We start from the raw sequence: 65819 nt of genomic DNA on the forward strand, positions 1-65819 counted from the left end.
ACGGAACAGGAAGTTCTTGTCAGGATCATTAAGCAAGGAAAAGAAATAAACCTTGTCTAACTCAGAAAGGAGAAAGGTAAATGATCTCATTTTGCATATGGGCAGTTTGACTTAATCTTTATGCAGAAAATCCTCCACATTACACCAGAAAAATAATAGAACTAAAAAGCGAATTCTAGAAAGTTGGAAAATGCAAATCCACAGACACGAATGATTTGCATTCCTTCACACTAACAACAAAATATCTCCATGGCTCTAGATAACATGCGTGGCTGTCTCAGAGTGAAGTAAAACAGACGGCTAGAACTGGCTGAACAACGAGGAGAATTTCAAACTAATGAATCAAGATGCCCAGATGTGTGTGACCTCAGTCTTGACAGTTACAACACCTCATGTTCCAGTATTTTTTTCTACAGTTTTGCACCTTGGTCCATGTTCTCGCTGGCTCCCACCTGCAGTGGAATCAGTGGAAGCAATCTCAAAGATTACATAGAGACGTCAAGGTTTCCAATGACAAATTTTCATAACCTGAACTTCTTTACTCCCAAATCTGTACTTGCATCTCCCCAGAAAGTGCCTAATGTGCCTGAGCTTTATTATATCCCCAATTTTTGTAACTGGTCCCACAAGGCATTCTAGAGAATACAATAGAAACCAGAGTGCTGACGATGCTGTATATTCCCCCTAAACTCCAGTGAAGTGAATGTGCCCCAGGAGCTCTGCTCTGTTTCTCTGCAGATTTCAAGCTTCTGTTTCCCCGATGAGCCAACACAGACACTGCTCTCCCCTCATACATTTGCTCCACCTTCTCTAAGTTCATGCTCTTATCTCGGTTTATCCTCTCAGCTCTTCCTGGAAAATAATTATCAGATGGAACTTCCTGTCCCCTCAGCACGAACCTGCCGCACTGTACTGTCCATCTGGTTGTGATGGTTGATTCCCCTTGGTGTGTGCGTTACTCTTTACCTTCAAAGGCATCTTATTCAAATCTCCACTCTTCCTTTTTCATCCTCTTACATTATTTGTTTCCTGCTGTGTCTTTCCACTAGCATTAAACATGATCTAGTGTCCATCCAGGAGATTCTGAAAATCTCCCTAGGCATGTCCACGTGTCCTGGCATATGTTACCGGAAGCAGCTGGGTGCAATGCAGAGGGCAGAGGACCAGATACAGGGAGAACTGAGAGCCCAGAACCAGTTCGGGGTCTCCATGTCACACAAAAGAGGTGGACAGTGAGGAGACATCCTGTGAGACTGTTCCTCAGGGACAGAACTATGCACAGAGATCAGCGACCTGGCAGATGATATGTGTCCCCCAAAAGAAATTGGGACTGAACCCGCAAATGCCCATTGTGCATAATCCCTGTGTCATCGACTCACTCTTAGGTGGGGCCAATAATTCAGGTATGAATACTCTGCCTCATGAATATGCAAATGAGCCACAGTGCACTAGCTTAAGTAGGGACCTGTCTGTGTCCTCAGCACATAACATCATGCCTTCACCCACAGAGGCCGGACAGCACCACCCTCAGCATGGACTGGAGCTGGAGCGTCCTCCTCCTGGTGGCAGTGGCCACAGGTAAGGGGATCCCCAGCCCTCGGCTGATGAGGGCACCAGGGCCAGTCAGGGCTCTGCAAACACTGATGTCTCCTCCCCACAGTTGTCCATGGCCAGGTCCAGCTGGTGCAGTCTTGGGCTGAGATGAGGAAGCCTGGGGCTTACGTGAAGGTCTCCTGCAAGGCTTCTGGATACACCTTCACCAGCTACTATATGCACTGGGTGCGACAGGCACCAGGTCAAGGACTTCAGTGAATGGAAAGAATTGATCCTAAAGATAGTGAGACAAGCTTGTGCAGATGTTCCAGGGCAGAGTCACCATGACCGCAGACAAGTCCACCAGTACAGCCTACATGGAGCTGAGCAGTCTGAGGCCTGAGGACACGGCCATATATTACTGTGCGAGAGACACAGTGTGATGACCCACATCCTGCGAGTGACAGAAACCCTGAGGGAGAGGAGAGCTGTGTGGGGCTGAGGAAGGAAGAGAACAGTGTCCTCTGACTTCCTCATACAGAGACAGAAACCTGAGACTATAAGTGACACTCTCATGGGAATACCTGGCACTCAGTGAAAGTTGTCACGAGTCCAGGTGTCCTGAAGGAAGATGAGGGACAGTGTTCCCTGACAGGTTCCTGTAATTTGTCATGGCTTCTTCATAGGACACATATGCATCTCTCTAGTCTCTGGATGAGGGAAGTTAGTTCAGGCATCATCTGGGATTAAGTGTTGGTGTCAGATTCAGGGTTTGGACTGCAGATCCCCCAGCCATTCCTCCCACTTTCCCCTGTTTCTGAAAAGGGAATGATGCTTCAATATAGGTAAGTATAAAGACTGAAGTGTGAATTCCTACTGCCCAGTCTGAGGTCCAGCATTAAGCACATGACCTTCTGGAAAGATGATCCCGACTCCTGGTAGCAAAGTCATGGTGACGGGTGACCCTGGTTCTAGCACAGTCCCCCTCAGTTCTCTTCTGCAGGGCTCAGCTCCTGAAGAGGGCCCTCCGCTCTGACCACAGCCCCCAGTGTCTCTGTCCCTGGGGCAGGACTTCTGTCCTCACACACGGGGAGCACAGTGGGGAGACCTTTGATGACGTGCGACCCAGGTCCAGCCTGTGTGACTTCCCTGTCCCTGCTCAATCATGGTACCACACACACGGAGTATAGTCTACAGACATTGCCTCCTCACAGTCTGGAGGTCAGAGGAGGAAGTCAGTCTCCCTGGACAGACATCAAGGTGTTGGCAGGACCACAGATGTCTTGGTGCTTGGGCGGGTGCCGGTAGTCTGAACACGTGTGCTCCTCAAATTTACATGTGGAATTACTAACCCCACAGAGGACTGTGTTAGTGTGTGGGGTCTCTGGGAAGTGCTGGGTGGTGAGAGCAGAGTCCCCATGAAGTGGATCAGATCTTTTCAAAATGAGGCCACAGAGACCATGGGTGCCCCTTCCCGCATATGAGGACAGAGTGAGAATTGCCAGATACAAACTCCAATGAGGGCTCTCACTAGTGGTGACCATGCTGGCACCTTGAATTTGCATTGCCGCCTCCAGAACTGTGGGAAATACAGCGATGTTGCTGATATAAAACCCAGGATTCATATTCTTCCATAGCAGCCTGAGCAAAGTCAGACAGTGGTCTGCTTCTGTGTTTCCTGGTTCAGGAGCTGCTTTCCTTACATCCGGACTCATGCCCCATTCTCCATGCCCACAGCCTGGAGGAAGTCACCTCACATCAGCAGTCACGCTGCTTCCTTTCTCTCCTGGAGTCTAATCTCCTCTGCCTCGCTCTGGCGTGAACACTTGTGGCTGTATTAGGAGTGTCTCAGATAAAAGAGGAAGCCATTTACCTCAAGACGTCTAATGGTCCTGGAATGGCAATGTGCCTATTCCCCTGGTACAGTCACAGCTTCCGAGCACAGAGTGAGTGAAACAGCCCTCCGAATATTCACATCCATCCCACAGGCCAGTTCCACTAAGCACATCCCAACATCCCCCAAAGCTGACTCATTAAAGCATGACCCGAAGCCCGAAATACTGAAGAGCATCATGTCCGAATTCCCAAGTGTAATCTCTAACTCAGGTGTCAGTGAAGATTTGGGTGGATGCACCCTGGGCAGAATCCCCTCCACTTGCAGACCTGTTGTCCCTGAAGACCAATTACCTCATTCTAAAATGCACCGCAGGGCAGGCAGATGGTCACAGTCCAGACCCCTCCCTTCCTAAGAGAGGAAATGAAGTTAGAGAGAAATCACCAGCTGAAGATGATTCTAAGTGCATCTGAGAGAACTCCATTGAGTCTTAGGACCTGAGGATGAGCTGCTGTGGCTCAGAGCCAACCTCTGGGCTGTCGCTCTGCCCTTGGATCCACCTTCCTGGGTCCTGAGGAGCCATGTGATGGAAGAGGAGCCCACTCATCACCTGTGTCCTGCCAGGAGACGATTGAGGCTTGACGCCCCTTTTCACTTTGTTCTCTCTCTGTGACTTGAAAATTGTCTTCCAACAATTGCCGTTTCTGAAAGGAAGGTTTTAGTTAAGACCCTTGCAATTAAATATCACCACAGCAGAGAGTCAGGGAAACTGCTGGAATCAGCAGAGGCTGCTGGGGACTTGTGGACTAGGGGCAGAGGGCAAGCTCCATTGATGGGAGTAACTTAAAGGGGACGTGTTTCGCACAGGAGGGACAATATGCCTGTACCGGGAGGGACGCCCCACTGAATGCTGGGTAAGGGGAGGGGCCGGGCGAGTCTCTGTTTCTCTGTGGGGCTTTGAAGGAAAGTGTGCTCAGGACACAGTGGGTCAGGTCCTGTAGGGGGTCAGGTCCTGCAGGGGGTCAAAGCCTGCAGGGGGCACACAAATTCCATGGACTTGTGTCTCAGCCCCAGCAGCTCATGCAGATGGAGACTCAGGGCTGGTTTCCTGTGTGATCTGTGGCTTCCTGTCCATGTGGCAGTTTCCAAGGGAACCTTTTATATTTATCCTTCTCTGCACACCCTTGACATTTCTAAATGCACAATGCAGTGTTTTGGGTTTTTTCTTTCTAATGAGGGACACATTTCAGACCTGCACAAAATAGTCACGTACAGAGTCAGAAATGACTCTGGCAGTTTTCACCAGGCTCAGAGTCCTGAGAACGCTCCGGGGACACCCCTGAATCCTTTCCAATCAGACTCAAACAGGAGCCCCTGGTGGTGTCCCTGACACATAATACTTTTGGGTCTTCTCAGGCCATGGTAGAGACCAGGCTGTTTTCAGGATTTAAAACCCATTGGATTCCACCTCTAACTCTCGTGATGTCAAACGTGTACCAACATGTCTCAGCATGGGTCCTGCGTTCTTTTACTTAATCCACTCTCTTTCTCTTTAGAATTTTTTCCTTGCATTTCCCTTAGTTTGGTCCCTAAAAATAGTGAGTGTGGTGTCCATGCTCGAATTCTCATGACTCAGGAGCTTTACCTGGAGCTCAGGTTGGCAGCTTCAGACACATTAGGAGAGGCAGATGGGACTTTCCCCCTCCTCACTGCACTGCACAGCCCTATCGTCCTCAGTGTGGACACATTGGGAAGACAAACGACTATCCATAGCCAAGTGGACAAGTTGTCTGGTAAACGTTAGATGCTATGGAGGACGCACCTGGTGCAGCTCCAACTATCCCGGAGTCACCACCTGCAGGGGTGCTTTGGGGAGGACCTGCAGATGGGACCCTCAGATGTGCTGTGTGATCTGGGTGCCATCAATGGAGGGGACGCACTGGGCAGGACACAGGATTTTGGGGAAGCCACAAGGACGGCCAGTCTAAAGTCTCTGGAAACCCTGAAGCTGCTGTCCATCACGGGAATCCATGCCATTCGGGTGTGTTTGGTTCAGCCCACATCAGGTTATTTAGGATAAATTCCTGAGTTAGAGAACATGGCTGACACATTATAACAAACCCTGGAAAATACCTTGACAGCAACAACTGGATTAGTGGTGACTGAAGAAATGGACAGTGGAGCCCAGCCGTGTTTCCACAAGAAACTGACCGTTGTCTGCAGCACTCTGTGTTTTTCAGTAGAGCAGGTTCATGTCACCAAAGACATTTACAGAAGGGGTTGTGGTCAAGGCCTTACGAAAAGCAGTTTTATGGATGGATTACATTTAAAAAATTGTTTTTAATTATTTTCAAGTATACGGCCCATTTGTTAGACATTTATGCCATTTATAAAACGATCTTCCTAAGTGCCATTTCTCTCCTCTGGCTCGCCACCGAGCTGCTACATCAAGGCTAACTGCATTTCCTATGCTGTGCTCCCCACCACCACGTCCATCTACCGACTACTCATTTGTACTTCTTTAACCCTTTACCCCATGATCAAGTTGGACTTATTCCTGGGATGCAAGGTTGGTACACAATCTGCCAATGAATTAATGTGACACTTCGCATTAGCAAATCAAAAGATAAAAAGCATATGATCATATCAATAGATGCAGAAAAAGCATTTGTCAAAATCCAGCCTCCATTTATGATAAAACCTCTCAGCATAGTGGGAATAGAAGAAACATACCTCAACATACTAAGAGCATACGTGACAAGTCAACAGCTAACATCACACTCAATGGAGAAAGGCCAAAAGCCTTTTCTTTAAGATCAGGAACAAGACAAGGATGTCCACTTTCACCACCGCTCATCAATATTGTATTGGAAGTCTCAGCCACAGCAACATGGCAGGAAAGGGAAATAAAATGTATTTGAATTGGAAAGAAAGAAAGGAAACTCATGATTTGCCAATGACATGATACTATATACAGAGAACTCTAAAGATTCCAGCAAAAAAAAAACTCTTGGGGGGGATTAATTTTGCTTAAAAATCCCACTGCATGTCTTTAGGAAAACACCTACACTTGTGGGGTTACAGAAGCTGTCCGACCGTGAGAGCAGGCAGAGGGAGAGCTGGCGGGTGACGTCCCCAAGTCGTCCTGCAGTGGGAGGAGGGTCCAGCACGTCGTCCCTCCAAATTATCACTTCGAGGACGTCTAAGTCCCTGAGCAATGGCCCTCCCCAGTGTCCCCTCTGTTCCCAGTCCCAGCTGGAGAGGCTCACAGGTGTGTGCTGCCAGCACTAGCCAGGTGAGGGGATTAGAGGAGCAGCAGCTGGACCTGTCCTATGGGGACCCCCTCTCCGTGGAGGTGACGGCTTCCTTACGACCAATGCACTGTGCTTGGAGTTTGTGTCAGGAAACATGGTTGTGCTTGTTATCGTGGAGGATGTAAAGGATCAAACGTACGGCTTTCGGACAGTTTAGACTCATCTCTGTTGTCCTTCACCACGAGCAGTCAGGGGGCGGAGCCCGACCTGCCTCCCTTGTCGTAGAAAGAGCTTCAGCCGAGCGTCCGATTCCCTTCTCCTCATTCTACCTTCCACAGAACAGCAGGAGAAACACGTCACGCAAGTTCCCCACCGTCCATAACAAGAACCGCCTCCCTCCAGGTGCCACTAAGAAGGTTCCGGCACCATCTGAGCACCCGTCACGATGGCCGTCGTCACCCAAATTTCTGCATCTGCTCAGGACGGCTGAGGTTTCCCCCACGAAGACTGAGGCTGTTCCCCGGCTCCCGTCTTTCTCTCTGAGCTCCCCCCAGATCCTCCTCTAAAGGCCCGTCCACAGCATGGAGGCTTCTTCTAACATGCATCTCAGCACCGTTCCACCATCCTTGCCCAGCCCGATTCCAACTCAGCGTCCACCTGATGTATATGTTACGGGAGCATTCCCATTGCTCTATACCGATTGCATTGTCCATGTGAACTGCTATAAAAAGTAACAGAGATGAAGAGGCTTAATGAGACAGCTGGAATTAACTTCACACAGTCCTGGGGGAGAGAATCCATGGTAAAGACCACAGACTCAGCATCTTGAGGTCTCACTTCCTGGTTCACACATGGCCTTCTGTGCCCTCACTGGGAGAAGTGCTCCCAGACATTTAAGACACTGGATTTTTGAATGATTAACTGTTTCTAGTTGAGCTTTTCTTCTTTCTAGGGCTGTGCCCTCGGGACACCTATCACAAGGGCAGACAGATTATGATCTCATACTTTTCTGGGGCATCTGAGTATCCAGCCTTCGGGGTGCAGCATCTATGATGTCACATAGCTGATATTTTGAAGGGAATTTACTGCTTAGCACTTAGCGCAGCTTGCTTGTCACTGTGGCTGCGTGTCATAAGAAGAATAACATTTTATCAGGTCTCTCCATCTACAGGCTGAGCGTTGGCTTTCCTCGTAGAGCCCAGGGACAAGGGACACACCAAAACCCCTCAGCAGGTGCGCAGACTCACGCGGCGCGGACGCACTCATCGAAAGGAGATTCAGCACTGACCCGTGTGAGTCCGCGTCACACCACACGCTGCATTTCCAATTATGACGCTGAGGATGTAACATGGACATCATGTATGTGTGTGCGATTCCAACTGTACACGTCATCCTGGCGTGGCTGTGGCTGACAGAGCTCTACCACAGCAAGATGACTACCGTCCAAGTGCACTTATCAGTGGACAGAGAAAGTTAGAGCCACAGAGAGTGACACTCAGATGGGCCCGACGCCTGCAATACACCTGTGACCCTGGTTCTTACACGTGCTCTCCGTTAGCCCTGGAAGGCAGCTAATCCCACACGCGCTCATGCAGGACGCAGACCTGCACCTCACTGAGCACGTCCACTCTCTCCTTGAGGTGGCCCAGGAGAGTAGTGGGGTGCAGGGGGGAGCATGCAGGGCCAGACACATGAGTTCACTCTTACACACGTGCACTCTCGACACCACCGAGCTCTCTGTGGTCCTGTTTGGCCTTGTTCACCTGTGATGCAGGTAAATGATATCACATCCCGTGACTTACGTGCATGAGTAAAATGAAATAAGATGATGGTGCTAAGTGTTTAAGTAACACATGTCACAGTAAAAGTCATATTTCACCAAACAATCTCATTGTCACTATGTGCTCAGGTACATCCAGGCCTGCTCTGGGTCTCTGCCCTCTCTGTGGGTCCCCAACCCCAGAGCTCCTTATACATCAGAGCACATGCAAATAGGGCCCCTCTGCTGATAAAAGCCAGCCCAGCCCCGAGCCTGCAGCTCTGGGACAGGAGCCCAGCCCCGCGATTCCCAGGTGTCCCCATCCCAGGATCAGGTCTGAACACGCACGCCGCACCATGGCGTTTGGGCTCAGCTGGGTTTTCCTCGTGGCTGTTTTACGAGGTGACTGATGGGGAACAAGGGACACTGAGTACGTGAGTGGGTGTGAGTGAGGAACAGGGATGTGTGACAGTTTCCTGACCCTGACGTGTCTGTGTTCACAGGTGTCCAGTGTGAGGTGCAGCTGGTGGAGTCTGGGGGAGACGTGGTGCAGCCCGGGGAGTCTCTGCGACTCTCCTGTGTGGCTTCTGGATTCACCTTCAGTAGCTACTACATGTATTGGGTCCGCCAGGCTCCGGGAAAGGGGCTGGAGTGGGTCTCATACATTAGTAGTGATGGCAGCAGCACAAACTACGTTGACTACATGAAGGGCCGATTCACCATCTCCAGAGACAACGCCAAGAACACGCTGTATCTGCAAATGAGCAGCCTGAAGGCTGAGGACACGGCCGTGTATTACTGTGCGAGAGACACAGTGAGGAGACTTCAGTGTGAGCCCAGTCACAAACCTCCCTGAGGGAGACAGGAGGGGGAGCTCTGGACACCAGGGGGCGCTCAGGGTACACACAGCACAGCACACACAGACCAGCCAGCAGCAGGTGCACAGGGAGCTGGGGAAGGGGCTTCCTGTTGGGAGCAGCGATTTCCTCTCATTCCTCTCAACTGCCTCCCAGGAGAATTACTGCTTCTTTGTGGCTCTAATTTTCCACATTCTCACACAGATGAGAAATGAAGAAGTAACGTGTCTGTAAATGGAAGATCAGCAGTGCCTGGGGACCTTTCCTGAAGCAGCTTTCAATGTGTCCTTTCTGATTTCATGACAGAGAGACCACCTAAGGGCTTTATGTCCCTGAGGCTGGGAACTGTTTCCACACAGAATGAGACACAGCACAGTGCAATGACCTGTGTGCTGAGCTCAGGCTCTGCCCCGACAGACACATGCTGTCCCCACATGGGCCTCCCTTCAGACAGGACACGTGGCCACAGGGGTAGAATCAGCCCCCCAGGACTCTATCCAATGCCGTTTCTGTCCTGCCTACAACACAGTACCCTCCAGGTCTTCACTTACTCAGGTGGATTTTGAAATCCTCCCAACATGACCAGTTGTCATCTACTGTCCTAATTTCACTAAGTGAGCTCCATGAAGCTGGATCGCAGCTCAATCTCACAGACTCCGCCCAGACCAGTCACAGAAGAGGGATTTCGTGCATATATGGCATTCACCTGTCCCTAGTTCATCTGTTATCGTTAATCTAACTCGTTTGTCCATTTGTTGACCCCCAGGCAGGTTATACTCAGGGAGTCTAAAGGTGACTTGCTTACCTTACGTGTCATGCACACTTATGATTCAAGGTCACATCGGCACTACTAAAGGACAGTTCTGTGTCAGGTGGGGACACAGCTGGCTACTGACCATTGGACACCACTAAGAACTCAGAAACCTTATGAGAGAGGACATCGTGATGGACGCACCTATACAGAGCACTGTGTTGGACACCTCATCGGTGACTATGCTGAGACAGGATAAGGGAACTCGTTGGATGTGCTGGTCAGTTCTCATGTCTCTTCATTTCCCAACGTTCCTGTCCTAGTGGGGTGGGACCACCACACCATGCCCTCACCTAGCTGTTCCTGCCTCCTGAAAGCCCAGTTTTAAATACCATCATTCAGAATGCAAACTCCAACATGCGAAGTTTGAGGGTCACAATTCAGTCCATAAAATTACACCTGTGGACTCCAAAATCCACGGCTCTCCCTCATGTAAAATGAACTCTAATCCAACATCCACAAATGTCTTACTCGTTACAGCATCAACTTAGAGTCTAATGTGCAAATTCTCATCTAAACATCATCTCATCAGATCCTGGTGGATCTTGACGTATGATTCATCCTGAAGCGAATGTCCTCTCAAAGTATGGCCTTCAAAATGTGACGATGGGGCAGCCAGAGGGTAGACATTCCCATCCCGAAAGGGATAAAGAGGAAAGAGAGATTAGGGGGCGAACGCTGGTCCACACTCCAGCAAGGCAATCCTTCCAGGCCTTAAGGTTGGAGATGGTCCGCTCCGGCTGGATGCCCCCACTCTGTACCCTCCGGATGGTGGTCCCACCTTGCGGACCCACTGAGGTGCTGACTCACGCTCTGTGCCCCAAAGAGAAGTCTCGCTGCAGCTCTGCTGGGCGGTGGTCACACCTGCATGCTCCGCTAGGTGGCAGTAACACCTGAGCTTGGCTTGGAGGTCATGTCACCTGTTAAATCTAATGCGGTGGCTGAAGACTCTGAAAGCAAGGAGTCCTCCCTGATGGTCTCGAGTCTCCTCCAAGGCCGTTCTTCCCTTTTCTTAAACAGACTGTGTCCTCACAGCCAAAGTGGCTTATGATCCTTCTCTGTAGAATCCAAGAGGCCTGACCACCTTCCTTCATTCTGCCCCACGAGTGCATCCCATTTACTTCAGAATGACAGTGTTTGTGCTGGAAGAACCACAGTTCTAATCCTGGCTGGTGCAGAGATGGCTGATGAAACTTGCTGGTCATGCCCATGAATTTTTCTATCAAATTGTTTTTCAACAACATCTTTCCTTCCTGCTTCATAAGAAACGTCACACTTCTGGCTGCATGGATGGGCTGGCACCTTTCAAGTCCCCGAGTTCTGATTAGCACTCGATGTCCACTGCCATCTCCGATCCATCAGCCTTCACACATATTTTACTGGAAGCAGCAGGAAGAACCAACCACTCTGCCCTTGCTTAGAAATCCCCGCAGCTAAATACACACTTTCACTGCTCACAGCTCTACCTTCCCCCAAACCCAAACCCACCAGCCAAGCTCTTTGACACTTCGTGACAAGGTCACGTGTCCTGCAGAACCCGGGCCATGTTTCTCATTTCCATGGACACCTCACCAGAACGGCTCCCAATGTCGACACCCCAGCCACCGCTGTCCTTATGACTGTGTTCGCTTCCCCCAGGGTGTGGGAGCTTCCTCCACGGCTCTCCCGTCCTCTCTCTGAGCTCTCTGCACAATCACCCGTAACACCCCTCACAGCAAGCTTGGAATTTTCTAGCAGGCACTTAAAGTCTCCCACCTCCTACCCATCATCTGGTTCCAATCCACTTATACCATCTTTGGTGTTTATTCCAGCAGCACCCCAGTACCACAGTCTGTCTCATGTGCTGATCACAAAGACCAAAGACTAGGTAGCTTAGATGACAGTAATTTATTGTCTCATGTGATGGAGTGAGGAAATCAAGTTACGGGGTCCAGATACATCGATACCTGGTGAGAATTCTTCCCCACAGGCAGACAGCTGACGTCTAGGTGCAATCTCATGTGCTGGAGAAAGTGAGAGATGTGTCTCTTTTGCCCCCTCTTCTCATAAGGCCACCAGGTCCAGTGGATGAGGACTCACCCTACAGTCTCATTTATCCCTGACACTTCCTAAGAACCCTTCTGCCATACAGTCCATGGTGTGCTAGGTTTCACCACAGGAATGGTGGGCGTACAGTTAACACATAGCGAGATCCCAGGGTTAACTGTGAGCAGGTTCACTGACCAGAGGATGTTCATCACCTTCCTGGTTATGTCGGCACAGGCACAGGTTCCTGACAGCAGTGCTTACGAGACGTCCTCACGCAGAGTCCAGTGCCTCTCAGACGTGATCGTGGACCTCGTGTCCCAGCGCATCCTGGAAGCCAGGACTCTGCGTCTCCTCCCGCCTGCTCTCAGCTCCCCCTGGGACAGAGCTCTCATGGGTTGGCTCATGTTTCAGGGGTGACAGTTCCTGGTGTGGGTTTGCAGTTGCATCTGCTGGGTCCACCCAGTGGCATGAATACCCTTTATAATGGGGCATCACCGGAGGTCAAACAGGTCCCTTGGCTGTAGTATGTTCTGAATTCTAATTTCCTGGGAGAGACTTGACATTGCCCAGATGTTCAGTGATTTCATGTCCAGTGATGTCAGTCCAGGGGCCACTTACACTTGGTGAGATCGATCCCTACATCTAGTAACAGCACAAATAGAACCTCTGAGGGAACCTCTGCTGTGTGTGTCTAATGTACTGAATAATAAAAGTGGACTTTGTTTCAAGTCAGATGTTCTGTATCTGCATGTATTTTAAGATGTAACCTTCAAACAGAGGGACCTAAAGGATAGAGAATCTCCCTCAAACCCTCGAGACCTTCTAAACTCAGGGAAGAGCTAACTGTGTCAGGCCTCTGTCAGCCCCAGGGCAGGGGCTCCCTGGAGGTTCACAAAGCCCTTGCTTAGGATCTCCCTGCACCGGAATTGGGAGCGAGCGAGGCCAATTCACTATATCAAGAGGTGAAGCCAAAAGCATATGGTGTCCCTGAGGGAGCATCCTGAAGTCAGGGCACAGACACTGTGAGGTCATGCCCTCTGAGCCCAGACAGGACCCTCCCCTGCAGCATGGGGGGCTGGGCTGCAGGGGGCGCTCAGGACTCAGGCCGCAAGGATTGTGCACCCAGAGTAGGTGCAGAGGGAGTGGGCGAAGGGATTCCTCTGTGGGCCTGGGGCTTCCTCTTTCCACAAATCGTCTAAATTTCCAGTTAGACAGAGATGGCAGAAGCAAAAATAGATGTTCTATTCCACAGGACCGTTTGCCAATCTTGAGAAGGCAATGAGAACCACACACCAAGGGGCAGGTCTGAAGCTTCTAGACATCTGAATTGTGAGGAGCTGGTGGCAGGGTGTGTTTTACCAGGTGTGACATTTAAGAGACACCCTGACCCAGGAATACGAGGTGTGATATCAGAGCCCAGATAGATCCAGTCTCCCTATGTCACTCAAGGAGCATGCACAGTGAGGAGACGTCCTGTCAGACTCGATCCTCAGAGGGAAAAGCTCTGTCTGCAAAGAGATCAGGCACCAGACAGGGGCACATATGCATGACAAGCATTTGTACCTGGGACTTCATGTGCTCATTGACCATGCTTTCCATGTCATCGACTTCTCTCAGGTCGGACCAACTCTTCAGCTATGAATACTCTGCCTCATGAATGTGCAAATGAGCTGAGGTCAATCAGATTAAGTAGGGACCTGTCTGTGTCCTCACAGCACCCACCATCACGCCTTCCCCCACAGAGGCCCTGACAGCACCACCCTCAGCATGGACTGGAGCTGGAGCGTCCTCCTCCTGGTGGCAGTGGCGACAGGTAAGGGGAACCCCTGCCCTGGGCCGATGAGGAAACCAAGGCCAGTCAGGGCTCTGCACCCACTGCTGTCTCCTCTCCACAGGTGTCCACGCCCAGGTCCAGCTGGTGCAGTCTGGGGCCGAGGTGAGGAAGCCTGGGGCCTCCGTGAAGGTCTCCTGCAAGGCTTCCGGATACACCTTCACCAGCTACTATATGCACTGGGTGCGACAGGCACCAGGACAAGGGCTTGAGTGGATGGGAGACGTTAACCCTAACAGTGGTGGCACAGACTACGCACAGAAGTTCAGGGGCAGAGTCACCATCACTGCAGACAAGTCCACCAGCACAGCCTACATGGAGCTGAGCAGTCTGAGGCCTGAGGACACGGCCACATATTACTGTGCGAGAGACACAGTGTGACGACCCACATCCTGCGAGTGACAGAAACCCTGAGGGAGAGGGCAGCTGTGTGGGGCTCAGGAAGGAAGGGAACAGTGTCCTCTGACTTCCTCACACAGAGACAGAAACTTGACAATATAAGTGACACTCTCTCGAGCACACCCGGCACTCAGGGAAAGATGTCAGGAGTCCAGGTGTCCTGCAAGAAGATGAGGGACAGCGTTTCTTGAAAGATCCCTGTCATTTGTCATTGCTTCTGCAGAGGGCACATATGCACCACCCTGGTCTCTGGATGAGGGAGTTAGTTCAGGCATCATCTGGGATTACGTGTTGGTGTCAGATTCAGGGTTTGGACTGCAGATCCACCGGCCATTCCTCCCACATTCCCCTGTTTCTGAAAAGGGAATGATGCTTCAATATAGGAAAGTATAAACAGTGAAGGGTGAACGCCTACTGCCCAGTCTGAGGTCCAGCACCAGGCACATGACCTTCTGGGAGGACGATCCTGACTCCTGGTAGCAAAGTCACAGTGACGGGTGAGCCAGGTTCTAGCACAGTCCACCTCAGTTTGCTCCTGCAGGGCTGAGCTCCTGAAGAAGCTCTTCCCCTCCTACCACAGCCTCCTGTGTCCCTGTCCCTGGGGCAGGACTGCTGTCCTCACACACGGGGAGCACTGTGGGGAGACCTTTGATGATGTGGGACCCACGTCCAGCCTTGTGACTTCCCTGTCCCTGCTGAATCACATTATCACACACTCAGAGTACAGTCTACACACATTGACTTTCACAGTCTGGCGGTCAGAGCAAAAAGTCAGTCTCCCTGGACAGACTTCAAGGTGCTGGCAGGACCACAGATGCTCAGAGGTTTAGGGGGGCTGGATTTGAACACGTGTGCTCCTCAACATTACATATTGAAATTTTATCCCCACAAAAGACCGTGTTAGTGGGTGCGGTGTTTGGAAGGCGCTGGATGACAAGGCCAGGGTTCTCATGAAGTGGATTAGCACCTGACTAAATCAGGCCGCAGAGACCATGCATGTCACTTCTTCCACCCGAGGACACAGCAAGAGCAAACCAGATATGACCCAGGAAGAGGATCCTCCCCAATGGTGACCATGCTGGCACCTCGATCCTGGATTCCCACCTCTTGAACCTTGAGAAGTGAATGGTTGTTAACATTAAATTACTCAGAAGGTTTTGTTCTCTTACTGCAGCCTGAGCAAACTCAGACAGTGGTCTGCTGCTGTGTCTTTCCTGGTTTAAGAGCCGCTTTCCTTACATCCTGACTCATGCCCCGTTCTCCAGCCCCACAGCCTGGAGGAAGTCACCTCACGTCACTGGTCACATTGCATCTTTCCTCTCCTGGAGTCTAATCTCCTCTGCCTCGCTCTGGTGTGAACACTGGTGGCTGTATTAGGAGTGTCTCAGATAAAACAGGAAGCCATTTACCTCAAGATGTCTAATGGCCCTGGAATGGCAACGTGCCTTTTCCCCTGGAACAGTTAGAGCTTCCGAGCACAGAGCGACTGAAACAGCCCTCCGAATGCTCACATCCATCCCACAGGCCAGTTCCACTGAGCACATCCCAACATCCCCAAAGCTGACTCATTAAAGCATGACCTGAAGCCCCAAAATACCGAAGAGCATCGTGTCCAAAGTCCCGAGTGTAATCTCTAAGTCAGCTGTCAGTGAGGATTCGGGTGCATGCATCCTGGGGCATAACCCTCTCCACCTGTAGACCTGTGGTCCTAGAAGACAAATTACCTCATTCTAAAATGTACTTTAGGGCAGGCACATGGTCACAGTCCACACATCTCCCTTCCTAAGAGAGGAAATGGAAGTTAGAGAGAAAGCACCAGCTGAAGATGATTCTAAGCGCATCTGAGAGAACTCCATTGGGTCTTAGGACCTGGGGATGAGCTGCTGTGGCTCAGACCCAACATCTGGCCTGTCGCTGTGCCCTCGGATCCACCTTCCTGGGTCCCGAGGAGCCACCTGATGGAAGAGGAGCCCACTCATCACCTGTGTCCTGCCAGGAGACGATTGAGACTTGACATCTCCTTTCACTTTTTTCTCGCTCTATGAGTTGAAAAATGTCCACCAACAATTATCCATTGGAAGGAAGGTTTTACTGAAGACAGTTGCAACTGCAGTATCGCCACAGGAGAGAGTCGGGAGCACCACTGGGAGCAGCAGAGGCAGTTGGGGACTTGTGGCCTAGGGGTAGATGGTGGGGTCAGTTGACAGAAGTAACTAAGAGGGGACATGGTTTACACAGGAGGGTCCATATGCCTGTACCGGGAGAGACGCACCACTGAATGCTGAGTGAGGGGAAGGGCCGGGCGCGTCTCTGTTCCTCTGTTGGACTTTGAAGGAAATGTGTGCTGAGGACATCAGGGGGTCAGGGCCTCCAGGGAGGTCAGGGCCTGCAGGGGGCATACACACCTCAAGGACTTGTGTCTCAGCCCCAGCAGCTCGTGCAGATGGAGACTCGGGGCTGGTTTCCTATGTGATCTGCAGCTTCCTGTCCTTGTAGCAGTGTCAGAGGAACCTGTGTACACTTACTATTCTCTGCTCACCTCCAACATTTCTGTATATAAAATGTTCACGTTCTTTTGAGTTTTTTATTGGTAAGGAAAGACACATTTCTCACTTGCACAAACCATAGGATTTCACTTCCAGAGGCAGAAATGACTCTACCCATTGTCACCAGGAACAGAATCCTAAGAAAGCTTAAAATACTTGCCCGAAAAATTAGCAATCTGAGGTAGAGCAGAGACCCTGCTGAATCCCTGATGAATGTACCTGGATCATGTCACAGCCATGGTGGACACGGGGCCAGTGTCAGGATGGACAAAATCCATTAGATTTCAAAACTGAGCCTCGTGCTCCTAAAACCGTCAATACGTCTCTGCACGAATCCCGTGTTCTACTCCTTTAATCCATTTTCTTTCTTATTAGTTTTTTCTTTTTTTGCTTTCCTCTTTATATACTGTATTCCCTTAAAATAGAGTATCTGTCATGACTCAGGGTCTTACCTTGAGCTTACGGGTGTCACCTCCAGGCACATGGAAAAGGCTAATGGGACTTTCGCCCTCATCATTGCACAACCGTCCCCTGTTGTCCTCTGTGTGGACACATTTCAAAGGCAAATGACTATACATGGCCAAAGCTACAAGCTCGTGCGGTGAAGATGGAGTGTGATGTAGAACTGACCTGGTGCTGCTGACACTGTCTGCGTGTCACCTCCTTCTCCTGTGCTCTGGGGGACACCTCCAGATGGGACCCTCAGTGTGCTGTGAGTTCTGGGAAGGACCCGTTGTGTGGAGAGCCTAGCCAGGTCCCAGGTTCATGGGCACAGTCACCGGGAGGGCCAGGCTGTCAGCCTCAGAAGAGCGGAGCTGCCGTCCACCGTGGATCCATCCACTTCTGCTCCCTTTGAATCAGCCCCGAGCAGGTTATTTAGGATGAATTCCTGACTTAGACAACGTGGATGAACGATTCTAATTAACACTGGAGAATACGTTGACAGCAACAAGTTGATTAGTGTTGATTGAAGAAATGCAGATGATAAACCAGCGGTGTTTCTGCAAGGAACTGACCATTGCCTGGAGGATTTTATCTTTTTCAGTAGAAACTATTTTATAATATCAATGACATTTACAGAAGGATTGTTAGTCAAGGCTTCATAAAAAGTGAGTTGAGGGCTGGATTATTTTTGCGTGAACATTCTATTGCTTTTCATCATGAAACACCTACACTTGTAGAGAAAATGCTGAGGGCTCAGGGAGGCTGCAGACGCTGTCAGGCCCCAGTGCAAGTCCGACCCCGAGAGCAGGCAGAGGGAGAGCTGATGGTGACGTTCCCGAGTCGCTCCGCCGTGGGAGGAGGGTCCAGCACGTCGTCCCTCCAAAGTTCCACTCCAGGGACGTCCACGTCACCCAGTAGTGGGCCTCCCCAGTGTCCCTGCTGTTCCAATTCCAGGCTGCAGAGGCTCTCAGGTGTGTGTTCCCAGCACTAGCCAGGTGATCAGATTCGGGGAGCAGCAGCTTGGCCTGTCCCATGGGGCGCCCTCTATGTGGAGGTGACAACTTCCTTAGGACCAATGCACTGTGCTGTTTTTTTGTCGGAAAATGTGGTTGTGGTTGTTATCGTGGCGAATGTAAAGGATCAAACGTACATGATGCGAACAGTTTAGCCCCGTCTCTGCTGTCCTTCACCACGAGTCGTCAGGGGGCGGAGCCTGACCTGCCTCCCTAGGCGTAGAAAGAGCCTCAGCTGAGCGTCCAATTCCCTTCTCCTCATTCTACCTTCCACAGAACAGCAGGAGAAACACGTCACACAAGTTCCCCACCGTCCATAACAAGTTCCGTGTCCCTCCAGGATCCACTAACAAGGTTCCGGCTCCATCTGAGCACCCGTCACGATGGCCGTCGTCACCCACATCTCTGCATCTGCTCAGGACGGCTGAGGTTTCCTCCACGAAGACTGAGGCTGCTCCCCGGCTCCCGTGTTCCTCTCTGAGCTCCCCCCATATCCTCCTCTAAAGACCCGTCCACAGCATGGAGGCTTCTTCTAACACGCATCTCAACACCCTTCCAGCATCTTTGCCCAGCCCATTCCAAAGCAGTGTTTCATTTTTACGTATCTCTTACAGCAGCACCCCATTTCTCTTTACCGAATTTAGTCCATGTGAGCTGCTATAAAAAAGTAACAGAGATGAAGCGGCTGAGAGAGACATCTGGAATTAACTTCACACAGTCCTGGGGGAGAGAATCCACAGTAAAGACAACCATAGACTCGGCATCTTGAGGTCTCGCTTCCTGGTTCACACACGGCCTTCTGTGCCCTCACCGGGGAAGTGCTCCGGACATTTAAGACACTGGAGTTTTGAATGATTAACTGTTTCTAGTTGAACTTTTGTTCTTTCTAGGGCTGTGCCCTCTGGACACCTATTACAAGGGCAGACAGATTATAATCTCATGTTTTTCTGGGGCACCTGAGTATCCAGCCCTCGGGGTACAGCATCTATGATGTCACATAGCTAATATGTTGAAGAGAATTTACTGATTAGCACTTAGTGCAGCTTGCTTGTCACTGTGACTGCGTGTGATAAGAAGAATAACATTTTATCACGTCTCTCCTTCTACAGGCTGAGCATTGGCTTTCCTCGTAGAGCCCAGGGACAAAGGTCACACCAAACCCCTCAGCAGGTGCTCAGACTCACACGGCAGAGACGCACTCATCGGAAGGAGACTCAGCACTGACCCTTGCAGGCCCGCGTCACACCACACGCTGCATTTCCAATTATGATGCTGAGGATGTAACATGGACATCATGTATGTGCGTGCGATTCCAACTGTACACGTCATCCTGGTGTGGCTGTGGCTGACAGAGCTCTACCACAGCAAGACGACTACCGTACACGCGCAATTATCAGTGGACAGAGAAAGTTAGAGGCACAGAGAGTGACTCTCAGATGGGCCCGACGACTGCAACACACCTGTGACCCTGGTTCTCGCACGTGCTCTCCGTTAGCACTAGAAGGCAGCAAATCCCACATGCGCTCATGCAGGACGGAGAACTGCACCTCACTGGTCACGTCCCCTCTGTCCTGGAGGTGGCCCAGGGGAGCAGTGGGGTGCAGTGCAGAGCATGCAGGGCCACACACATGAGTTCACTGTTATACATATGAGCTCTCAATACCAGCAAGATCTCCATGGTCATGTATGGCCTTGTTCACCTGTGATGCAGGTAAATGATATCACGTCACATGACTTAAGTGCATGAGTAAAATGAAATGAGACAATGGTGCTAAGTGTTTAAGTAACACATGTCACAGTAAACGTCATATTTCACCAAATGTTCTCATTGCCACCACATGTCTGAACACAGCCACGTCTGCTCTGGGTCGCTGCCCTCTCTGTGGGTCCCCAATCCCAGAGCTCTTTACACAGTCAGAGCACATGCAAATAGGGCCCCTCTGCTGATAAAAGCCAGCGCAGCCCCGAGCCTGCAGCTCTGGGACAGGAGCCCAGCCCCGCGATTCCCAGGAGTCCCCATTCCAGGATCAGGTCTGAACACGCACGGCGCACCATGGCGTTTGGGCTCAGCTGGGTTTTCCTCGTCGCTGTTTTACGAGGTGACTGATGGGGAACAAGGGACACTGAGTATGTGAGTGGGTCTGAGTGAGGAACACGGACGTGTGACATTTTCCTGACCCTGACGTGTCTGTGTTCACAGGTGTCCAGTGTGAGGTGCAGCTGGTGGAGTCTGGGGGAGACGTGGTGCGGCCCGGGGGTTCTCTGCGACTCTCTTGTGCAGACTCTGGATTCACCTTCAGTAGCTACTACATGAGCTGGGTCCGGCAGGCTCCGGGGAAGGGGCTGGAGTGGGTTTCATACATTAGTAATGGTGGCAGCAGCACATACTACGCTGCCTCCGTGAAGGGCCGATTCACCATCTCCAGAGACAACGCCAAGAACATGCTGTATCTGAAAATGAGCAGCCTAAAGGCTGAGGACACGGCCCTGTATTACTGTGTGAGAGACACAGTGAGGGGACCTCAGTGTGAACCCAGACACAAACCTCCCTGAGGGAGACAGGAGAGGGAGCTGCAGGGGCCGATCAGGTCACAAGGGGGCTCTCAGGTCACACAAAGCACAGGACACACAGACCAGAGCAGCAGCAGGTGCACAGGAAGGTGGGAAGGGGCGTCCTGTTGGAAGCAGCGATTTCCTCTCAAAGTTCTCAGCTGCCCACGGGGACAACCCTGACTTTTTCGACGTGGCTCTAACTTCTCCTGTTCTCACAGGAATAAAATGAAAATGCACCTTTTCTGTCTGTGGACGACATATCACTGGTGACTGGGGACCTTCCTTCACCAGTTTTCTATGTGTCTGTTTTCATGTCTCAGCAGAGGGACCATCCTGAGGGCTGTCTTCTTCTCTGTGGCTGGAAAATACCTGCACAAAGAGAGACCCGGCACAGTGCAGACTCCTGTGTGCTGACCTCAGGCTCTCTGCCCCCACAGGCACATGCTGTCCCCACACGGGCCCATCACTCAGAACGGGTTCCCCGTGGGGGATGGACCACAGGGCACGATCATTCCACAGTCCTGAAGCAGGATCTCTGGTGGCATGAGCCCCGTTTATAAACAGAGTGAAAAGACGCTTTCTTGTGCAGAATCAGGATGGAGATGCCGGAGTCGTTGTCCAGCCATTGAGTGAGGAGACACAGAACAGGAATCGTGCATTACTCAGAAGTGCACGCTGAGCCCTCGCTGTCACTTCATTCTTAATTTTTGACATGGGTCCCTCCTATGATTCTGCACTGGGCCCTGGCATTGCACAGTCGCTCTGCTGTTGTGCCTTCAGACTCCATCACAGGCTTTGCCTAAATCGTCCCCATATCCAGGAATGGTCCCAGTAAGAAGGTAGCTACAGGTGCTGTGACTAGAGTGATGAGGGTTCAGGTGAGGGACCCCGTGTGTTTGGACTTCTCTCTGGTTCCTGGTCTGTAGAGGAAAGAGCACTGTGAGCTTCCCACAGAAGTGGCCTCCTCTTTACCCAGAAGAGCATTTCTCCGTCCAGGCCACAATCCAAACAAACAAGTGTTGATCGCTCTACCGTGTTGGCCATTCACCTCTTTAGGTTTACATAGAGAAGTGAGCCTCTCTAGTGCACCCACATTGTGTCTTTGATAAAGACAGATGGATCTTCTTTATATAACAGAACAGAATCGTGTAGAGGGAAGAAATATTCACACCCTAGACCAGTAGTCTATAGGAATCCCCATTCAGCACTGAGGGTACGGCCCCCTGACCCACATCAAAGCTTCAACCTCAGCTGAAACGCAGTGGGGTAGATGAACCCAGAGTTAGGGAGGAAGCGGGTTCTCACACATGATGTGGTCAAGGTCAATCGAGGAGCTCCTGAGGGACAACTGTGTGTCCCAGGTCTGTCCCCATGGTTCACAGTGGAGGACGAAGGACACAAGTCTTTTCCCGTATGAAATGGGGACAGACTATGACAAGGTGCTGCTGTAGAGAAAGCATAAGGTCATCGTCTGAATTGTGTGTTTATGTATTTTATTATCTTCTCAACATTACGATGTTTTAACATCTTTATAACCCTTTCTGGATGTGGACAGACTTCTGCTCACGGGAACCCAATCCTTAGAGTCAGCACAGGGCCTGGCTTGGCACATGCCTTTCATATGCAAAGAAACCCACAAGGGGATGCCCCGGCCGGCGGGACAAAACAACGCGAGACAAGGAGGAACCTATGGAGGATGAAGGCGAGACAGGAGACACAAAGAGACGGAGGAAAGACAGTATTCTGATCAAGCCTCAAACTTTATTTTTCAGCGGGGATATTTATACAGGGCTAACAAAGGGAGGCGGGGCTAGCTGGCAGAAGACAAGCGCATTGGCTCTTGGATGGTCCAAGTAGGCGGTGCCACACGCCCATTGGGTCTAAGGGGATGGGGTGAGGGTTATTGACAGCCTAAGGGGTGTGTGCTTAGGGGGAGGAAGTGATGAAAGTTAAAGGAAGTAGGAAGTAGGAAGTAGGGCTCCGCAATATCTGCGGCAGGCAAAACACCCAGTCCTGCAACCAAGCCTCCGCGGCCCGAAGACCCACGGCTCCCCACCAGGGGACACCACCTCTTTCTGCCCACACACCCCAGGATGCAATATCCTCTGCCTTCAGTATTCCTGGCCCGGGTGCCAGGCAACTGGAGAAGCCCCTCCAGCTTCAAGGCCAATAAAATAATCAGTCCTAAGCTGATTGCCCACCCTGCTCTTCCTTCCCTAAGAAAAACCCAGTAAATTCCAGGTCCTAAGGTACCCTCTGACGCCCTGTCTGCTGCTTCCTGAACACTCTGGTGTCTTCCATGAGACCCTGGTGGCATCATAACCACCCGTCTCTAGGACCCGTGAGTGTGATAAACTCTATTTCCCCCGATCCCTTTCTATGCTTCCTCCTGTAGCCATACCTGTCATCTTGAAGAGGAAAAGTAGAGGAATTTTCTACAAAAGGCCAATAGCTCTGTGTCTGCTTCTGTAAATATGCTCGCAGGTGCACGAGCTCACTGCAGAGCTCACTTGCACTTTGCCCTACTTGCTCTTTGCTGGGCAAATGGAACTGTTTGTCCCCCAGCAGCTCCCGCTTCCTGTAACAATTTGTAACCATCGGTAGCCCTTAGCAGCTCCCGCCCTTCGACCAATGTTACCACTTGCAACCATAACAATAGCAGCTGCTTTGTAACTGTCTGAGCTCAATTCAAGCAATCAGCTCATGTAAAAGGCTTGTATAGAAGGAATGTTGTAACTTAACTCATGGCCCAGGTCTTCAGAGCGTTATGTCCTCTGGGACCACGGGAAATAAACCTGAGTTCTCCAACTCTTTGGTTTCTCCCTGGACTGGTTTTGGAGCTTCTTCCATGATAAGCAAAAGTAAAAGTGTTCTTTTACTTAATCCACTTACTTTCCGTTACAATGTTCTACTTATATTTCACTTACATATTTTGGTCCATAAAAATAGAGGTAATGGTGTCTGCACTCTAACTCTCACGACTCAGGAGCTCTACCTGGAGCTCAGGCTGGCAGCTTCAGACACATTAGGAGAGGCAGGTGGGACTTTCCCCCTCCTCACTGCACTGCACAGCCCTGTCATCCTCAGTGTGGACACATTGGGAAGACAAAGGACTATCCATAGCCAAGTGGACAAGTTGTCTGGTAAACGTTAGATGCTATGGAGGATGCACCTGGTGCAGCTCCAACTATCCCGGAGTCACCACCTGCAGGGGTGCTTTGGGGAGGACCTGCAGATGGGACCCTCGGATGTGCTGTGTGATCTGCGTGCCATCAATGGAGGGGACGCACTGGGCAGGACACAGGATTTGGGGGAGGCCACAAGGACGGCCAGTCTAAAGTCTCTGGAATCCCTGAAGCTGCTGTCCATCACGAGAATCCATGCCACTCGGGTGTGTTTGGTTCAGCCCACATCAGGTTATTTAGGATAAATTCCTGAGTTAGAGAACATGGCTGACACATTATAACAAACCCTGGACAATACCTTGACAGCAACAACTGGATTAGTGGTGACTGAAGAAATGGACAGTGGAGCCCGGCCGTGTTTCCACAAGAAACTGACCGTTGTCTGCAGCACTCTGTGTTTTTCAGTAGAAGCAGGTTCATGTCACCAAAGACATTTACAGAAGGGGTTGTGGTCAAGGCCTTACGAAAAGCAGTTTTATGGATGGATTACATTTAAAAATTGTTTTTAATTATTTTCAAGTATACAGCCCATTTGTTAGACATTTATGCCATTTATAAAACGATCTTCCTTAGTGCCATTTCTCTCCTCTGGCTCGCCACCGAGCTGCTACATCATGGCTAACTGCATTCCCTATGCTGTGCTCCCCACCCCCACGTCCATCTACCGACTACTCATTTGTACTTCTTTAACCCTTTACCCCATGATCACGTTGGACTTATTCCTGGGATGCAAGGTTGGTACACAATCTGCCAATGAATTAATGTGACACTTCGCATTAGCAAATCAAAAGATAAAAAGCATATGATCATATCCATAGATGCAGAAAAAACATTTGTCAAAATCCAGCCTCCATTTATGATAAAACCTCTCAGCATAGTGGGAATAGACGAAACATACCTCAACATACTAAAACGATATGTGACAACTCAACAGCTAACATCACACTCAATGGAGAAAGGCCAAAAGCCTTTTCTTTAAGATCAGGAACAAGACAAGGATGTCCACTTTCACCACTGCTCATCAATATGGTATTGGAAGTCTCAGCCACAGCAACATGACAGGAAAGGGAAATAAAATGTATTTGAACTGGAAAGAAAGAAAGAAAACTCATGATTTGCCAATGACATGATACTATATACAGAGAACTCTAAAGATTCCAGCAAAAAAACTGTTGGGGGGGGGATTAATTTTGCTTAAAAATCCCACTGCATGTCTTTAGGAAAACACCTACACTTGTGGGGTTACAGAAGCAGTCCGACCCTGAGAGCAGGCAGAGGGAGAGCTGGCGGGTGACGTCCCCAAGTCGTCCTGCAGTGGGAGGAGGGTCCAGCACGTAGTCTCTCCAAATTATCACTTCGAGGATGTCTAATTCCCTGAGCAATGGCCCCCCCCAGTGTCCCCTCTGTTCCCAGTCCCAGCGGAAGAGGCTCACAGGTGTGTGCTGCCAGCACTAGCCAGGTGATGGGATTAGAGGAGCAGCAGCTGGACCTGTCCTATGGGGTCCCCCTCTCCGTGGAGGTGACGGCTTCCTTACGACCAATGCACTGTGCTTGGAGTTTGTGTCAGGAAACATGGTTGTGCTTGTTATCGTGGAGGATGTAAAGGATCAAACGTACGGCCTTCGGACAGTTAGACTCATCTCTGTTGTCCTTCACCACGAGCAGTCAGGGGGCGGAGCCTGACGTGCCTCCCTTGTCGTAGAAAGAGCTTCAGCCAAGCGTCCGATTCCCTTCTCCTCATTGTACCTTCCACAGAACAGCAGGAGAAACACGTCACACAAGTTCCCCACCGTCCATAACAAGTTTCGCCTCCTTCCAGGATCCACTAAGAAGGTTCCGGCTCCATCTGAGCACCCTTCACGATGGCCGTCGTCACCCACATTCCTGCATCTGCTCAGGACGGCTGAGGTTTCCTACACGAAGACTGAGGCTGCTCCCCGGCTCCCGTCTTCCTCTCTGAGCTCCCCCCAGATCCTCCTCTAAAGGCCCGTCCACAGCATGGAGGCTTCTTCTAACACACAGCTCAACACCCTTCCAGCATCTTTTCTCAGCCCGGTTCCAACGCAGCGTCCACTTTGATGTATATGTTACGGGAGCATCCCCATTGCTCTATACCGATTGCATAGTCCATGTGAGCTGCTATAAAAAGTAACAGAGATGAAGAGGCTTAATGAGACAGCTGGAATTAACTTCACACAGTCCTGGGGGAGAGAATCCATGGTAAAGACAACCACAGACTCAGCATCTTGAGGTCTCACTTCCTGGTTCACACATGGCCTTCTGTGCCCTCAATGAGAGAAGTGCTCCCAGACATTTAAGACACTGGCATTTTGAATAATTAACTGTTGCTCGTTGAGCTTTTCTTCTTTCTAGGGCTGTGCCCTCTGGACACCTATCACAAGGGCAGACCAATTATGATCTCATATTTTTCTCGGGCCCCTGAGTATCCAGCCCTCGGGGTACAGCATCTATGATGTCACATAGCTGATATTTTGAAGGGAATTTACTGCTTAGCACTTAGTGCAGCTTGCTTGTCACTGTGGCTGCGTGTCATAAGAAGAATAACATTTTATCAGGTCTCTCCATCTACAGGCTGAGCATTGGCTATCCTCGTAGAGCCCAGAGACAAGGGACACACCAACACCCCTCAGCAGGTGCGCGGACTCACGCGGCGCGGACGCACTCATCGGAAGGAGATTCAGCACTGACTCGTGCGAGTCCGCGTCACACCACACGCTGCATTTCCAATTATGACGCTGAGGCTGTAACATGGACATCATGTATGTGTGTGCGATTCCAACTGTACACGTCATCCTGGCGTGGCTGTGCCTGACAGAGCTCTACCACAGCAAGACGACTACCGTCCAAGTGCAGTTATCAGTGGACAGAGAAAGTTAGAGGCACAAAGAGTGACTCTCAGATGGACCAGACGCCTGCAATACACCTGTGACCCTGCTTCTCACATTATTCTCCGTTAGCACAAAAAGGCAGCAAATCCCACACGCGCTCATGCAGGATGGAGACCTGCACCTCACTGGACACGTCACCTCTGTCCTGCAGGTGGCTCAGGAGAGCAGTGGGGTGCAGTGCAGAACATGCATGGCCACACACATGAGTTCACTTTTACACACCTGTGCTCTCGACACCAGCAAGCTCTCTGTGGTCCTGTTTGGCCTTGTTCACCTGTGATGCAGGTAAATGATATCACATCACATGACTTACGTGCATGAGTAAAATGAAATAAGATGATGGTGCTAAGTGTTTAAGTAACACATGTCACAGTAAAAGTCATATTTCACCAAACAATCTCATTGTGACTATGTGCTCAGGTACATCCAGGCCTGCTCTGGGTCTCTGCCCTCTCTGTGGGTCCCCAACCCCAGAGCTCCTTATACAGTCAGAGCACATGCAAATAGGGTCCCTCTGCTGATAAAAGCCAGCCCAGCCCTGAGCCTGCAGCTCTGGGACAGGAGCCCAGCCCCGCGATTCCCAGGGGTCCCCATTCCGGGATCAGGTCTGAACACGCACGCCGCACCATGGCGTTTCGGCTCAGCTGGGTTTTCCTGGTGGCTGTTTTACGAGGTGACTGATGGGGAACAAGGGACACTGAGTACGTGAGTGGGTGTGAGTGAGGAACAGGGATGTGTGACAGTTTCCTGACCCTGACGGGTCTGTGTTCACAGGTGTCCAGTGTGAGGTGCAGCTGGTGGAGTCTGGGGGAGACGTGGTGCAGCCCGGGGGGTCTCTGCGACTCTCCTGTGCAGCCTCTGGATTCACCTTCAGTAGCTCCTGGATGAACTGGGTCCGCCAGGCTCCGGGGAATGGGCTGGAGTCGGTCTCATCCATTAATAGTGATGGCAGCAGCACATACTACGCTGCCTCCGTGAAGGGCCGATTCACCATCTCCAGAGACAACGCCAAGAACACGCTGTATCTGCAAATGAGCAGCCTGAAGGCTGAGGACACGGCCGTGTATTACTGTACAACAGACACAGTGAGGGGACTTCAGTGTGAGCCCAGTCACAAACCTCCCTGAGGGAGACAGGAGGGGAGCTCAGGACACCAGGGGGCGCTCAGGGCACACACAGCACAACACACACAGACCAGCCCAGCAGCAGTTGCAGAGGGAGCTGGGGAAGGGGCTTCCTGCTGGGAGCAGCAATTTCCTCTCAAATCTCTCAGCTTCCTCCCAGGAGAATTACTGCTTCTTTGTGGCTCTAATTTTCCACATTCTCACACACGCAAGAAATGAAGAAATAACCTGTCTCTTGACGGCGTATCAGCAGGGCCTGGGGACCTTTCCTGCAGCAGCTTTCAATGTGTCCTTTCTGATTTCATGACAGAGAGACCCCCTGTGGGCTTTGTGTCCTGAGACTGGGAACTGTTTCCACACAGAGAGACACAGCACAGTGCAGGGACCTGTGTGCTGAGCTCAGGCCCTGCCCCCCACAGACACACGCTGTCCTCATGTGGGCCTCCCTTCAGACAGGACACATGACCCACATGGGAGGCCCTGTCCCCCAGGACTCTGTCTCACCGGTTCCCTGTCCTGCCTGCAGCACGTTAACCTCTTTTCCTCATTTACTCAGGTGGATGTTGAAACACCCCAACATCACCCACTATCATCTACTGTCCTAGTTACACGACATCTGTTTAGTCATGTGTCTCCTGTGCTTCCGTGCCCCTCACTCTCAAGCCCTCCCCACGTACCAGTCACAGCAAAGAGGGTTAATAATTTTTGACATGGGTCTCCTCCAATGATTCTGCACTATGTCCTGGCATCACACAGTCGCTCAGCTGTTGTGCCTTCAGACGCCATCACAGTCATTGCTGTAAATTCTCCCCACATCCGAGAAAGCTCCTAGTAAGAGGGTAGCTGCAGGTGGTGAGGGTTCAGGTGAGGGACCCCGTGTGTTTGGACTTCTCTCTGGTTCCTGGTCGGATAGAGGATGGAGCACTTTGAGCTCCCCACAGACGTGGCCTCCTCTTTACCCTAAAGAGCATTTCTCTTCCCAGGCCTCATGGGGTGGCTCAGCACCCCTAATACAAGCTGAACAAGGACTGGTCACTTTATCCTATAGGCCATCTTAGCTGTTTAGATCTACTTAGGGAAACAAACCTCTCTACTGCACCCACATTGTGTCCCAGGTAACTATGGGTTTCTCTCCTTTATCAAATAGAAATGAATCATGTAAATGGGAGAGGAATTCACACCCTGGACCCACTCATCTATAGAAGCCCCACCCATCACTCAGTGATACAGCCCCCCACACGCACACCCAATATGAGAGCTTCAGCCTGAGCAGAAACACAGTGGGGAGATGAACCCAGAGTTAGGGAGGAAGCGTGTGCTCGCTCATGATGTGCTCAGGGTCGAATGAGGAGCTCCTGAGGGTACGACTGTGTGTCCCAGGCCTGTCCCCAAGGTTCACAGTGGAGGATGAAGGATGCAGTTATTTTTTCCGCATGAAATGGGGGCAGAATAGGGCAAGGTGCTGCAGTTGGTGTGAATGCAAAGGCTCCCTGCATTGAGTGTGTTTACGTATTTTATCGCCTTCTCTACATTATGATGTTTAACAACTTGAAAAATATTTCTGGATTGGAAGACTCTTCCCCTCATGATGGAACCAGTTCTTAGATGCAGCACAGGTCTTAGCCTGGCACACGCCTTTCACATGGAAACTAAGCCCTCAGGGCACCCGCCTATCTCTGCCCACACACCCCGGGACACGATACTCCTCCACCTTCGTCATCCCAGGCCCAGCTGCCAGGCAGATGGAGAACCACGTCCAGCTCTGAGCCCAGCGAAATGATTCACGTGAGTCAGGCACTAGCTCTTCACCAGTCCTGCTCATCCTTTACCCGGGAAAGCCAGGAAAACTTGGTTCTAAGGTCCCCTCTCCCTCCTGTACATGTCTCCTGACACCCTGGTGTCTTCCCTGTGGCCCCTGGTGGCATCCAGGTCTCCAGTCTCCAGGATTCTGAGTGTGATCAACTCGGTTTTGCCCTGATTCCCTCCTGCAATAATAAAGGTTGCATGGCACTGGTCGAGGGAATGACACAGATCGATAGACCGGAATGTGTGTGACCTTGGATCAGCCAAGGGTTTCTTAGATGTGACACACAAGGCTTAGACTTTAAGGAAAAAGTAGGCAAATAAAAATGCTTGGTACTTGAAATATTATTTCAAAATTTAGTTAAATCTCCAAATAATATAATTAAAATATGTCGTAAAAAATATTATATAGGATATGTAAAGACTTTATCATTTAACAAAAAAAAAAATAAGAAAAAGCACAATATGAAGGGTCCAGCATCAGGGGTCTTCAAGCCTGATTATGGAGAGAGGCAGCTACTTAGACAAAGACAACTCACATGTGCTTCAGTGAAGGAGGGAATTGGAAGAGACTGTCTATTATTTTGGATGTAATTTATAACAAAGGTGAAAAAAGTATTATTTCCTTGAATTATGTTTATAAATAGTTGGGGTCCCTGAATATATTCAATCTGCTTGAAGTACAAATGTTCTGACCATCATGCTAATCACTTTCATAATTATGAGAAACACTTATAAATTTAAAAACAGTGACCTACTCAATAGTCCAGTGTTTATTCGTATACTATGAAAAGCAGGGCTTTCCTTAACATGTTTCAATGTACCTTAGAGATGGTTGCTCTGCCATCCCACACTCAGACACTGTATGTATTAAAGGGAAGAGCCCCAGCTGGACCCCAGAGACACCAGGAGCCTGACCCGGTCCCTCCCCACGTGATCTTGGACCTCGTTTCCCAGCGCATCCTGGAAGCCAGGACTCCTGCGTCTCCTCCTGCCTGCTCTGCAGCTTCCCCTGGGACAGAGCACTCCCAGGGGTTGGCTCGTGTTTCAGGAATGACAGTTCCTTGTCCTGGTGTGAGGTGGCACGTGCTCCTTTTGAGTCCAGCCAGGGGGACTGGTGCCTTTTCAAAATGTGACCTCACCTGAAGTCCAACAGGTCTCTTCCTCATTGTGCTCTCCAGATTCAAGCTTCCTGGGAGAGACTTAACAATGTTCAGTGATTTCCTGTCCAGTGATGTCTGTCCAGGTGCCACTTACACATCGTGAGATTAGATCCCTACATCTAATAACAGGTCAAAGGTCACCTCTGAGCATACATTTCGTGTATGCATCTAATTCACTGAATAATGGAAGTAGAGTGTGCATTGACCACATGGTGTGTATCTGCAGGGTTTCTCAGAAGTGTCCTTCATTAGAGGAACCTAAAGAACATAAATGATCCAGCAAGTCCCCAAGAGATTCTGGACTCAGAGGAGTGCCGTCTGTGTCATGCATGAACTAGATAAATGTACTGCACTTCCTGAGAATCATCATTGTCAATGTCATCATCATCATTGTGTTAATCAATCAATCAGTATCAACCTGTTTATTGTATCATCGTGAACACAGATGAACTCTTCCAGAAATTACACCCACACACACTTCTCCCACAAACCTGGGCACATGGAACCCCTCTTCTGGGGTACTGCAGAATCTCGTGATACCAGGCTTGACACCACCAGCATGTAGAATCCTTCCCTGGAGACTGTGGAGTGCGGGTCACAAAAAAGGTGGAGGGAAAAAGGAAGACAACAGACTGGAGGTGTAAGGTGCAGACTTCTGACTTTGTTCTCTGCATCTTATGTGACCAAGAAGGACCGGATCCCTAGTTACTTAGAGGCCTTCTAAGTTGTAATTACATTAAATCAGATTTTATCATTGTCGCCCATACACACACACACACACACACACACACACACGAGTTGCAGTGTATATATTAATAAATTGGTAGAGAATGTATTTTATGATAAAACATACAGGTTCACAAACAGATCAAATTCTTTTTTCCTAAAGAGATTTCTTATGCTTTTTGTATTTTTAAACACCCTTTTTTTACTTAATTAAAAATTTTTATCTTCATCATTTTTCTGTGCATTATATTCCCTACAGTTATCAAACTTTTTAATTTTTAAAAACATTTTACTATATTTATTGGGATGACATTGGTTAATAAGATTAAACAGGTGTCAGGTGTACCAGTCTATAGTGCATCATCTGAGTGTCACACGGTGTGCTCATCACCCAAGGTCTCGTCTCCTCTCACGACCGTGTCCTAGACATCCTTTACCCTTCTCTGTGACTCCAACATGCTTTCCCTTTGCTGACCACATGCTGTTATCTGTGTCTATGGGTTTTTGTTTGTTTACACATTTGTTTGTTGCTTGCGTTTTTACCACGCACGTGAGTAAAATTATATGGTCCTCGTATTTTCTGTCTGATAATCAAATATTTTACATAATAAATTATCCAAAACACCAGTTACTGATTTCTCTGAAGAAGCTTGAATAGAGAAAAACTCACATTCTAAAGGCAATGATGAAGTGACGTCCTTACACATAGGTCTGAGCCCCTCAGATGTGATTTTGGACAAAGGCTCCAGCGTACGCAAGAAAGTCAAGGATGCCTCAGTCTCTTCCATCCACATTTGCGAGTCCACCAGAAAAAAACAGAGTTCTCCTTGGCATGGCCGGTGTAATATGTACATTATGTATGGGCGTGCGATTCCAACTGTACACGTCATCCTGGCGTGGCTGTGGCTGACAGAGCTCTACCACAGCAAGACGGCTACCGTACAAGTGCAGTCATCAGTGAACTAAGAAAGTTAGAGGCACAGGGAGTGACTCTCAGATGGGGCAGGCGCCTGCAATACACTTGTGACCCTGGTTCTCACACGTGCTCTCCGTTAGCACTAGAAGGCAGCAAATCCCACACGTGCTCATGCAGGACGGAGACCTGCACCTCACAGGGCACGTCCACTCTGTCCTGGAGGTGACCCAGGGGATCAGTGGGGTGCAGTGGGGAGCGTGCAGGGCCAGACACATGAGTACACTCTTACACACGTGCGCTCTCGACCCCAGCAAGCTCTATGTGCTCCTGTTTGGCCTTGTTCCCCTGTGATGCGGGTAAATGATATCACATCACATGACTTCCGTGCATGAGTAAAATGAAATAAGATGTTGGTGCTAAGTATTTAAGTAACACGCGTCACAATAAAGGTCATATTTTACCAAATGTTCTTATTGCCACCATGTGCCCAAACACACCCACGCCTGCTCTGGGTCTCTGCCCTCTCTGTGGGTCCCCAGGCCCAGAGCTCCTTATACAGTCAGAGCACATGCAAATAGGGTCCCTCTGCTGATAAAAGCCAGCGCATCCCCGAGCCTGCAGCTCTGGGACAGGAGCCCAGCCCCGCGATTCCCAGGAGTCCCCATTCCGGGATCAGGTCTGAACACGCACGACGCACCATGGCGTTTGGGCTCAACTGGGTTTTCCTCGTCGCTGTTTTACGAGGTGACTGATGGGGAACAAGGGACACTGAGTACGTGAGTGGGTGTGAGTGAGGAACAGGGACGTGTGACAGATTCCTGACCCCGACATGTCTGTGTTCACAGGTGTCCAGTGTGAGGTGCAGCTGGTGGAGTCTGGGGGAGACTTGGTGCAGCCCGGGGGGTCTCTGCGACTCTCCTGTGTGGCCTCTGGACTCACCTTCAGTAGCTACCACATGAGCTGGGTCCGCCAGGCTCCGGGGAAGGGGCTGGATTGTGTGGCCACTATATGGAATGATGGAAGTCAGAAATACTATGCTGACTTCGTGAAAGGCCGATTCACCATGTCCAGAGACAACGCCAAGAACACGCTGCATCTGCAAATGAGCAGCCTGAAGGCTGAGGACACGGCCGTGTATTACTGTGCGAGAGACACAGTGAGGGGACTTCAGTGTGAGCTCATTCACAAACCTCCCTGAGGGAGATGGGAGGAGGTACTGCAAGGGGCATCAGGACACCAGGGGGCGCTCAGGTCACACGAGGCACAGAACAGAAACCAGCCTGGCAGCAGGTACAGAGGAAGGGTGAAACGGAGTCCTACTGGGAGAAATAATTTCCTCACAATGTTCTCAGCTGCCTCAGGGGCAATTCTTGTATCTCCTTGTGGCTCTACTTTGAAATAGTCTTACTAGAGACAATAAATGAAGAAGTGAACATTCTTTCGTAGATGACACATGACTGGTGATTAGGGACCTTCTTTCACCACCTTCTGTGTGTCCTGTTTTATTTCCTGACAGACATCACCTCAGGGCTTCGTCCTCACTGTGGCTGGGAAACATTCCCCACAGAGAGACACAGCACAGTCCAGGCTCCTGTATGCTGAGCTCAGGTTCTCTGCCCCCCACAGGCACATGCTGTCCCCACATGGGCCCATCACTCAGAAAGGATTCCCCTTGGGGGAAGGAACACAGGGCACCCATCATTCCACAGTCCTGAAGCAGGATCTCTGGTGGCATGAGCCCAGTTTATAAACAGAGTGAAAAGACGCTTTCTTGTTCAGAATCAGGATGGAGATGCTGGAGTCATTGTCCAGCCATTGAGTGAGGAGACACAGAACAGGAATCGCGCATTACTCAGAAGTGCACGCTGAGCCCTCTCTGTCACTTCATTCTTAATTTTTGACATGGGTCCCCTCCTGTGATTCTGCACTGGGCCCCGGCATTGCACAGTCGCTCTGCTGTTGTGTCTTCAGACTCCATCACAGTCTTTGCCTAAATCGTCCCCACATGCAGGAATGCTCCCAGTAAGAAGGTAGCTACAGGTGCTGTGACTAGAGTAAAGAGGGTTCAGGTGAGGGACCCGTGCGTTTCGACTTCTCTCTGGTTCCTGGTCTGTAGAGAAAGGAGCACTTTGAGCTTCCCACAGACGTGGCCTCCTCTTGACTCTGAAGAGCATTTCTCTGCCCAGACCTCATGCGGACTCCCAGAAGTTCTAATGCAAACTGAACAAGGATTGATCACTCTATCCTACAGGCCATCTTCGCTGTTCAGATCTAATTAGGGAAGCGAGACTCTCTACTGCACCCACATTGTTTCCCGGATAACTATGGGTTTCTCTCCTTTATCAACTAGAAATGAATCGTGTTACTGGAAGAGGAATTCACAGCCCGGACCCACTCGTCCATAGAAGCCCCACCCATCACTCAGTGATACAGGCCCCCACACTCACACCCAGTATGAAAGCTTCTGCCTGAGCTGAAACGCAGTGGGGAGATGACCCCAGAGTTGGGGAGGAAGTGGATGCTCACACATGATGTGCTCAGGGTCTAACGAGGAGCTCCTGAGAGGAGACTGTGTGTCCCAGGCCTGTCCCCAGGGTTCATGCTGGAGGTGAAGGACACAAGTCTTATCTTGTATGAAATGAGGACAGACTATGACAAGGTCCTGCTGTGGAGAACGCATAAGGTCACTCTCTGAATTGTGTGTTTATGTATTTTATTACCACCTCTATATTATGCTGTTTTAACAACTTTACAAATATTTCTGGATGGGGAGAGACTTCCCCTCATGACGTCACCAGTTCTTAGATACAGCACAGGTTCTAGCCGGGCACACGTTTTTCATATGCACACTAACCTCTCAGGGCACCTGACTATCTCTGCCCGCACATCCCGGGTCACGATCCTCCTCTGCCTTCGTCATCCCAGGCCCAGCAGCCAGGCAACTGGAGAACCACCTCCAGCTCTGAGCCCAATAAAATGATTCACTCGAGTCAGGCACAGCTCCTCACCACCTTCACCTCATTACCAGGAAACCGCAGTAAAGCACAGGCCCATAGTCCCTTCTCCGTTCGGTATGTGTCTCCTGACACCGTGGTGTCTGCCCTGTGGCCCCTGCTGGCATCCAAGCTCCTGTCTCTAGGACCTGTGACCGTGATAAACTGTTTTGCCTGAGCCGCTCCTGTGTCTTTTTTATGGCCACATTGGACCGATATCTCTCGAAAGAAAACGAACAATTGGCACCGTGAACAGGAAGGTCTAGTACTGATAGGGGGACTTAGAGACACCCCTAACAGCCTGCTTTCACTTTTGGCTGTGTGATCAGGCCCCCCCATCTGGGAAGGCTCGGTGACAAGTGGACACTTTTGTTCACAGCTTGGTGCTCTCTGTGTGGCCTCATCAGGGTCTGTCAGTGCTTCCTGTCCTAAATGGGGGACAAAGGTGGTGTCCTTCTCAGGGTGTGGTGTTCTGTGGTCTGACACCTGCCCAGGGGCCCTTGTACCCTGAGCTCAGCCTCGGGCTCCCCGCTGAGCAGAGAGGAGAGAGGACAGGCTCAGCCCTGCCCTGGGACAGCTTCTAAGATCTCCGATCCATGTTGCAAATGGGGATCAGAACACGGTGGGGAGTGAGGAGGGTGGTTGGTCACAAGCACATGTATCTGAGACACCAACGACCCCGCAACCGACACCCACAGTGCCCCTGCCCTCTGTCAGGATGAAGGAGGGAGAAGCCCAAGTCCTGAGAGCAGGGTGCGCGCTCTCTGGGACGGAGGCAGAGGACAGACATGGAGACAAGGTTGTCCGCAGCCCGTCTGCCAACTCATTTTGTTATTTTCATTACTTTCGATGAGTTTCTGATCGTTGCCAGACACCCGTCATACAGTTACAATACTCAGGATTGTGTGGCTCTGGTGGAAGGCATGACACAGATCAATTTACCAGAATATGCGGGACCTTGGATGAGCCAAGTCTCTCTTAGCTAAGACGTGGAGGGCTCAGATCTTCAAAGAACAGTATGCTCGTCTCTATCCACATAACTATTTTTTATCCATGAACTTCTATTTCAAGAAAATTGACATTAAGCTCCACATTGCAAAATGTAATCAAAATTTATATCTTATAAGGAGTTCATATAGACTAGGTAAAGACAATTTACTACTTAACAAAAAGTAGGACAAACCACAATATAAAACACTCAGCATCAACAATGAGGGATTTGCAAGCCTGGTGCGGGTTTCAGGCAGTGACATAAACCAGAGTAAAGCCATCTGCGCTTAAAGGATGTGGAAGATTTGAAAGGACTGTGTTTTATTTGGGGCTATAGTTACAACAAAGTGGACATCGAAATATTATCTGACTGGAATTATGTTAACATACATTTAGGAACTGTGAATGTATCAAATCTGTTGGTGACCTGAATGTGCCTGGACATAATGCAAATCGCTTCAATAATTATGACAAATATGCACAAGTTTTTTTAATGACGATCTTCTGAACCAGTCCATCATTCACTCTTATATAAGAAAGGGTTGGATTTTCTCTGACGTGTTTTAATGCATCTTAGAGACCAGTTGCTCTCCCATCACAGGCTGAGATGCTATAGATTTAAGAGAAGAGACCCTACTGGCCCCAGAGACGCCAGGGAGCCTGACCCAGTCCCTCCCCACTTATGAGGAGCAGGCTGCCCACATGCAAATTCCTCCTCCAGCCCCAGGGTAAAACCTGTCTGGGCTGTGGACACTCACAGCTCTCTCCTCACACAGGGCTCAGGTCTCTGGGGAAGCAGCGCTGTGGTCGAGGTGAAGATGAGACTGTGGGGCCTTCTCCTGTGCCTGGTGACAGCCCCCCAAGGTGAGTGTCTCAGATGTCAGACAGGGGTCTGTGGGATGCGTGTGACTGCACGTGACTGACAGGACTGATGCTCCTTGTCCCCAGGTGTCCTGTCCCAGGTGCAGCTGCAGGAGATGGGCCCAGGACTGGTGAAGCCCTCGCAGACCCTCTCGCTCACCTGCACCATCTCTGGGTTCACTTTAACCAGCTATGATGTGTACTGGACCCGCCAGGCTCCAGGAAAGGGACTGGAGTGGGTCGGTGGTATATGGAGTGATGGAAGCACATACTACAACCCAGCTCTTAAGTCCCGACTCAGCATCACCAGGGACACCTCCAAGAGCCAGGTTTTCTTGAAACTGAACTCGGTGACCAGCGAGGACACGGCCGTGTATTATTGTGCGAGAGACACAGTGAGGAGACCTCAGTGTGAGCCCAGACACAAACCTCCCTGAGGGAGACAGGAGGGGGAGCTGCACGGGCCGAACAGGTCTCCAGGGGCTCTCAGGTCACACAAAGCACAGAATGCACAGACCAGGCCAGCAGCAGGTGCACAGGGAGGTGGGAAGGGGCTTCCTGTTGGGAGCAGGGATTTCCTCTCAAAGTTCTCAGCTGCTCACAGGGACAATCCTGACTTTTTCGACGTGGCTCTAAATTCTCCTATTCTCACTGCAGACTGAAATGAAAACGCACCTTGTCTGTCTGTAGACGACATATCACTGGTGGCTGGGGACCTTCCTTCACCAGTTTTCTATGTGTGTGTTTTCATGTCTCAGCAGAGGGACCATCCTGAGGGCTGTCTTCTTCCCTATGTCCGGAAAATACCTGCACAAAGAGAGAACTGGCACGGTGCACACTCCTGTGTGCTGAGCTCAGGCTCTCTGTCCTCACAGACACACACTGTCCCCACATGAGCCCTCCCTTCAGACAGGACACATGGCCTCAGGAGTAGGATCAGCCCCCAGGACTCTACCCAATGCCGTTTCTGTCCTGTCTACAACACATGACCCTCCAGTTCTTCACTCAATCGGGTTGCTCCATGGGGCCAGAGCCCAGCTCAATCTGCCTGCCTCTGCCCAGCCAGTCACAGACAAGGGATTATGTACATTCACCTGTCCCCACGTCATCTCCGATCATCCCTCTAACACGTCTTTCCATTTATGGACACCCAGGCAGGTTATATCAGGGAGTCTAAAGTGACATTCTTACCCTACATGTCAAGCACACTTATGATTCCATGTCACACAGACACTTTTGAAGGACAGGTCTGTGTCAGGTCGGGGCACAGCTGCCTGCTGACCCAGGGGCACCACTAAGAACTCAGAAACCTGATGAAACAAAATATCTTGATGGACCAACATTTACTGAGCATCAAGGTAAACACCTCATTGTGGCCATGGTGAGCCAGGGGTCAGGGAACACGCTGGATATGCTGGTCACTTCTCACATGTTCTTATTTTTACAACTCCAGTCCTAGTGGGGTGGGACCACCACACTATGACCTCACTTAGTTTTCAAGCCTCCTCAATGCCCTATTTAAACATCATCACTGAGAATTCAGACTCCAAGGCATGAATTTTGAATAACTGAACTCAGTTCATAATATTCCACCAGTGGACCCCAAAATTCATGTCTTTGTCTCATGCTAAATACATTAAATCGAACCCAACTGTCCCAAATATAGTACTAGTTACAGCACCAACTCTAAAGTCTAAAGTCTCATCTAAATAACATCTTATTTGTTATTAGTGGGACTTGACATATGATTCAGACTGAGTCTAACGTTCTCTCCAACTGTGAACCTATAAAACCTGATGACTTATGTGCTTCCTAAATACGATGGAGGGGCCGCCAAAGGGTGGGAACCTCCATCTGGACTCTACGACAGTCTCTCCGTGGCTCTGCTGGGCGCCAGTCGCACCCCCAGGCACTGCCAGGTGCTGGTCAATCCAAAGGCTTTGTTTGGAGGCCGTGTCACCCGTTACACTGAGGTGATGGCCCAGGTCTTGACCAGAGAATCCTCCCTGATCACCTCTGAGTCTCCTCCAAGGTCATTCTGCCCTTTTCTTCAACATACTGCATCTTCAGCACCGTGTGGGTTATGATCCTGTTTAGTAAAATCCATGAAGTCTGACATCTCCCGTCATTCCACCCCACCTTCTGCTCCCCTTCATTTCAAAGTGGCTTCTGCTGGAATCATCCCTTACTGGCTGACGCTGAGATGGCCGATCAGACCCGCAGCCAGGACTTAGATTTTTTTTATATAATGTTTTTAGCAACACTTTTCCTGCCCTCTTCAGAACATAGTCCACAATTTTGGCTTATGGATGACTGGCCCTTTTTCACAACTCCACATTCTGAGAGGCAATCGATTCATACTGCTGTCTTTGATCCATCACTGTCCTATCACGTTTTACTGGAAACATTACAAAGAAGGAACCAACCAACCCGCCTTTAGCTTAGTAATCCCCGAGCTAAATACACACTTGCACTGCGCACAGCTCTACCTTCGACTTCGCCCTAAACCTGTCGACCCACTTCTTTGAAACTTCGTGACAAGGTCACTTTCCTCCAAAACCCATGACCTATTCTCATTTCCATTGACATTTCACCAAAACGGCTCCCAATGTTGACCCTCCAACCACCGTGTCCTCGTGACTGTGTGCGTGTTCTCTCAGTGCGGGAGCTTCCTCCACGGCTCTCCTGTCCTCTCTCTGAGCTCTCCACACAATCACCTGTAACACCCCTCATAGCAAGCTTCGAATTTTCTAGCAGGCACTTAAAAGTCTCCCACCTCCTACCCATCACCTGCTTCCACGTCCATGTGCACTTTCTTCGATGCTTCTTCCTGCAGCACCCACTTCTCAGAACCACAGACTGTCCCATATGCTCAAGCTGCCATCACAATCACCAATGACTGGGCGGCTTAAATGACAGAAATTTATTGTCTCATGTGTAGTGGTCAGGAAGTCCAGGTGTTCGATCCAGATACATCAATACCTGGTGAGACTCCTTCCTGACAGACACACAGCTGACTTCTAGGTGCAATCTCACGTGCTGTAGAAAGTGAGAGATGTGTCTCTTTTGCCCCCTCTTCTCATAAAGCCACAAGGTCCAGTGGATGAGGACTCACCCTAAAGTCTCATTTAACACTAACACTTCCTAAGAACCCTTCTCCCATACAGTCCATGGTGTGTTAGGGTTCACCAGAGGAATGGTGGGCGTAAGGTTCACACATAGCGAGATCCCAGTGTTAACTGTGAGGCAGGTTCACTGAACAGACCGATGTTCATCACTTTCCTGGTTATGTCGGCACAGGCACAGGTTCCTGACAGCAGCGCTTACGAGACATCCTCACGCAAAGACCAGTGCCTCTCAGACGTGATCGTGGACTTCGTGTCCCAGCGCATCCTGGAAGCCAGGACTCCTGCATCTCCTTCCGCCTGCTCTCAGCTCCCCCTGGGACAGAGTGCTCTCATGAGTTGGCTTGTGTATCAGGAGTGACAGCACCTGGTCCTCAAGTGAGGTGACACATGCACCTTTTGAGTCCAGCCAGAGGGACCGATGCCCTTTCAAAATGTGACCTCACCTGAGGTCTAACACGTCGTTGTCTGTTACACTCTCCAGATTCCAGCTTCCTGAGTGAGACTCGAATATATTATGACATTCAGTGATTTCGAGTCAATTCTATCTGTCCAGGTGTCTCTTACACGTAGTGAGATTAGATCCCTACATCTAGTAACAGGTCAAAGGTGACATCTGTGGGAACCTCTGCTGTGTGCATCTAATTCATAGACTAGTAGAAGTAGACTGTCCATCAAACAGCATGGTCTGTGTTTGCAGGGATTTTCCAATGTCACCTTCAACCCGAGGGAACTAAAGGACACTGGAGTCCCCAAACCCTCAAGAGCTTCCAAACTCAGGGGAGTGCTGCCTGTGTCAGTGCGTCCGTCTGCCCCAGGGAAAGGGCTCCTGGTAGATTCACAAAGCTCTTGCTTAGGGACTCCCTGCAGCGTAGTGGGGGGTGATTGAGACCTATTCACTCTTTCCGGAGGTGATGCATATGGTGTCGCTGAGGGAACATCCCGAAGTCAGGGCACAGACATTGAATCCTGGACTGCAGGCACTGCAAGGTCAATGCCCCTGAGCCCACACGGGGCCCTCTCCTGCAGGGTGATGATTCGGCTGCAGGGGGTGCTCAGGACCCACTAAGCAAGAACTTCAGCTCCAGTAGCAGGTGCAGGGGGAGTGGGTAGGGCCTTACTCGGCGGGTCTGGGGCTTCCTCCTTTCATAACATTTAATTAACAGTCAGACAGGGATGCTGAAGAAACAACAATGTCCTACTCTGTCAGGAACCTTTGCCAAACTCAAGAAAGCAATAGGAACCACACACGAGGAACAGATCTAGGCCACCTAGTCCTCTGAGTAGTGAAGAGCTGGTGGCAAGGATGGTTGACTAAATCACTAGGTGTGGCATTTAGGAGACACCCTGAGCCTGGAATGAGACATTCTCACTGAGAGCCTCAGACCAGTTCCGGTGTCTCCGTGTCACACAAAGGAGGCGGACAGTGAGGAGAAGTCTTGTGAGACATGCTCCTCAGTGCCCAGAACTGTGTACAGAGATCAGGGCCCTGGCAGATAACAAATGTTTCCAACAAGAACTGGGACTGGACCCACAAATGCCCATTGTGCATGGTCCTTGTATCATTTACTCTTTCTCAGGTGGGGCCAAGAATTCAGCTATGAATACTCTACCTCATGAATATGCAAATGAGCCGAGGAGCACTAGGTTAAGTAGGGACATGTCTGTGTCCTCACAACAACCACCATCACACCTTCCACCACAGAGGCCCTGAAAGCACCACCCTCAGCATGGACTGGAGCTGGAGCGTCCTCCTCCTGGTGGCAGTGGCCACAGGTAAGGGGATCCCCAGCCCTGGGCGGACGAGGGCACCAGGGCCAGTCAGGGCTCTGCACCCACTGCTGTCTCCTCTCCACAGGTGTCCACGCCCAGGTCCAGCTGGTGCAGTCTGGGGCCGAGGTGAGGAAGCCTGGGGCCTCCGTGAAGGTCTCCTGCATGGCTTCCGGATACACCTTCACCAGTAAATATATGCACTGGGTGCGACAGGCACAAGGTCAAGGGCTTGAGTGGATGGGACGGGTTTACCCTAACAGTGGTAGTACAAGCTACGCAGAGAAATTCAAGGGCCGAATCACCATCACCGCAGACAAGTCCAGCAGCACAGCCTACATGGAGCTGAGCAGTCTGAGGCCTGAGGACACGGCCACATATTACTGTGCGAGAGACACAGTGTGACGACCCACATCCTGAGAGTGACAGAAACCCTGAGGGAGAGGGCAGCTGTGTGGGGCTGAGGACAGAAGGGAACAATTATTCCCCTGAAGTTCTCACACAGAGTCAGGTACCAGAGATGGAGAAGAAGATCTCAAATGCTCATCTGTCATTCAGGGAAAGGTGTCACGAGTCCAGGTGTCCTGCAGGAAGATGCAGGGTCAGCATTTCCTGACAGGTCCTTATCATTTGTCATAGCTTCTGCAGAGGGCACAGCTGCACTTCCCTGGTCTCTGGATGAGGGAGTTAGTACAGGCATCGTCTCGGATTACATGTTGGTGTCAGATTCAGGGTTTGGACTGCAGATCCCCCAGCCATTCCTCCCAAGTTCCCCTGTTTCTGAAAAGGGAATGATGCTTCAATATAGGTAAGTATAAAGACTGAAGGGTGAACTCCTACTGCCCAGTCTGACATCCAGCACCAGGCCCATGACCTTATGGGAGGATGATCCTGACTCCTAGTACCAAAGTCATGGTGACGGGTGAGCCAGGTTCTAGCACAGTCCACCTCAGTTTGCTCCTGCAGGGCTGAGCTCCTGAAGAGGCTCCTCACCTCTGACCACAGCCCCCAGTGTCCCTGTCCCTGGCGCAGGACTGCTGTCCTCACACACAGGGAATAGTGTGGGGAGGCCGTTGATGACGTGGGACCCACATCCAGCCTGTGTGACTTCCCTGTCCCGGCTCAATCACGGTACCACACATGCGGGTTAAAGACTACACACATTGACTCCTCACAGTGTGGAGGTCAGAGCAGGAAGTCAGTCTCCTTGGACAGACATCGAGGTGTGGGCAGGACCACACATGTCTTGGTACTTGTGGGGGGGCTCTGTAGTCTGAACACGTCTGCTCCCCAAATTTACATATTGAATTTACATATTGAATTATGAACAGCACAGAGGACAGGGTTAGGAGGTGGGGTCTCTGGAGGTGCTGGATGATGAGTGCAGAGTCCTCGTGAAGGGGATCAGGTCCTTTCTAAATGAAGCCCCAGAGAGCGTGTGTGACCCTTCCCCCCTGTGAGGACAGAGCGAGAATTGCCAGATACAAACTCTTATGAGGGCTCTCATTAGTGGTGACCATGCTGGACCTTGACCTTAAATTGTCGCCTCTAGAACTGTGGTAAATACAGCGATGTTGCTGATATAATACCCAGGATTCATATTTCTCCATAGCAGCCTGAGCAAACTCAGACAGTGGTCTGCTTCTGTGTCTTTCCTGGTCCAGGAGCCGCTTTCTTTACATCCTGACTCATGCCCCGTTCTCCATGCCCACAGCCTGGAGGAAGTCACCTCACATCACCGGTCACATTGCATCTTTCCTCTCCTGGAGTCTAATCTCCTCTGCCTCGCTCTGGCGTGAACACTTGTGGCTGTATTAGGATTCTCTCAGCTAAAACAGGAAGCCATTTACCTCAAGACGTCTAATGGCCCTGGAACGACAACGTGCCTTTCCCCTGGAACAGTCACAGCTTCCGAGCACAGAGTGAGTGAAACAGCCCTCCGAATACTCACATCCATCCCACAGGCCAGTTCCACTAAGCACATCCCAACATCCCCAAAGCTGACTCATTAAAGCATGACCTGAAGCCCAAAATACCGAAGAGCATCCTGTCCAATGTCCCGAGTGTAATCTCTAACTCAGCTGTCAGTGAGGATTTGGGTGCATGCATCCTGGAGCATAACCCTCTCCACCTGTAGACCTGTGATCCTAGAAGACCAGTTACCTCATTCTAAAATGCACTTTAGGGCAGGCACATGGTCACAGTCCACACATCTCCCTTCCTAAGAGAGGAAATGGAAGTTAGAGAGAAATCACCAGCTGAAGATGATTTTACGCACATCTGAGAGAACTCCATTGAGTCTTAGGTCCTGGGGATGAGCTACTGTGGCTCAGACCCAACCTCTGGCCTGTCGCTCTGCCCTCGGATCCACCTTCCTCTGTCCCGAGGAGCCACCTGATGGAAGAGGAGTCAGCTCATCACCTGTGTCCTGCCAGGAGACGATTGAGACTTGACGTCTCCTTCACTTTATTCTCTCTCTGTGACTTGAAAAATGTCCTCCAACAATTATCACATTGGAAGGAAGGTTTTAGTTAAGACAGTTGCACCTGCAGTATCGCCACAGGACGGAGGCAGGGGCACCACTGGGAGCAGCAGAGGCAGCTGGGGACTTGTGGCCTAGGGGTAGATGGTGAGGTCAGTTGACAGAAGTAACTAAGAGGGGACATGTTTTACACAGGAGGGTCCATATGCCTGTACCAGGAGGGACGCACCACTGAATGCTGAGTAAGGGGAAGGGCCGGGCGCGTCTCTGTTCCTCTGTTGGACTTTGAAGGAAATGTGTGCTGAGGACATCAGGGGGTCAGGGCCTCCAGGGAGGTCAGGGCCTGCAGGGGGCATACACACCCCAAGGACTTTGTCTCAGCCCCAGCAGCTCGTGCTGATGGAGACTCGGGGCTGGTTTCCTATGTGATCTGCAGCTTCCTGTCCTTGTAGCAGTGTCAGAGGAACCTGTGTACATTTACTATTCTCTGCTCACCTCCAACATTTCTGTATATAAAATGTTCACGTTCTTTTGAGTTTTTTATTGGTAAGGAAGGACACATTTCTCACTTGCACAAACCATAGGGTTTCACTTCCAGAGGCAGAAATGACTCTACCCATTGTCACCAGGAACAGAATCTTAAGAAAGCTTAAAATACTTGCCTGAAAAATTAGCAATCTGACGTAGAGCAGAGACCCTGCTGAATCCCTGATCAATGTACCTGGATCATGTCACAGCCACGGTGGACACTGGGCCAGTGTCAGGATGGACAAAATCCATTAGATTTCAAAACTGACCCTCGTGCTCCTAAAACCGTCAATACGTCTCTGCACGAATCCCGTGTTCTACTCCTTCAATCCATTCTCTTTTTTATTAGTGTTTTTTTTTTTTTGCTTTCCTCTTTATATACTTTATTCCCTTAAAATAGAGTATCTGTCATGTGATCTAACATTCATGACTCAGGGTCTTACCTTGAGCTTACGGGTGTCACCTCCAGGCACATGGAAAAGGCTAATGGGGCTTTCGCCCTCATCATCGCACAACCGTCCCCTGTTGTCCTCTGTGTGGACACATTTGAAAGGCAAATGACTATACATGGCCAAAGCTACAAGCTCGTGCGGTGAAGATGGAGTGTGATGTAGAGCTGACCTGGTGCTGCTGACACTGTCTGCGTGTCACCTCTTTCTCCTGTGCTCTGGCGGACACCTCCAGATGGGACCCTCAGTGCGCTGTGAGCTCTGGGAAGGACCCGTTGTGTGGAGAGCCTAGCCAGGTCCAAGGTCCATGGGCACAGTCACCGGGAGGGCCAGGCTGTCAGCCTCAGAAGAGCAGAGCTGCCGTCCACCGTGGATCCATCCACTTCTGCTCCCTTTGAATCAGCCCCGAGCAGGTTATTTAGGATGAATTCCTGACTTAGACAACATGGATGACCGATTCTAATTAACACTGGAGAATACGTTGACAGCAACAAGTTGATTAGTGTTGATTGAAGAAATGCAGATGATAAACCAGCGGTGTTTCTGCAAGGAACTGACCATTGCCTGGAGGATTTTATCTTTTTCAGTAGAAACTATTTTATAATATCAGTGACATTTACAGAAGGGTTGTTAGTCAAGGCTTCATAAAAAGTGAGTTGAGGGCTGGATTATTTTTGCGTGAACATTCTATTGCTTTTCATCATGAAACACCTACACTTATAGAGAAAATGCTGAGGGCTCAGGGAGGCTGCAGACGCTGTCAGGCCCCAGTGCAAGTCCGACCCCGAGAGCAGGCAGAGGGAGAGCTGATGGTGACGTTCCCGAGTCGCTCTGCCGTGGGAGGAGGGTCCAGCACGTCGTCCCTCCAAAGTTTCACTCCAGGGACGTCCACGTCGCCCAGTAGTGGGCCTCCCCAGTGTCCCTGCTGTTCCAATTCCAGGCTGGAGAGGCTCTCAGGTATGTGTTCCCAGCACTAGCCAGGTGATCAGATTCGGGGAGCAGCAGCTTGGCCTGTCCCATGGGGCGCCCTCTATGTGGAGGTGACAACCTCCTTAGGACCAATGCACTGTGCTGTTTTTTTGTCAGAAAATGTGGTTGTGGTTATTATCGTGGCGGATGTAAAGGATCAAACGTACATGATGCAAACAGTTTAGCCCCGTCTCTGCTGTCCTTCACCACGAGTCGTCAGGGGGCGGAGCCTGACCTGCCTCCCTAGGCGTAGAAAGAGCCTCAGCTGAGCGTCCGATTCCCTTCTCCTCATTCTACCTTCCACAGAACAGCAGGAGAAACACGTCACACAAGTTCCCCACCGTCCATAACAAGTTCCGTGTCCCTCCAGGATCCACTAAGAAGGTTCCGGCTCCATCTGAGCACCCGTCACGATGGCCGTCGTCACCCACATTTCTGCATCTGCTCAGGACGGCTGAGGTTTCCTCCACGAAGACTGAGGCTGCTCCCCGGCTCCCGTGTTCCTCTCTGAGCTCCCCCCAGATCCTCCTCTAAAGACCCGTCCACAGCATGGAGGCTTCTTCTAACACGCATCTCAACACCCTTCCAGCATCTTTACACAGCCCATTCCGAAGCAGTGTTTCATTTTTACGTATCTCTTACAGCAGCACCCCGTTTCTCTTTACCGAATTATAGTCCATGTGAGCTGCTATAAAAAAGTAACAGAGATGAAGCGGCTGAGAGAGACAACTGGAATTAACTTCACACAGTCCTGGGGGAGACGAATCCATGGTAAAGACCACAGACTCAGCATCTTGAGGTCTCGCTTCCTGGTTCACACATGGCCTTCTGTGCCCTCACTGGGAGAAGTGCTCCCAGACATTTAAGACACTGGATTTTTGAATGATTAACTGTTTCTAGTTGAACTTTTGTTCTTTCTAGGGCTGTGCCCTCTGGACACCTATCACAAGGGCAGACAGATTATAATCTCATGTTTTTCTGGGGCACCTGAGTATCCAGCCCTCGGGGTATAGCATCTATGATGTCACATAGCTAATATGTTGAAGAGAATTTACTGATTAGCACTTAGTGCAGCTTGCTTGTCACTGTGGCTGCGTGTCATAAGAAGAATAACATTTTCTCAGGTCTCTCCTTCTACAGGCTGAGCATTGGCTTTCCTCGTAGAGCCCAGGGACAAAGGTCATACCAACACCCCTCAGCAGGTGCGCAGACTCACACGGCACAGACGCCCTCATCGGAAGGAGACTCAGCACTGACCCGTGCGAGCCCGCGTCACACCACACGCTGCATTTCCAATTATGATGCCGAGGATGTAACATGGACATCATGTATGTGCGTGCGATTCCAACTGTACACGTCATCCTGGCGTGGCTGTGGCTGACAGAGCTCTACCACAGCAAGACGACTACCGTACATGCGCAATTATCAGTGGACAGAGAAAGTTAGAGGCACAGAGAGTGACTCTCAGATGGACCAGATGCCTGCAATACACCTGTGACCCTGGTTCTCGCACGTGCTCTCCGTTAGCACTAGAAGGCAGCAAATTCCACACGCGCTCAAGCAGGACGGAGAACTGCACCTCACTGGGCACGTCCCCTCTGTCCTGGAGGTGGCCCAGGGGAGCAGTGGGGTGCAGTGCAGAGCATGCAGGGCCACACACATGAGTTCACTGTTATACATATGAGCTCTCAATACCAGCAAGATCTCCGTGGTCATGTATGGCCTTGTTCACCTGTGATGCAGGTAAATGATATCACGTCATATGACTTAAGTGCATGAGTAAAATGAAATGAGACAATGGTGCTAAGTGATTAAGTAACACGTGTCACAGTAAACGTCATATTTCACCAAATGTGCTCATTGCCACCACATGTCTGAACACAGCCACGTCTGCTCTGGGTCTCTGCCCTCTCTGTGGGTCCCCAAAACCAGAGCTCCTTATACAGTCGGAGCACATGCAAATAGGGCCCCTCTGCCAATAAAAGCCAGACCAGGCCTGAGCCTGCAGCTCTGGGACAGGAGCCCAGCCCCGCGATTCCCAGGTGTCCCCATTCCCGGATCAGGTCTGAACACGCACGCCGCACCATGGCGTTTGGGCTCAGCTGGGTTTTCCTCGTCGCTGTTTTACGAGGTGACTGATGGGGAACAAGGGACACTGCGTATGTGCGTGGGTGTGAGTGAGGAACACGGACATGTGACATTTTCCTGACCCTGACGTGTCTGTGTTCACAGGTGTCCAGTGTGAGGTGCAGCTGGTGGAGTCTGGGGGAGACGTGGTGCGGCCCGGGGGCTCTCTGTGACTCTCTTGTGCAGCCTCTGGATTCACCTTCAGTAGCTACTACATGAGCTGGGTCCGCCAGGCTCCGGGGAAGGGGCTGGAGTGGGTCTCATACATTAGTAATGGTGGCAGCAGCACATACTACGCTGCCTCCTTGAAGGGCCGATTCACCATCTCCAGAGACAACGCCAAGAACATGCTGTATCTGAAAATGAGCAGCCTGAAGGCTGAGGACACGGCCCTGTATTACTGTGCGAGACACAGTGAGGGGACCTCAGTGTGAGCCCAGACACAAACCTCCCTGAGGGAGACAGGAGGGGGAGCTGCAGGGGCCGATCAGGTCACAAGGGGGCTCTCAGGTCACACAAAGCACAGGACACACCGACCAGCCCAGCAGCAGGTGCACAGGGAGGTGGGAAGGGGCGTCCTGTTGGAAGCAGCGATTTCCTCTCAAAGTTCTCAGCTGCCCACTGGAACAACCCTGACTTTTTCAACATGGCTCTAACTTCTCCTGTTCTCACAGGAATAAAATGAAAATGCACCTTGTCTGTCTGTGGACGACATATCACTGGTGACTGGGGACCTTCCTTCACCAGTTTTCTATGCGTCTGTTTTCATGTCTCAGCAGAGGGACCATCCTGAGGGCTGTCTTCTTCTCTGTGGCTGGAAAATACCTGCACAAAGAGAGACCCGGCACAGTGCAGACTCCTGTGTGATGAGCTCAGGCTGTCTGCCCCCACAGGCACATGCTGTCCCCACACGGGCCCATCACTCAGAACGGGTTCCCCGTGGGGGATGGACCACAGGGCACCATCATTCCACAGTCCTGAAGCAGGATCTCTGGTGGCATGAGCCCCGTTTATAAACAGAGTGAAAAGACGCTTTCTTGTGCAGAATCAGGATGGAGATGCCGGAGTCGTTGTCCAGCCATTGAGTGAGGAGACACAGAACAGGAATCGTGCATTACTCAGAAGTGCACGCTGAGCCCTCGCTGTCACTTCATTCTTAGTTTTTGACATGAGTCCCCTCCTATGATTCTGCACTGGGCCCTGGCATTGCACAGTCGCTCTGCTGTTGTGTCTTCAGACCCCATCACAGTGTTTGCTGTAAATGTTTCCCACATCCGAGAATGCTCCCATTAGGAAGGTAGCTGCAGGCGGTGTGACCAGTGTGGTGAGCGTTCAGGTGAGTGACCCCATGTGTTTGGACGTCTCTCTGGTTCCTGGTCTGTAGAGAAAGGAGCACTGTGAGCTTCCCACAGATGTGTCCTCCTCTTTACCCTGAAGAGCATTTCTCTGTCCAGGCCTCATGGGGTGGCCCAGCACCACAATCCAACCAAACAAGGCTTGTTCGCTCTACCCTGTGGGCCATTCGCCTGTTTAGGTTTACATAGAGAAGTGAGCCTCTCTAGTGCACCCACATTGTGTCTTTGGTAAAGACAGATGGATCCTCTTTATCTAACAGAACACAATCGTGTAGAGGGAAGAAATATTCACACCCTAGACCAGTTGTCTATAGGAATCCCCATTCAGCACTGAGGGTACAGCCCCCTGTACCCACATCAAAGCTTCAGCCTGAGCTGAAACGCAGTGAGGGAGATGAACCCAGAGTTAGGAAGGAAGCGGGTTCTCACACATGATGTGGTCAAGGTCAATCAAGGAGCTCCTGAGGGACGACTGTGTGTCCCAGGTCTATCCCCATGGTTCACAGTGGAGGACGAAGGACACAACTATTTTCCCGTATGAAATGGGGACAGACTATGACAAGGTGCTGCTGTAGAGAAAGCATAAGGTCATCCTCTGAATTGTGTGTTTATGTATTTCATTAGCTTCTCGACATTACGATGTTTTAACATCTTTATAACCCTTTCTGGATGGGGACAGACTTCTGCTCACGGGAACCCAATCCTTAGAGTCAGCACAGGGCCTGGCTTGGCACATGCCTTTCACATGCAAAGAAGGCCACCAGGGGACACCACCTCTGTCTGCCCACACACCCCAGGATGCAATATCCTCTGCCTTCAGTATTCCTGGCCCGGGTGCCAGGCAACTGGAGAAGCCCCTCCAGCTTCAAGGCCAGTAAAATAATCAGCCCTAAGCTGATTGCCCACCCTGCTCTTCCTTCCCCAAGAAAAACCCAGTAAATCTCAGGTGCTAAGCTCCCCTCTGACCCCCTGTCTGCTGCTTCCTGAACACTCTGGTGTCTTCCATGAGACCCTGGTGGCATCATAACCATCCGTCTCTAGGACCTGTGAGTGTGAAAAACTCTATTTCCCCAGATCCCTTTCTATGCTTCCTCCTGTAGCCACACCTGTCATCTTGAAGAGGAAAAGTAGAGGAATTTTCAACAAAAGGCCAACAGCTCTGTGTTCTGCTTCTGTCAATATGCTCGCAGGTGCACGAGCTCACTGCAGAGCTCACTTGCACTTTGCCCTACTTGCTCTTTGCTGGGCAAATGGAACTGTTTGTCCCCCAGCAGCTCCCGCTTCCTGTAACAATTTGTAACCATTGGTAGCCCTTAGCAGCTCCCACCCTTCGACCAATGTTACCACTTGCAACCATAACAATTCCAGCTGCTTTAAAACCGTCTGAGCTCAATTCAAGCAATCAGCTCATGTAAAAGGCTTGTATAGAAGGAATGTTGCAAGTCAGGAACTTTACCTGGAGCTCAGGTTGGTACCTTCAGGCACATTAGCAGAGGCAGATGGGACTTTCCCCCTCCTCACTGCACTGCACAGCCCTGTCGTCCTCAGTGTGGACACATTGGGAAGGCGAACGACTATCCATAGCCAAGTGGATAAGTTCTCTGGTCAAAGTTAGATGCTATAGAGAACACACCTGGTGCAGCTCCAACTATTCCTGAGTCATGGCCTTCAGGTGGGCATTAGAGGGGACCTGCAGATCGGACCCTCGGATGTGCTGTATGATCCGGGTGCCATCAATTGTGGAAACAGACTGGGCAGGACAAAGTTTTTGGGAAATTCATAGGGACGGTCATACTGGAAGTGTCCGCAAAACCTGAAGCCGCTGTCCACCATGGAAATCCATGCCATTCGTGTGTGTTTGGGTCAGCCCAGATCAGGTTATTTATGATAAATTTTGACTTAGAATACATGGGTTACAGATTTTTAGCAAACATGGAGAATACCTGAGAGCAACAACTGGATTAGTGGGGACTGAAAAAAACGGAGAGAGGAGGCCAGCCATGTTTTCACAAGGAACTGACCGTTTCATGTAGCATTCTATGTTTTCAGAAGAAGCAGGTTCATTTTATCAGACATTTACAGAAGGGGTGTGGTCAAGGCCTTATGAGAAGCAGCTTCGGCGACAGATGACTTTCGTTGGAACATTCACTCGTATTTTGTTATGAAACCTCCACACTTGTAGAGAAAATGCTGAGGGCTCAGGGAGGCTGCAGACGTGTCAGGCCCCAGTGCAAGTCCGACCCCGAGAGCAGGCAGAGGGAGAGCTGGCGGGTGATGTTCCTAAGTCACCCTGCAGTGGGAGGAGGGTGCAGCACGTCGTCCCTCCAAATTGTCACTCCTAGGACGTTCATGTCACCAAGCAATGGGCCTCCCCACTGTCCCTTCTGTCCCAGACTGAAGTGACTCAAAGGTGTGTGGTCCCAGCACTAGCCAGATTATCGGATTCCAGGAGCAGTAGCTGGGCCTGTCCCACGGGGCACCCTCTACGTGGAGGATGTAAAAGGTCAAACGTACATGATGCGAACAGTTTAGCCCCGTCTCTGCTGTCCTTCACCACGAGTCGTCAGGGGATAAGTCTGACTGGCCTCCCTTGGCGTGGAAAGAGCCTCAGCTGAGTGTCCAATTCCCTTTTCCTCATTCTACCTTCCAAAGAACACCGGGAGAAACACGTCACACAAGTTCCCCACCATCCATAACAAGGACCGCCTCCCTCCAGGTGCCAATAAGAAGTTTCCGGCACCATCTGACCACCCGTCACGATGGCCGTCGTCACCCACATTTCTGCATCTGCTCAGGACAACTGAGGTTTCCCCCACGAAGACTGAGGCTGCTCCCCGGCTCCCGTGTTCCTCACTGAGCTCCCCCAGATCCTCCTCTAAAGACCCGTCCACAGCATGGAGGCTTCTTCTAACACACATCTCAACACCCTTCCAGCATCTTTTCTCAGCCCAGCTCCAACGCAGCATCCAGTTTTTATGTATCTGTTACAGCAGCACCCCCATCTCTCTTTACCGATTTCATGGCCCATGTGAGTTGCTATTAAAGAATAACAGGAGATGAAGTGGCTTATAGGACAACTGGAAGTTGCTTCACACAGTCCAGGGGTGAGAAGACCATGATGAAGACACCAACAGACTCGGCATCTTGAGGTCTCGCTTCCTGGTTCACACACCGTCTTCCTGTCTCTGTGCCCTCACTGGGGGAAGGGTGACGCAGCCCTCTGGGTCTCTATTCTTTGGACACTAATCCTGTTCATGATGGCTCCACCTTCATTACCTCATCACCACCCAAGTTCGCCACTTCCACACACCATCATGCGGGGGATTATGTTTATCATATACATTGGCTTTCATTTATTTGTAGTGATGCAACAATTGTTTATTTATATTCAAAAATTAATAAACAAAAGGAAAATCAGAGTACATCTGAAAATTAACTGAAAAATTAGCTTTCTTGTAAACATTAACTTAAGTGTAAAATACAAAAAATTTACCTTTTATAAGAACAATGCAATTTTTGTGACTCTGGTCTTGCTGCTGACTGATTAGCTAAAACTTTAACAACAAGTCCCATGAAAGAACACACTGATCAATTAGAATTTTGAAAAAAGGAATCTTTTATCCACTAGAGGTACTGTCCAGGAAAAGAAAGGATGAGCGGACACTGGGAAAGTGTAGTTTCAACTCAAATATCTGCTATAATGTTGCTGGTGGATTAAATAAAAACCTTTACACATTACGCAGGATCCCAGACCCTCAGACCACAAAGCACACCCCACAGTGCGGGGAAGCTGGGGAGGAAGTGAAGTTCTGTTAGGGTCACAGTGTCCTGTCCCAAGACCAAAGCTGCTCAGGCACCTATGTGGGCTCCTCATCCCTGAAAACACCAACACCGAGAAAACGAGTTAGTTAATAAAGGTTAAAAATTGCACTATTGGCAAGATGATTAATTTATACTCTGCACAGTCACATTTTTGCTTTGACCTTTCTGCATGCCAAAGTTCGGTTATTTTGATAGAATTTATTTGGGTTTTCCACAATATGCTTTGGGAGGTGGAATATTTGCACAAAGAATATTTTCTGGTAGACAGAGTCACAAAAATGTCATGAGGTAAGAAAATAGGTCACAAACTAAGAAAAGAAGATAATGGGAAGGAAAACTCTTTATTTTTACTATTTTAGACCAAGGTCGGCATCATTTGTATATGACATATGATTATAAACATTTGGCAATTGAGGATGTATATAGGAGTGTTAGGTATCGGAAAGTACCTGGGCGATTCCTAAAGCCTTGTAAATTTATTTGAAAAGTGCATGAGAATTAAAAACTGTAACCTACTCATCTAGCCTATTTTTTCTTGTTATGCTCTGAAAAGTCAGGGTGTCCCCTGAGCTGAATGTAATGTCTCTCATGAAGCATGTGATCCCATATGCTTGACGTATGAGAGAGTGAGTTTGAGTAGAGATGTTCATTGGGTTCCCAGAGGGTTCAGGGAGGACTGACCCAGTCCCTCCCCACTTATGAGGAGCAGGCTGCCCACATGCAAATTCCTCCTCCAGCCCCAGGGTAAAACCTGTCTGGGCTGTGGACACTCACAGCTCTCTCCTCACACAGGGCTCAGGTCTCTGGGGAAGCAGCACTGTGTTTGAGAAGAAGATGAGACTGTGGGGTCTTCTCCTGTGCCTGGTGACAGCTCCCCAAGGTGAGTGTCTCAGATGTCAGACAGGGGTCCCTGGGATGGTTGTGACAGCATGTGACTGACAGGACTGATGCTCCTTGTCCCCAGGTGTCCTGTCCCAGGTGCAGCTGCAGGAGACGGGCCCAGGTCTGGTGAAGCCCTCGCAGACCCTCTCGCTCACCTGTGCTGTCTCTGGCGGTTCTGTCACTAGCAGTTACTACTGGAGCTGGATCCGCCAGCGCCCTGGGAAAGGGTTGGAGTGGATGGGGTACTGGTCAGGAGGCACAAGATACAATCCAGCATTCCAGGGTCGCATCTCCATCACGGCTGACACGTCCAGAAACCAGTTCTCCCTGCAGCTGAACTCTGTGACCAGCGAAGACACGGCCGTGTATTACTGTGCGAGAGACACAGTGAGGGGACCTCAGTGTGAGCCCAGACACAAACCTCCCTGAAGGAATAGTAGGGGGCGCTTCAGGGGCTGATAATGTCACCAGGGGGCGCTCAGTACACACAAAGCACAGCACACGCAGACCAGCCCAGCAGCAGGTGCACAGGGAGGTGGGAAGGGGCTTCCTGTTCGGAGCAGGGATTTCCTCTCAAAGTTCTCAGCTGCCCACGGGGACAACCCAGACTTTTTCGACGTGGCTCTAACTTCTCCTGTTCTCACTGCAGACTAAAATGAAAACGTACCTTGTCTGTCTGTAGACGACATATCACTGGTGACTGGGGACCTTCCTTCACCAGTTTTCTATGTGTCTGTTTTCAAGTCTCAGCAGAGGGACCATCCTGAGGGCTGTCTAATTCCCTGTGGCTGGAAAATACCTGCACAGAGAGAGACCCGGCACAGTGTAGATTCCTGTGTGCTGAGCTCAGGCTCTCTGCCCCCCAGGCACACGCTGTCCCCACGTGAGCCCTCCCTTCAGACAGGACACATGGCCACAGGGGTAGGATCAGCCCCCAGGACTCTACCCAATGCCGTTTTTGTCCTGCCTACAACACATGACCCTCTAGGTCTTCACTTCCTCGGGTGGATTTTGAAACTCACCCCACATGATCAGGTGTCAGCTAATGTCCTAATTTCACTAAGTCTGTCCTACACTGTAAGCTCCATGGGGCTGGAGCCCAGCTCAATCTCCCAGCCTCCACTCAGACCAGTCCCAGAAGAGAGATTATGTGCATATATGGCATTCACCTGTCCCTAGTTCATCTACTATCGTTAATCAAACATGTCTTTCCATTTGTGGACACCCCAGGCATGTTTACTCAGGGAGTCTAAAGCTGACCTCCTTACCCTACGTGTCATGCACACTTATGATTCAAAGTCACACGAGAACCATTGAAGGACATATCTGTGTCAGGTGGGGACACAGCTGTCTGCTGACCCTTGGGCACCACTAAGAACTCAGAAACCTGATGAAAAAAAATACCCTGATGGACCAACGTATACAGAGCACCAAGCTAAACACTTCATTGTGGCCATGGTGAGCCAGGGGCCGGGGAACACATTGGATATGCTGGTCACTTGTCATGTCTGCTTCTTTACACAAAGCTCAAGTCCTAGTGGGGTTGGACCACCACACTATGACCTCCCTTAGTCTTTCAAGTTTCCTCAATGCCCTATTTAAACACCATCACTGAGAATTCAGACTCCAAGGCATGAAATTTGAATAACTGAACTCAGTTCATAATATTCCACCAGTGAATCCTCAAATTCATGTCTTTCTCTCATGCAAAATACATTAACTGTAGCCCAACTTTCCCAAATGTAGCACTAGTTACAGCTCCAACTCTAAATCTTAGGTCCAAAGTGTCATCTAAGTATCATCTCATTAGTTATTTGTGGGTCTTGACATATGATTCAGACTGAGTCTAAAGTTCTCTCCAACTGTGAATCTATAAAACCTGATGACTTATGTGCTTCCTAAATATGATGGAGGGGCTGGCATAGGGTGGAAACCCCACTCTACGATGATTAAAGAGGAGAGAGGGAAGGAGGGAAGGGCGCCAAGCTGGTCCAAACACTGGCGAGGCAAGTCCCATGGGACGGTAGGTTGGAGACCATCCTCTTTGGCTGGATGCCTGCACTCTGCGGGTCACATCTGACAGACACACTGAGGTGTTGTCTCACCAGTGGACTCTCTACGACAGTCTCTCTGTGACTCTGCTGGGGGACAGTAACACCCCTGTCACTGCCAGGTGGTGGACGATCCAAAGGCTTTGATTGGAGGCGTGTCACCTGTTACACTGAGGTGATGGCCCAGGTCTGGAAATCAAAGAGTCATCCCTGATCCTCTCTGAGTCTCCTCCAAAGCCATTTGTCCCCTTTCTTAAAAATACTGCATCTTCACCGCCAGTGTGGGTTATGATCCTGTTTTGTGAAATCCGTGAATTCTGACATCTCTCTTCATCCCACCTTCTTCTCCCCTTCATTTCAAAGAGGCATCGCTTCTGCCGGACTCATCGCACCTCCCTTCCTGGATGACGCTGAGATGGCAGATGAGACCCGCTGGTCAGGACCCAGATTGATTGATTGGTTGATTGATATTATTTTATTTTTTTACATATTATTTTTTTATTTCCCCTTCCCTCTTCCCTCTGGTAACCACTAGTCCATTGTCCTTGTCTATGACTCTCTGTTTGTTTGTCCTATTCATTTGTTGCTTTTAGATTTACATCGTACATATAAGTGATATCATGTGATTTTATTTTATAAAATCATTTTTAGCAACGCCTTTTCTGCCCTCTTCAGAAGATACTCCACAATTTTGGCTTATGGATAGACTGGCCATTTGTCACAACTCCAAATTCTGATTTGCATTTGATTCATACAGCTGTCTTTGCTCAATCATTGTCCTATCACATTTTATTAGAAGTAGCAGCATAAACCAAACACTCCTTCCCTTAGCTTAGTAATCCCTGCAGTTAAAAACACACTTTCACTGCTCACAGCTCTACCTTCAGCATCACCCTAAAACCTGGCCCCTTACTCGCTTTGACACTTTGTGACAAGGACACATGTCCTCCAGAACCTGTGACCTGTTCTCATTTCCATGGACACCTTGTCAGAATGGCTCCCAATGTCCACACTCCAACCACCGCTGTCCCCGTGACTGTGTGCGCGTTCTCCCAGAGTATGGGAGCTTCCTCCACGGGTCTCCCGTCCTCTCTCTGAGCTCTCCACACAATCACCTCTAACACCCCTCAGCAAGCTTGGAATTTTCTGCAAGGCACTTAAAAGTCTCCCACATCCTATCCATCATCTGCTTCCACGTCCATGTGCACCTTCTTCAGTGATTGTTCCTGCATCACCCACGTCTCAGAAACATAGTCTGTCTCATGTGCTCAAGGTGCTATCACAACGACCAACAACTGGGCGGCTTAAATGACAGAAATTTATTGTCTCGCATTGTGCAGACAGGAAGTCGAGGTCACTGTGCAGAGACATCGATTCCTGGAGAGAAAGCTTTCCTGTGGGGAGACAGCCGACTTCTCACTGCAATCTCATGTGCTGGAGAAAATGAGCAATATCGCTCTTTCTTCATTTTCTTATGCAGACAAAAATTTAAACTTAACCTCATTTAACTCTAAAACTTCCTAAGAATTCTTCTCCCATACAGTACATTGTGTGTTAGGGCTTCAAGAAATGAATGGTGAGACATAGATTTCACACATAGCAAGCTCCCAGGTTTAACTACCTGTGAGCAGGTTCGCTGACCAGAAGGATGTTCATCACGTTCCTGGTTATGTCGGCACAGGCACAGGTTCCTGAGAGCAGAGTGTATGAGACGTCCTCATGCAGAGACCAGTACCTCACAGACGTGATCATGGACCTCGTGTCCCAGCGCATCCTGGAAGCCAGAAATTCTGCGTCTCCTCCTGCCTGCTCTGCAGCTCCCCCTGGGACAGAGCACTCTCAGGGGTTGGCTTCTGTTTCAGGAGTGACAGTTCCTGGAACTGGTGTGAGGTGGCACGTGCTCCTTTTGAGTCCAGCCAAGGAGACCGATGCCCTTTCAAAATGGGACCTCACCTGAGGTCCAACAGGTCCCTTGCCTGTGGTGCTCTCCATATTGCAGCTTCCTGGGAGAGACTTGACTTTGTTCAGTGATTTCCTGTCTAGTGATGTCTGTCCAGGTGCTAGTTACACATCGTGAGATTAGATCCCTACATCTAATAACAGGTCAAAGGTCACCTCTGAGCACACATCTGGTGTGTGCATCTAATTCACTGAATAGTGGAAGTAGCATGAGCATTGAGCCACATGGTGTGTATCTACAGGGCTTCTCAGAAGTGTCCTTCATTGGAAAAACCTAAAGAACATAACTGGTCCAGCAAGTCCCCAAGAGATTGTGGACTCATGGGAGTGTTCCCTGTGTCATGCATCTGTCATCTCCAGGGAAAGGGATCCCTGAGGGTCACATAAAGTCCTTGTTTGGGGCCTCCCTCCAGAGAAATTGGGGCTGAGTGAGGCCAATTCACTATATCAAGAGGTGAATCCAAAAGCATATGGTGTCCCTGAGGGACCATCCTGAAGTCAGGACACAGACACTTAATACTGTGCTAGAAACACTGTGAGGTCATGCCCTCTGTGCCCAGACAGGACCCTCCTTTGCAGCATGGGGGCCTGGGCTGCAGGGGCACTCGGGACTCCCCCCGCAGGTGTTGTGCACCCAGAGTAGGTGCAGAGGGAGTGGGGGAGGGGATTTCTCTGCGGACCTGGGGCTTCCTCTTTCCACAGATCATCTAAATTTCCAATTAGACAGAGACTGCAGAAGCAAAGATAGATGTTCTATTCTGTCCAGACCATTTCCCAATCTCAAGAAGGCAATGAGAACCACACAATTACGGGCAGGTCTGAAGCTTCTAGACATCTGAATTTGTGGAGCTGGAGGCAGGGTGTGTTTTACCAGGTGTGGCATTTCAGAGACATCCTGACGCAGGAATACGAGGTGTGACATCAGGGCCCAGCTGCATCCACTGTCCCTGTGTCATTCAAGGAGGAAGCGCAGTGAGGAGACGTCCTGTCAGACTAGTTTCTCAGAGGAAAAAAGTTCTGTCTGCACAGAGATCAGGCACCTGACAGGGACACATATGCACAACAAGCATTTGTACCTGGGATTTCATGTGCTCATTGACCACGGTTTCCATGTCATGGAATTCTCTCAGGTGGGGCCAATTTTCAGCTATAAATACTCTGCCTCATGAATATGTAAATGAGCCGAGGTGCGCTAGGTTAAATAGGGACCTCTCTGTGTCCTCACAGCACCCACCATCACACTTTCCCCCCAAAAGGCCCTGACAGCACCACCCTTCGCAAGGACTGGAACTGGAGAGTCCTCCTCCTGGTGGCAGTGGCGACAGCTAAGGGGATCCCCAGCCCTGGACTGACGAGGGCACCAGGACCAGTCAGGGCTCTGCACCCACTGCTGTTTCCTCTCCACAAGTGTCCACCCCCAGGTCCAGCTGATGCAGTCTGGAGCTGAGGTGAGGAAGCCTGGGGCCTCCGTGAAGGTTTCTTGCAAGGCCTCCGGGTAAACCTTCACCGACTACTATATGGACTGGCTGCGACATGCACCAAGACAAGGGCTTGAGTGGATGGGAGAAATTGATCCTGAAAACAGTGACACAAACTATGCACAGAAGTTCAAGGACTTAGTCACTATCACCGCAGACACATCCACCAGCACATCCTGCATGGAGCTGAGCAGTCTGAGGCCTGAGGACACAGCCACATATTACTGTGCGAGAGACAGTGTGACGACCCACATCCTGTGAGTGACAGAAACCCTGAGGGAGAGGGCAGCTGTGTGGGGCTCAGGAAGGAAGGAACAGTGTCCTCTGACTTCCTCACACAGGGACAGAAACCTGACAATATAAGTGACACTCTCGCGAGCACACCCGGCACTCAGGGAAAGATGTCAGGAGTCCAGGTGTCCTGCAGGAGAATGAGAGACCGCATTTCTTGAAAGATCCCTTTCATTTGTCTTTGCTTCTGCAGAGGGCACACATGCACCGCCCTGGTCTCCGGATGAGGGGAGTTAGTTCAGGCATCGTCTGGGATTACGTGTTGGTGTCAGATTCAGGGTTTGGACTGCAGATTCCCCAGCCACTCCTCCAACTTTCCCCTGTTTCTGAAAAGGGAATTATGCTTTGATATAGGTAAGTATAAAGACTGAAGGGTGAGCTCCTACTGCCCAGTCTGATGTCCCGCACCAGGCCCATGATCTTATGGGAGGATGATCCTGACTCCTGGTAGCAAAGTCATGAGGAAGAGTGAGTCAGGTTCTAGCACAGTCCACCTCAGTTCTCTCCTGCAGGGCTGAGCTCCTGAAGAGGCTCCTCCTCTGACCACAGCCTGCAGTGTCCCTGTCCCTGAGGCAGGACTGCTGTGCTCACACACAGGGAGCAGTGTGGGGAGACCTTTGATGTTGTGGGACCCATGTCCAGCTTGTGTGACTTCCCTGTCCCTCCTGAATCACAGTACCACACACTCAGAGTACAGTCTACACACATTGACTTTCACAGTCTGGAGGTCAGAACGAGAAGTCAGTCTCCCTGGACAGACATCAAGAAGGTGGCAGGACCACACATGACTTGGTGCTTAGGGGGGTGCCGTAGTCTGAACATGTGTGCTCCCCAAATTTACATGTTGAATTACTAACCCCACAGAGGACAGTGTTAGGAGGTGGGGTCTCTGGGAGGTGCTGGGTGATGAGAGCAGAGTCCCCATTCAAAGGACCAGATCCTTTCTATATGAGGTCCCAGACCCATGCACGCCCCTTCCTCCATGTCAGGACAGAGAGAGAATTGCCAGATACAAACTCCAGTGAGGGCTCTCATTAGTGGTGACCATGCTGGCACCTTGACCTTAAATTGCCGCCTCCACAATTGTGGGAAATACAGCGATGTTGCTGATATAATACCCAGGATTCATATTTTTCCATAGCAGCCTGAGCAAACTCAGACAGTGGTCTGCTTCTGTGTTTCCTGGTCCAGGAGCCACTTTCTTTACATCCTGACTCATGCCCCGTTCTCCATGCCCACAGCCTGGAGGAAGTCACCTCACGTCACTGGTCACGTTGCTTCCTTTCTCTCCTGGAGTCTAATCTCCTCAGCCTCGCTCTGGCGTGAACACTTGTGGCTGTATTAGGATTCTCTCAGATAAAACAGGAAGCCATTTACCTCAAGACGTCTAATGGCCCTGGAATAGCAACGTGCCTTTTCCCTTGGAACTGTCACAGCTTCTGAGCACAGAGCCACTGAAACAGCCCTCCAAATATTCACATCCGTCGCACAGGCCAGTTCCACTAAGCACATCCCAACATCCCCCACAGCTGACTCATTAAACATGACCTGAAGCCTAAAATACCGAAGAGTATCATGTCCAAAGTCCCAAGTGTAATCTCTAACTCAGCTGTCAGTGAGGATTCGGGTACATGTATCCTGGGGCAGAATCCTCACCACCTGCAGGCCTGTGGTCCTAGAAGACCAGTTACCTCATTCTAAAATACACTGCAGGGCAGGCACATTGTCACAGTCCAGACTCTGCCCTTCACAAGAGAGAAAATGAAGTTAGAGAGAAATCACCAGCTGAAGATGATGTTATGCTCATCTGAGAGAACTCCATTGGGTCTTATGACCTGGGGATGAGCTGCTGTGGCTCACACTCAACCTCTGGCCTGTCGCTGTGCCCTCGGATCCACCTTCCTGGGTCCTGAGGAGCCACCTGATAGAAGAAGAGCCCATTCATCACCGGTGTCCTGCCATAACAAGGACCACCTCCCTCCAGGATCCAATAAAAAGTTACCAGCATCATCTGAGCACCCTTCATGATGGCCATCGTCACCCACATTTCTGCATCTGCTCAGGACGGCTGAGGTTTCCTCCACGAAGACTGAGGCTGCTCCCGGCTCCCGTCTTCCTCTCTGAGCTCCCCCCAGATCCTCCTCTAAAGACCCGTCCACAGCATGGAGGCTTCTAACACGCATCTCAACACCCTTCCACCATCTTTGCCCACCCTGGTTCCACGCAGCGTCCAGTTTTATGTACCTGTTACAGCAGCACCCCCATTTCTCTGTTCTAATTTCATAGTCCATTTGAGCTGCTATAAAAAAGTAACAGCGATGAAGCACTGAAAGAGACAACTGGATTTAACTTCACACAGTCCTGGGACGAGGAGTCTATATGACAAAGACAACAGACTCGGCATCTTGAAGTGTGGGGAGCCGCGGGTCTTCGGGCCGCGGAGGCTTGGTTGCAGGACTGGGTGTTTTGCCTGCCTCAGACATTGCGGAGCCCTACTTCCTGCTTCCTACTTCCTACTTCCTACTTCCTTTAACTTTCATCACTTCCTCCCCCTAAGCACACACCCCTTAGGCTGTCAACCCTCACCCCATCCCCTTAGACCCAATAGGCGTGTGGCACCGCCTACTCGGACCATCCAAGAGCCAATGCGCTTGTCTTCCGCCAGCTAGCCCCGCCTCCCTTTGTTTGTCCTGTATAAATATCCCCGCTGAAAAATAAAGTTTGAGGCTTGATCAGAATACTGTCTTGCCTCCGTCTCTTTGTGTCTCCTGTCTCGCCTTCATCCTCCATAGGTTCCTCCTCGTCCCGCGTTGTTTTGTCCCGCCGGCCGGGGCAGAGTTGGCGCCCAACATGGGGCACGAGGTACGGATCTTCATGGGGGACACCCGTTCATGAGGTCGGCCGACCGCTCCTAGAGCCTCCACGAGGTGTGAGTTAGGCTCGTTGCCTGTCGCTACGAGGTGTGGGACAGCGCTAGAAGTTGATCACCGTGGGACTAGCCGCCCTACGGATCGGATCTGAGTTGAGGTAAGCGGGTGATCATAGTGAGACAGGAATTGAGTTCACACGAACTCTTCCTTGACAGTATCAAGGAGTCTCTCAAGGCACGAAGGGTTAAGGCTAAGAAAAAAGATATTCGCCACTTCTTTGTTTTTCTCTCTGATGTTTGTCCGTGGTTTCCTCAAGAAGGGACAATAGATGTAAAATGTTGGAAGAGGGTAGGGGATTGTCTAAATGATTATTTTAGAGTTTTTAACCCTAGTAAGGTCCCTGTTTCTGCCTTCTCCTACTGGAATTTAATCAATGATATTCTCATGGTTCATTCCCATGAGCCTGACATTAAAAAAGTCATAGAAACGGGGAAAACGGTGCTTAAGACTGCCTCACGCCCCCCCTCTGCCTGCAACTCTATCTCTATCAATATGCCGGATGAGCAAAAAGACCAAGACCTTGCAGGTTTAACCTCCCCAATAAAACCCCCTGCCAAAATATACCCTTCACTCGCTTCCTTTGGCCCTCATGACGACCACCTTTCCCCACAAGATCAGGAGACCTTAGAAGATCAGGCCGCCCACCACCATGATGAGGGCGACTCTTGGGATCCCTCGGTTACCCTTAAAGCCCCCCCGCCATATAATGGCCTCATACGGATGCCTTTCTTCCTTGCTCCAGTAATAGACCAAAACCCCAACCCTAACTCGGTTGTCCTCCGACAAGCGAAGGCCTCTTTAACTCAGGAGGTCTCCTCCTTAAAAGATATCTTAGAACAAAAACAGGAACATTTAAAACTTATGAAGGAACTTCGTGCTCTTGAGGCTGAACTCGCCTCTTTTAATCCACTCCCTTCCGCTAAGAAAAATTCCCCTCGGCCTAAAACCAAACCCCAATTGCTCGCCTTTCCTGTTACACGTAGTCAAAACCCTCCCCCTCAAGAAAGTGAGGAGGATCAAGAGGACCATGAAGAGGAGGAAAACCCCAATGACCCTAGTGAGGGACCTGGCATAGGGGGTCCTGGGCCTAACATAGATCCAGAGGATCCCACAGAGGATACTCAACCAAATAACCCCCACGGCCATAAATATCGCTGCTTAAACTTTAAACATTTCAAGGACTTAAAAACAGCAGTTACTACCTATGGGCCTACTGCCCCCTATACACTTGCTATTCTTGAGAGCCTCAGTGACCGTTGGTTAACTCCTAATGATTGGTTCACCCTAGCTCGCGCTACCCTTTCGGGCGGGGACTATGTCCTCTGGCGCACAGAATTTGTAGAAAACTGTCGAGAAACTGCCCAACGCAATAGTGAAAATAGGGAGTCCCGGTCTTGGACCCGAGATAAGTTACTCGGACGCCCTCCTTATGACACCAATGAGGTCCAAGCCGCCCTTCCACCCGGCCTCTTGGCCCAGGTTCAAAACGCTGGCCTTAAGGCATGGCGGCGTCTTCCTCCTAGAGGCGCGGCAACTACCTCCCTGGCGAAGATCCGTCAAGGAGCAGATGAACCCTATTGTGATTTTGTCAGCCGCTTAACTGATGCCGCCGAGCGTCTAGTAGGAGCAAATGAGACTGATAGTGCCTTTGTTAAACATTTGGCCTATGAAAATGCTAACCCAACTTGCCAGGCGACTATCCGACCTTATCGTAACGGCTCCCTTGCCGATTACATTAAACTTTGCTCTGGGATAGGGACCTCCCATACAATAGGTCTGGCAATTGGGGCAGCTCTTAAAGATTTTGCTAAAGAAAATTTCACGAAGGAAAAACAACAAAAAAACATGTTTCAATTGTAAACGGCCTGGACATTTTGTCCGTGATTGTCCATTAAATAAACAAGGGGAATCATCAGTAAATAACCAGCCGCGAGCCCCTCCGACTACTGTGTGTCCTCGCTGTAAAAGGGGTAAACATTGGGCTTCAGAATGTTATTCTAAAACAGATATCTATGGTCAACCACTTTCTAACAAACAGGGAAACTCCAAGCGGGGCCAGCCCCCGGCCC

The 65819-nt window shown here is 50.3% G+C and overlaps 2 pseudogenes and 8 gene segments (V, D, J or C); all 10 read left to right on the forward strand.

Moving 5' to 3' along the window:
• The first annotated feature begins 1532 nt into the window (after positions 1 to 1532).
• LOC120615942 (immunoglobulin heavy variable 1-46-like) lies at positions 1533 to 1976 on the forward strand (annotated as a pseudogene).
• Positions 1977 to 8671: 6695 nt separating this feature from the next.
• LOC120615936 (immunoglobulin heavy variable 3-74-like) lies at positions 8672 to 12493 on the forward strand. The segment is given in 3 exon segments: positions 8672 to 8782; positions 8884 to 9194; positions 12311 to 12493. Coding segments are annotated over 3 exon segments (540 nt in total).
• A 1308-nt stretch (positions 12494 to 13801) lies between these two features.
• On the forward strand, positions 13802 to 14288 carry LOC120615935 (immunoglobulin heavy variable 1-46-like). The segment is given in 2 exon segments: positions 13802 to 13889; positions 13972 to 14288. Coding segments are annotated over 2 exon segments (363 nt in total).
• Positions 14289 to 20283: 5995 nt separating this feature from the next.
• Positions 20284 to 25730, forward strand: LOC120615937 (Ig heavy chain V region M167-like). The segment is given in 6 exon segments: positions 20284 to 20408; positions 20510 to 20806; positions 23347 to 23402; positions 24074 to 24253; positions 25461 to 25482; positions 25567 to 25730. Coding segments are annotated over 6 exon segments (765 nt in total).
• Positions 25731 to 27511: 1781 nt separating this feature from the next.
• Positions 27512 to 28071, forward strand: LOC120615934 (immunoglobulin heavy variable 3-74-like; the record flags this gene model as incomplete). The annotated part of the segment is given in 2 exon segments: positions 27512 to 27629; positions 27731 to 28071. Coding segments are annotated over 2 exon segments (387 nt in total), but the record flags the coding sequence as incomplete, so codon positions are not given.
• A 5248-nt stretch (positions 28072 to 33319) lies between these two features.
• On the forward strand, positions 33320 to 33886 carry LOC120615938 (immunoglobulin heavy variable 3-7-like). The segment is given in 2 exon segments: positions 33320 to 33432; positions 33534 to 33886. Coding segments are annotated over 2 exon segments (399 nt in total).
• Positions 33887 to 37489: 3603 nt separating this feature from the next.
• On the forward strand, positions 37490 to 41018 carry LOC120615939 (Ig heavy chain V region MC101-like). The segment is given in 3 exon segments: positions 37490 to 37535; positions 37620 to 37771; positions 40833 to 41018. Coding segments are annotated over 3 exon segments (384 nt in total).
• A 1351-nt stretch (positions 41019 to 42369) lies between these two features.
• On the forward strand, positions 42370 to 42832 carry LOC120615940 (immunoglobulin heavy variable 1-46-like). The segment is given in 2 exon segments: positions 42370 to 42433; positions 42516 to 42832. Coding segments are annotated over 2 exon segments (363 nt in total).
• Positions 42833 to 48863: 6031 nt separating this feature from the next.
• LOC120615933 (immunoglobulin heavy variable 3-23-like) lies at positions 48864 to 49426 on the forward strand (annotated as a pseudogene).
• A 5483-nt stretch (positions 49427 to 54909) lies between these two features.
• On the forward strand, positions 54910 to 55470 carry LOC120615941 (immunoglobulin heavy variable 4-59-like). The segment is given in 2 exon segments: positions 54910 to 55039; positions 55124 to 55470. Coding segments are annotated over 2 exon segments (393 nt in total).
• The last annotated feature ends 10349 nt before the right edge of the window (positions 55471 to 65819 follow it).

Source organism: Pteropus medius, unplaced genomic scaffold (genome assembly GCF_902729225.1).
Source record: "Pteropus medius unplaced genomic scaffold, Ma_sr-lr_union100, whole genome shotgun sequence".
In the NCBI taxonomy this organism is placed as follows: domain Eukaryota; kingdom Metazoa; phylum Chordata; class Mammalia; order Chiroptera; family Pteropodidae; genus Pteropus; species Pteropus medius.